General features: G+C 42.9%; 1 protein-coding gene across 1 annotated transcript; it reads left to right on the forward strand.

Annotated features, from left to right (window-relative positions):
* Positions 1 to 27,426: 27,426 nt before the first annotated feature.
* LOC309393655 (cytochrome P450 2J6-like) lies at positions 27,427 to 57,094 on the forward strand (the record flags this gene model as incomplete). The annotated part of the gene is made up of 9 exons (XM_081956108.1): positions 27,427 to 27,594; positions 39,541 to 39,703; positions 41,534 to 41,683; positions 42,660 to 42,820; positions 45,602 to 45,778; positions 49,211 to 49,352; positions 51,184 to 51,371; positions 54,109 to 54,250; positions 56,916 to 57,094. 9 exons carry the CDS (start codon positions 27,427 to 27,429, stop codon positions 57,092 to 57,094), a joined length of 1,470 nt encoding a protein of 489 aa, XP_081812234.1.
* Positions 57,095 to 72,089: the final 14,995 nt, after the last annotated feature.

Genomic DNA, 72,089 nt, shown 5'->3' on the forward strand with positions numbered 1-72,089 from the left:
GTTCAGGGTGTCCAGAATGACATTCAGTAAGTTAGATGGAGTCACCTCCAGCACGAAACCCTCCCAGTTAGTTGCTCAGAGATGGAAAGTCAAGTGAGTAGGATAGTTTCCTCCACTGTGCTATGAGCCAGAGACCTGCTCTAGTGTGGTTTGCTCTAGTGAGCAAGTAAGGTAAAGGTTCCCCTCGCACATATGTGCTAGTTCCTGACTCTAGGGGGCGGTGCTCATCTCTGTTTCAAAGCCAAAGAGCCAGCGCTGTCCGAAGATGTCTCTGTGGTCATGTGGCCAGCATGACTCAACACTTCCCTTCCCACCAAAGGTGGTCCCTATTTTTCTACTTGTATTTTTACGTGCTTTCGGACTGCTAGGTTGGCAGAAGCTGGGACAAGTAATGGGAGCTCACTCCGTTATGCGGCACTAGGGATTTGAACCACCGAACTGCCGACCTTTCTGATCGACAAGCTCAGCGTCTTAGCCAATGAGCCACCGTGTCCCTCTATGAGCTAGTACAGGTAGTCTTTTCTTTGAACACATTCGGGACGGGCAATTTTGTCACTTAGGGAAGGCAGTTGTGATACATCACATAATCTCCCTGCTTAGGGATAGCAGTTTTTTGCAGTGGTTAAATAAATGTTGAATGTCTGGAGATTCTCAGTCATTCAGGTCCTGGTTATCCCAAAGGTGCTTTTTCAGGAGGCAACTGGACTTTCTGGTTTTTCTTTGAAGACATTTTCACTTATCATCCAAGAAGCTTCTTCGGCTCTTGAACGTCTTCAAAGAAAAACCAAAAAGTCCAGTTGCCTCTTGGAAAAGCCCCTTTGGGACAAATGCTACCTGGTGGTTAGGCAAACATCCATCCCGGTTTCAAGTTATTTTCCATGATGACGCAATGGCTAAAATGCAATACTGGAGGCTAACTCACTACTCCAGGAGTTCAATCCTGACCAGCTCAAGGTTGACTCACCCTTCCATCCTTCTGAGGCCAGTAAAATGACCCAGATTGTTGGGGACAAGAGGCTGACAGTGTAAACCGCTCAGAGAGGGCTGTAAAGCACTATGGAGCACTATATAAGTCTTTAAGTGCTCTTACTATTTTCAGCTTAGTTCCTTCAATCCCTTTGCTTTAGTTCTTCCAAGATAAGGAATTGTCTCTTCAACTCCTTCCACCTGTCTCTGTCCTTTTGGCTGCTCTGCACAGGGATATTCCTTGGCAACGGTGGCAGTGCTAGGACTGAAGCAGAGGCCCAGGGCCTCCAGTCTGCCCTGAGCGTCTACGTCAGCTCCAGGGTTGCCACCTCCACCAAGAAGTGCTGCCTCAAATCCTGCACTGTAGCTGCCACAGCGTGAAAATCCAGCTGTAACCGTCCCAGCATTGCAGGGCCCAATCCTGCCAGGGAGAATTGGGAGAAAGTTCAGCTGAGACCATGGCTGGATGTGACTGGGATTGCTGCAAGAGTCGTTGGGTTTGAGGACATCCAAAACTGGATGCAGTATTCCAAGTGGGATCTTAAGCCTTAGGAAAACCACGCTTGGGATACTGCATGCAGTTTTTGTCGCCACAATATAAAAAAGATGTCGAGTCTCTAGAAAGAGGGCAGAGAAGAGCAACCAAGATTAGGGTGCTGGAGGCTTAAACATACGAAGAACAGTTGCAGGAATTGGGTATGTCTAGCTAGTATGGCTATGGTTTTCCCAGTTGCAATGTGGGACTCTGAAAGTTGGACCATAAGAAAGGCTGAGCGGCAAAGAATTGAGGCCTTTGAACTGTGGTGCTGAAGAAGACTCCTGAGAGTCCCTTGGACTGCAAGGCCATCCAACCAGTCGGTCCTAGAGCCTGACTGCTCTTTAGAAGGCCAGATTCTGAAGATAAAACTCAAATATTTTGGCCACCTAATGAGAAGGAAGGACTCCCCGGAGAAGAGCCTCATGCTGGGGACGACAGAGAATGAGGTGGCTGGATGGAGTCACCGAAGCAGTTGGCTTGAGCTTAAATGGATTCCAGGTGATGGTAGAGGACAGGAAGGCCTGGAGGAATGTTGTCCATGGGGTTTCAATGGGTCGGACACGACTTCGCAACTAACAACAAGAAGTTAGTGAAAAGAACTAGGAGCGATATGATAGCAGCCTTCCAATATATGTGAGGCTGCCCCAAAGAGGCGGTCAACCTATTTTTCAAAGCATCAGAAGGCAAGACAAGAAGTAATGGATGGAAACAAATCAAGGAAAGAAACAACTTAGAATTAAGACATTTCTTGACATTGAGAACAATTAACCAGTGGAACGAAAGTTGCCTTCAGAAGTTGTGGGTGCTTCATCACTGGAGGTGTTTAAGAAGAGATTGGACAACTATTTGTCTGGAATGGTATAGAGTCTCCTGCTTGAGGGGACAGTTGGACTAGAAGACTTCCAAGGTCCCTTCTGTTATTCTTACTGCTTGTAAGTCTGTTTTCTCAATGCCATCTTACAATAATACAATACAATACAATAGTAGAGTTGGAAGGGACCTTGGAGGTCTTCTAGTCCAACCCCCTGCCTAGGCAGGAAACCCTATACCATTTCAGACAAATAGCTATCCAACATCTTCTTAAAGACTTCCAGTGTTGGGGCATTCACAACTTCTGGAGGCAAGGCGTTCCATTGATTAATTGTTCTAACTGTCAGGAAATTTCCCCTCAGTTCTAAGTTGCTTCTCTCCTTGATTAGTTTCCACCCATTGCTTCTTGTTCTACCCTCAGAGGCCTTGGAGAATAGTTTGACTCCCTCTTCTTTGTGGCAACCCCTGAGATATTGGAAGACTGCTATCATGTCTCCCCTAGTCCTTCTTTCTCTTAAGCTAAACAGACCCAGTTCCTGCAACCGTTCTTCATATGTTTTAGTCTCCAGTCCCCTAATCATCTTTGTTGCTCTTCTCTGCACTCTTTCTAGAGTCTCCACATCTTTTTTACATCGTGGCGACCAGAACTGAATGCAGTATTCCAAGTGTGGCCTTACCAAGGCATTATAAAGTGGTTTATAATAAAGTGGTTTATAATCTTAACTGAACAGAACGAATGGATATTAAGGAGGACTACCTATAGAACTAACTGGCTCAGGGTTGTGACAGGTGAGAAAGTATCTTGGGAACAATACTTGCCCCTCACCCTTGGATATGTTTAGATATAAGGGTCAGGCTGCAGCCAAAGGTTTGAAGAAGGGTAAGGGGTAGTAGCTCTCCACCCTTTCTGTTGGAGGATCATAAAGGTGAATTGCTCCACTTGAGTGTCTCCATGTGAGGTACAGGATGTTTCCATGGCCTCTTATCTTGGAGAAAGGGGTACAGATCAGTAGGCAAGAGACATAACTAGACAAGCACAGGTCAGCCTGGTCTCAACATGGGATTGATTGCCCCGAATTAGAATTCATTTGGTCTCATTTTCCTGTGGCGTGCTCAACCTTCTGTCAACTCTGAAGTGAACCTGACTGAAACCATCTTGTACTGTCTCATAGTTGCCACGAAGCCAGAGAGGGGCAAGTAGATAGCCAGCTATAGTTGAAACAAAAAGATGTCCTGTGGGAACCAAGGTCAGTGGAACAGGTGGCTGTTGAAAGAGGAGGGGAGCCTGTCATCCATCTTCATTGAACCATGTGATCGGTGACACCCGGGAGGGGGGGGGGAGTTTTACTGTTTTAATTAGCTGAAAAAGGCGGGAACTGTCAAGAGTTGGTTTTCACTGGCTGTGTCGATATGATGTATCCGATAAATGTGTTCTTTGAGGAATCTACCTGCCTCAGAGTTCTGCTTTCAATGGATGCCTTACTCGGAACCCTGGCACCTACAATGGAGGATTTTGAATGCTTTATCACTAAGGAGTGCCACTGCCAGTGATACAAGAACATCACATTGGGGTGCGCTAAGTACATTGCTTCAAAATGATCAAGAGTGGCTTGACAAGAAGACCTCTAAGCCACAACTAAGTATGTGGCACAGGCTGCTGTTGCTGTTAAGGGGAAATGCTATCTACTGTAGGATCTACTGTGGTGGAGCAGAGCTGGGGTAATGGCTCGTGTGGCTGCAGAGAGAGTTCCATGTGCCACTTGAGGCACATGTGGCATAGGTTCGACATCACGATCCTAGCGTATCCTTCACCTGGTTTGCCTTTGCAACTCTTCCCATCAAAAGCGACAGTCGGCATGAGTCATTTTCCCTTTTAGATCTGGGTTAAATACTTTGGTAAGCATTAATATTTCATCACAACCTTAGAAGTGCAGCCAGTTCACGACTACAGTAGTATGAAGTTGTCCTACCAAGGCTTTACTCAGCAAGTTTAAGATGTGTAGACTTCAACTTTCAGCCACCAACCAACCACCTCTTCTCAATTCTCCATTGCAAATGCGAACCGCCTTTCTGTGTTGTTGCTGTGATGGCTGGAAAGCTGCTCTATATTAAACTCTACAGTTCACCTGGAATTTTCCATGTGATCCCTCGAAAAGAACCAGGATTTTAATCCTTCCAAATACCTGGTTGTCATTCCTTGAAACAATTCCATTGTCTTTCCTCACTCCTAATTGCCTTTGATCATAAAAGCCATCAAGCCAGCACCAGGGTAAACAAACATTTCCTCTGAGGTAATACTCTCTAAATAATACTACTTTGCGCTAGCAACACCACATCATCTGATAAGGTGGTATAATTATTCCGGCAGAGATGAAGAATCTTTCCCATCTAAGCTGTATTTCATGTAGGAAAACTAGTTGGTGTAGGATTACAGCTAGCAATGAGTAGAGTCAAGGTAAAAAAAAAAGCCCTTCTCCCCTGTTTTCTTGCATCATTACATGTATGCATGCACCACACATAGACAACTCCTTGCACAGATGGAATATAATAGAATAACAGTTGCTAGGGGCTTTGGAGGTCTTCCATTCCAACCGCCTGCTTAGGCAGGAAACCCTACACCACTTCAGACAAACGGTTATCCAATCTCTTCTTTAAAACTTCCAGTGTTGGAGCATTCACAACTTCTGGGGGCAAGTTGTTGTCTCTGATTAATTGTCAGGAAGTTTCTCCTTAATTCTAAGTTGCTTCTCTCCTTGATTAGTTTCCACCCATTGCTTCTTGTCCTGCCCTCTGGTGCTTTGGAGAATAGTTGGACTCTCTCTTCTTTGTGGCAACCCCTGAGATATTGGAAGACTTCTATCAAGTCCCCTAGTCCTTTTCATTAAACTAGACATACCCAATAACATTGTTAAATGTGCAACATGAAGATGTTAAATGTTCCCCTCATTGTAATCTCTATAAAAGATTGATGTTTGGTTTCTCCTGCAGACTGAACCCAAGTCGTTTGTTTTCACCAAACAGCCCACCTCTGTCCATGACAGCCCTTACATCAGTCATAAAGCATGCTAGATTGTGTCTACAACATAAGCCATGTATTATAGGAGAAAGCCCTTAAAACCGGAACAGCTAAAAATGACTTTAAGCTGCTTAAATTGTGCATTGGGATTAAGACAAATGCAATGCCATGAGGACATGACATAAGAAAACCCTTAAAGGTAAATGTTCCCCTCGTAACATATGTGCTAGTCGTTCCCGACTCTAGGGGGTGGTGCTCATCTCCGTTTCAAAGCCGGAGCCAGTGCTGTCCGAAGACGTCTCCATGGTCATGTGGCCAGCATGACTAAATGCCAAAGGCACACAGAAAGCTATTACCTTCCCTCCAAAGGTGGTTCCTATTTTTCTACTTGCATTTTGTACATGCTTTCTAACTGCTAGGTTGGCAGAAGCTGGGACAAGTAATGGGAGCTCCCTCCATTACATGACGCTAGGGATTCGAACCGTCAAACTGCCGACTTTTCTAATCGACAAGCTGAGCGTCTTAGCCACTGAGCCACTGCGCCCCTCAAGGAAACCCTTAGTAAAGCCTGATTGTGATCTGGGTCTTGCAAAAGACGTTAGCTGGCATTGTATTGTATTCAGAAGTTGCTCTTTTTTCTTAACCAGCCTGATCATTGGTAGTCAATGTTGAGATTTATATGACGATCGATCCCAGGTTACCCAACACACTCGGAGGCTGATCTATTTGCTGCCAATGCCACGCTAGCATTTTGAACAATGGGACTTCGCTAACATCTCTAAAAATATCAAAAGATGGGCAGTTCAGATGTATACATGTTCATGGCAGGAGTGGTATATTTTTTTTATTTGACATCTTCCAAACATTAAAATCACAATTACACTTTTACAGCTTTCTGTTATCGGTATTTCTTTTTTCTGATTTCGGGTTTTCCATTTTCCATTCTATTATTTTATACATATTCTTCTTTGTTTCATATTTTCTCATTTTTACAGTATACATCTATATACAATATTACTATTTCTATTGCTTTCTAAGTATATGCCATCTTTTTTCATTGTGTTTGCTATGTGTTCCTTATGCATTGATTTTGCATCTCTTTTCCAGCCGGTTATACCACCTGTTCCATATCTTGTAGTACTCTGTTTCCTCTCCATCTCTTAGTTCCATCGTTAGTTTGTCCATTTCTGAACATTCTAACACCCTTTTTTATGGTTTCTGTATTTGATGGAATGGTTTTTAGTTTCCAACTTTGGACATATGAAATTCTGGCAGCAGTGATTATATGAAGCATTAAATATTGGATATCCTTACTAATATATATCCTTACTGAAACAAAGCCAGCACCCCATCCCCTCCCACCAAGATTTACAGAAAGACGGCAGCTCCGTTCCCATTTTAAGCCCATGTTTATATTATATATATATTTGTTTATATTATATATATATTATTCCTAGAAGAAACAGCTCAGGGTTCATGTCAGTTTTTTGTTCTATTATTTCTTCTAACTATTTTTGAATTTTGGTCCAGTATTCTTTGGCTTTTGGACACATCCACTACATATGATAGAAGGTGTCAGGGGAAAAAAAAATGCCCTGGGAAATCTGAGATCAATGGACCGTGGCTGATTCCCTTCCGCATATCTTTTGAGATATTGAGAAAAAATAAGTCTTTAAAATATTCTAATTAATAAACAAACTTTAATAATAAAATAATAAAAGTAAATGAAACAGAAAATAACTAATTGTTACATTTTGATAATGAAAGCTACGTTTGCCAAGTTGGCTGCCGAACAAAGAAGAGAGGAATTTTGGAATGTGTAACGCGTGCGCAATAAATCACTTTCAGATAACATTTTGTTTTATGACCTGCGCAATAAAGCTTTCTTAGTTTAACTCTTGAATGTCAGTTTAGGCAGTTCAGGCCTAGCAAACTTTTTAACATCGTGACAGAAGGTCCCCTGTTGGTGGTTACATTTCCAACAATTTGGAGATCTATTTGGGAACATTTTGGCCAATCTCTACAGGAGTATTACCTTCCCTACTGGTTCACAAATGTGAGCAAATGCGACACCTCCGCGAGTTAACCAGATGGATGGCCTAGGGAACAATGCTGTTACAGAATCTGGTAGTCCTGCTAGAAATACTTCCAAAATACTTTGATATTTTTCTTAATGTGCATTTTGTAGGAAAATGAGGCCACTTTCTGAGCTGACAAGACTAGTATATTAGGAAGTTGGATGTTCTTTGTCCTTCTTCTCCCCTATTTAGAGATGCTTTTTATAAGCAGTGTTATTAATGTCAGGACTGGCCCATCAAGCTTTTCATTGCATAAAGAATGGATTTACGTAAGACCAACAGAGGAAGCCAATGCTAGATATCCTGCAAGACCATGGGTCTCAAAGTTTTGGAGTGGAGCTTATATGTATGGAAAGATCTTCTATCAAGAAAGGCCTTGACAGATCATCCTTGAAGGTTCATCTCCACCTTCTCCAGCTGTGGTGGCGCAGTGGTTAGAGTGCAGTATTGATTCTCAGCGGCTCAAAGTTGACTTAGCCTTCCATCCTTCTGAGGTCGGTAAAATGAGGACCCAGATGGTTGGGGTCAAGATGCTGACACTGTAAAACATTTAGAGAGGGCTGTAAAGCACTGTGAAGTGGTATATATGGTAAGTCTAAGTGCTAGTGCTAAGTAAGTAAATAAGTAAGTAAGTAAGTAAGTAAGTAAGTAAGTAAGTAAGTAAGTAAGTAAGTAAGTAAGGAAGGAAGGAAGGAAGGAAGGAAGGAAGGAAGGAAGGAAGGAAGGAAAGAATTAGAGGAAAGAGGAGGGGAGGGAGGAAGAAACAGGTCTGGTGGTGCAGTGGTTAGAATGCAGTATTGCAGGCAAACTCTGCCTACTGCTAGTTCAATTCTCACCAGCTCAACGTTGACTCAGCCTTCCATCCTTCCGAGGTCGGATAAATGAGGATCCAGATTGTTCTGGGCAATATGCTGACTCTATAAACCACTTAAGGAGAGCTGTAAAGTGCTGTAAAGCAGTATATAAGTCTAAGAGTTATTGCTGAGGACTAATTTTCCATATGTTGAAGTTGCAATCTCTAGACTTCTCAATCAGCAGTTCATGTTAGCTAGGAATTTTGAAAGCTTCAGTTCCAGGAATTCTCCAGCTAGCTCCATTCCTTTACTTTTCTCAATTCCTGTTATTTTGGGTCCCATGAAGAAATGCAGTTGCATTTTGCTTTGTTGGTTTCTGACAAACAGTTTGGCTGTCAGTTGAGGGTTCTGACTCAAGATTTGATCATGTTTCTTTATGGGGCCTTCTTCGTTTCAAGTCATAGCATACATTAGGATAACTTTGGGGAAAAAAGACATTCATGAAAGAAAGAAATGGGATGCTGAATAGGTAAAGGTTCCCCTCACACATATGTGCTAGTCATTCCCCACTCTAGGGGGTGATGCTCATTTCTGTTTCAAAGCCGAAGAGGCAGAGCTATCTGAAGACGTCTCTGTGGTCCTGTGGCCGGCATGACTAAATGCCGAAGGCGGATGGAACGCTGTTACCTTCCCACCAAAGGTGGTTCCTGTTTTTCTAGTTGCATTTTTACATGCTTTCAAACTGCTAGATTGGCAGAAGCTGGGACAAGTAATGGGAGTGTCAGGCCTGTAGTTATATTCTTTTTAGGATCTTTGGCCTGCCACACTTTCTTATAATTTTCTATGCTATTTCATTAGTGTAGTAGTTGGGAGGGGGGAATAGAAAGGAGTAGGATTGTGGAATGTATTGTTATGGATTTTCTTAGAAGCTCAAGGTCGTCTTTTGTCTCCGCACCTCGACACCTGGCCGGAAGAAGAGGGGTGTACATGCCAGCGTGGAAGATGAGGATTGGACCATGTGATGAATTATGGGGTGTGGGGTTAGATGATGAACTTTTAACTGGGTGAACTCACAGGATGTACGTTAGAGTTGAAATTTCACAGCATAATGCCAAAATGTCTGTCTTATTAAATTGGAGTTTTAAGGATAACTTTGCCTTGGACAATGATTTAATTCTGCACAATATTTGGAACGCTGACATTATTTCAACTCTCACAAAGAAACATTTTTTACTTTCATAGGGGTACTGAATCCCAGTTCTGACCCAATCCTGAGCTCACTCCATTATGCGGCGCTAGGGATTCGAACCACCGAACTGCCGACCTTTCTGATCGACAAACTCAGCATCTTAGCCACTGAGCCACCATGTCCCTTTGATGTTGAATACCACTCCAAAAATATGGACTTCAACATTTTGCAAAGAAGAGAATCATGTTGTATTTGGTGCAAGAAAACAATCTACAGGATTCCAAGGGTAAATTGATGTGTTCCTCATCAATTTCTTGACAGAGAAGATAGAGCAGTATGTTTCTATATGGCTTCAATTCAATATTAATAATACATGCAACTTTTTCTTTTCCTTACTGTTATATGCACAAAAACTGTGAAATCACAGCTGTCAGTTGTTTAGCCGGAGTTGACCTTCATATAGAATAGAATATTTCCTTATTGGCCAAGTGTGATTGGACACAAAAGGAATTTCTCTTTGGTGCATATGCTCTCAGTGTACATAAAGTAAAATAAAATAGAATACATTCATCAAGAATCATTTCAGTTCTTCCCAAGCACCCAGATGTTGTACTACAGGTAGTCTTCAACTTATGACCACAAGTGAGCCCCAAATTTATGTTACTGTGAGATATTTGCTAAGTGAGTTTGCCCCATTTTATGAACTTCCTTGCCACAGTTAAGTGATTCACTGCAGTGTTTAAGTTAGTCATGTGGTTGTTGAGCGAATGTGTCTTCCCCATTGACTTTGCTTGTCAGAAGGCCTCAAAAGGAGATCCTCTGACTGGGACACTGCAACCGTCGTAAATGCGAGTCAGTTGCCAACCGCCTGAATTTTGATCACGTGACTATGGGGATGCTGCAAAGGTGGTAAGTGTGAAAAACGGTCATGTTAGTTTTTTTCAGTTCCCTTTTAATTTTGAACGGTCACTCTATGAGCTGTAGATGCTATTATGGTTCGTTGCTTACTCAGCCATATAATTAGTCTGGAGTTGGCACTTTAATATACCTGTTGGATCCTTCCCAAGGACTTAAAATAAGCAGATATTGTTCGTACAGTAGGTATTAAAGGTATAAGTCATAGGATGTTCTAAATAAGGCTGCCTTTTGCAGTTGACCAGGGGTGATTTTATCAATGGTGAAGGTGTTCAAATGGTGATGTTATTTCTTTATTTAAAATTTATTTACATACAATTTGCACAGTCGGCCAGATGTTCAGACTGGGTTTGGTATTTTTATCTACCTGTCGAGTGTTTACCAAGTACCTGGGATAGGCAGATCTGGATGTTTGATAGCGTTACAGATATCATTGCAGGATGAAAGGTATTCCAAATAAAGCCGCCTTCTGCAATTGACTGATGGCGAATTAGCCAATGGAGTTCAAGGATTGCTCCAGTTGTTTTGGGATTGCACCCAAGATGCCTATGACTATAGGTACTTGTCTTTGCCATAGCCATTCTATTTCTATTTGTGGGTCATTGTGGGTCTTTGCATTTTGTTACCTTCTCCTCTTCTTTCTCTTCTCTTCTGTTGTCTCTAGGCACTGCCACACCTACTATCCAGACTTTTTGGTCTTTTTTATCGACAGTTGTTAAATCCGGAGTGTTAACGTGGCAGGTATCAGTCTGTTTGAATTCTAAAGTCCCAGAGCAATTTAACTTCTTCATTTTCTATGACTTTCTCTATTTTATGGTCCCATCAGTTCTTGCTTACAGGCAAATGGTATTTCTTGCAGATCTTCCAATGCACTACTGTTGCTACTTTGCCATGCCGCTGCTTGTAGTCAGTCTGTGTGATCTTCCTGCAGCAGCTTACCAGGTGGTCCATTGTTTCTCCACCTTCTTTGCCTAGGCAGCACTTAATGTCTGTTGCTGTCTTCTCAATGCTGGCTTTGTATACATTTGTCCTTAAGGATTGGTTTTGGGCAGCCAGAATTAATCCCCCAGTCTCTTTCTTTAACTTTCTTGCTCTTACCAGGTCTTGTTATTATCTGCTTTCCCTGCTATTTTTTTAATGTACTGGCCATGTAGTGCTTTGTCTTCCCATGTCTCCATTCTGTTCTTCATTAGGTCTTTCTTGAAGGCCAGTTTGGTCCCTCTAGTACTCAGCAAGCCTTACTACTACTACTACTACTACTACTACTACTACTACTACTACTACTACTACTACTTATTATTATTATTATTATTATTATTATTATTATTATTATTATTATTATTATTATTATTATTATTATTATTATTATTGCATCAACAGAATTGTATCACAGCGGCCAGTTGTTTCGCCGTATTTGGCATTAATTACTAGTTGGGCCCCACCCAGGGGCCTAGGACGTCGTAATGTATTTTCGTAATATTTGTGCGGATCCAAGCAGTGCAGCCTTTTGCATTTGACTGATGGTGATTTTGTCAATTTTTAACTGTTTTAAATGTAATTCCAGTGCTTTTGGAATAGCACCCAGTGTGCCGATTACCACTGGAATTACCACTGCTGGTTTGTGCCATAATCGTTGAATTTCAATTTTTAGGTCCTGGTATTTTGCGATTTTTTCATATTCCTTGTCGACGACCCTGCTATCACCTGGTATTGCGATGTCTATGATTGTAACCTTATTTTTCTCAACCAGTGTGATGTCTGGTGTGTTATGCGCCAGTATTTTATCCGTTTGTATGCGAAAATCCCACAAGATCTTGACCATCTGACCCTCGACGACTTTTTCAGGCTTATGTTCCCACCAGTTTGTTGCTGTTTTAATGTTATAATTTTTGCACAAATTCCAGTGGATCATTTGTGCCACTGAATTGTGCCGCATTTTATAGTCAGTCTGCGTGATTTTTTTACAGCAGTTGAGTATGTGGTCAACAGTTTCATCAGCTTCTTTGCAAACTCTACATTTGGCATCATCAGAGGATTTTTCGATTTTGGTCTTAATGGCATTTGTTCGGATAGCTTGTTCTTGCGCAGCCAGGATTAGTGACTCTGTTTCTTTCTTTAATGTACCTGCTGTTAACCATAACCAAGTTTTTCACTGTCCACTTTATCTTTTATTTTTTCCAGAAATTGGCCATGCAATGCTTTGTTCTGCCAATTTATGCTGCTTATTATTATTATTATTATTATTATTATTATTATTATTATTATTATTATTATTATTATTATTATTATTATTATTATTATTATTATTATTATTATTATTATTTACTTTATTCGGAGGGACGCAGTGGCTCAATGGCTAAGACACTGAGCTTCTCGATCAGAAAGGTTGTCAGTTCGGCTGCTCGAATCCCTAGCACCACGTAATGAAGTGAGCTCCCGTTACTTGTCCCAACTTCTGCCAACCAAACAGTTTGAAAGCATGTAAAAAATGCAAGTAGAAAAATAGGAACCATCTTTGGTGGGAAGGTAACAGGGTTCTGTATCATGCCAGCCACATGCCCACGGAGACATATTTGGACAACACTGGCTCTTTGGCTTTGAAACAGAGGTGAGCACCCCCCTAGAGTCGGGAACGACTAGCACATATGTGTGAGGGGAACCTTTACTGTTACCTATACTTTATTCATTAAATATGAAACTCAGTCAACTGAACATTTACAGATGTGTCACAAATACCATTGACTGGTGCTAATGGTTGATACGGGTTGCTGCCAGCATCCTAGGTATCAACCAAGTACCTTCTTAAAATATAAGATGTTCCGAGTAGCGCAGTTTTTTGCAGTTCCACTGGTATTATTGCAGGAAGCTGCAATTTGTTGATGTATCTTGTAAAATTCTTCAGACATGGTATCAAGTGCCCCAATGACAATGGGTATCCTGTTACATGTTTCATCCATAGCCGTGTAGTTTCGATGGCCAGGTTGCGATATTTTGTGATTTTTTTCCAGTTTTTTTTTCTTCGACTCTGTCATCTCCTGGTACAGCAATATCAATAAACTGTACGCTTCCACACTTGACAACTGTGATATCTGGCATGTTGTGTTCCAAATGATGGTCTGTCTGTATTCGAAAGTCCCACAAGATCTTCACTTTCTCATTTTCGGTAACTTTTTCCACTTTGTGCTCTTCCAAAGAACCCTGGATATCATAATATATCAGCATAATATATGTGCTGATCTGAGCAGTATGACCCTTTGTAATTGACATATGGAAATTTTGTCAATGGCTTGGTTTTTTTTAACAGCCATCCAACGTTTTTTACTATTGAACCTACGTGCCATATGTAAGACCATGGCATTCTCCACAACTCTGAAAGTTAGTCCATAATCCAGATAAAATATGATTGCAATTCTTTTGGTGAAGCAATTCTCAGTAAAACCCTGGAACCTGCATTTGGAAATGTTCTTAGCTTTGAAATGCAAATACTAGCCAACTAGACAAATGATCTAATTATACCATTTGGGTTACCCTGCCAAGAAAGTGGAAAACTTTATCATTAGTCATCTGCAGTAAGCAGGAGTGGGAAGAAAAATGGATTTTAATTTCAAAGGCTCTCTAATTCTCTGTTTATCAATACAGCAAAGATGGTAAAGACATGGAACCTGTGAACAATATATCCAGAGGGCATCAAGCTTGATGCCTGCCGGGGGAAAGCTGTCTTAAAAAGAAATTAAACTGGTCTATTTTTCACATTGCATTGAGTCACAATCATGATGCAAGTGATAATCATATCAAATGGGCTGGTGATTACTGCTTTGCTGAGGTCAGACTGTTCTAGCTGGCAAGGCTGTGGTTCATAAAAGCCTCACCATTGCCCAATCTATTGATGCAATTGGATTGTTTCTTTCTCTGGATTCCTAAGCATTCAAGCCAGTTCACAGAGGGGATTTGAAAAATACAGGAGTAAAATATTGGTTGCATAACAGAGGTGGTATTCACTTCTGGCCAAATCCTGGGAACTGGTAGCGGAAATTTTGAATAGTTCGGAGAACCGGCAAATACCACCTCTGGCTGGCCCCACCCCCCCTCTATTCTCTGCCTCCCGAGTCCCAGCTGATCGGCTGGGTCTTTTTTTGTTGCCCTGGACAGGAGAACAGAACTGGAAAGCAGGTTAGTGGGGTGGGGAGGGAATGGGGATTTTGCAGCATCCTTGCCCTGGAGTCGGGTAAAAATTGAGATTTTACAGTATGCTTACTGCAAGAGTGGGGAGGGAATGGGGATTTTGCAGTATTCTTCCCCTGCCACACCCACCAAGCCACACCCACCAAGCCACACCCACCAAGCCATGCCCATCAAGCCTTGCCCGGCCCACAGAACCGGTAGTAAAAAAAAAATTGAATCCCATCACTGTTGTACAATATATAACGCCAATGGCAACAATTGAAATTGAGTTTGTTGATAGCTGATGACAATTTAGCTCACAGCTAGGAAGTCGAGGAGGAACAAGAATCTCAAATCCTTTGGAGACCCTCTTCTTTATATATAAAAGAGGGTGGGAAATTTCTCTAGTAGTTTTATGGATTGTGCGTTTTCCTCAGGCTAATATTAACAATTCTTTACTGATGTATGCCGCAGTTCTTGTTCACTTCTATGACAGCTTGGCATACTGAGTTGCCACCTCCTTAATTCAGTTATACCACAGGACTGCATGCCCATAGCGCAGACCCCAGAAAAGACATGGTACAGGTAGTCCTCAACTTACAAAAGAGTTCATTTAGTGACCATTTAAAGTTACGTCACTGAAAAAAGTGACTTATAACCATTTTTCACACTTATGACTGTTATCCCCATGGTCACGTGATCAAAATTTGGATGCTTGCCAACTATTGATGATAGTTGCAGTGTCCTGGGGTCACATCATCATGTTTTGCGAATTCTGACAAGCAAAATCAATGGATCAGCCAACAACTGTGTCAAGAAAGGTTGTAAAATGGAGTAAAATTCACTGAACCACTGTTCTCACTTAGCAACAGAAATTTCGGACCGAAATGAGGTCATAGGTCCAGGGCTACCTGTATAACCATGTCCTCTCTCAAGCACCTTTTCTATTCTGGATCTGAATAGCCGTGCATTATCATCACTGGCCTTGTCCCGGTCGTAGATTAGAGATTCACAACTGGAGGAGGAAACTTATGTTGGCAACATTTGTCTGCCTGACAAAAGGATGGATCTCCTTGGTGGCGCAGTTGTTACAATTCCGGTCCAACCGCAGCCGCAACTGCAGTCCCAGGCCGTGATCTCTCAGCAGGTCCCAGCCAGACAACAGGTGCCTGTGATCCCACAGCAGATTCTGGCCCAACAGACATTACTGCAGGCTAGTTCTGCTGACTGTTGTTTGGTTGTTTGATCCTGAGCGGCTCAGCGTTGACTCGGCGTTCCATCCTTCTGAGGTCAATAAAAAGAAGAACCAAATAGGGACATGGTGGCTTGGTGGCTAAGACGCTGACCACAATTGAACTGTTGTAAGCTGAGGACTACCTGTAATTGCTTTGCTTAACTGGCATTTTTCTCAAAACATCTTGTTACAAGTTCTCAGACAATACCAGTTCGGGTATCAGGGTCAGAGAAAAAGAGTTATTGTAGATAACACAGAGAATAGTATGAGATCCTGTATTATGCAACAGACAACATTGTAAAAGTCTCTGCAAATTATTAGGCAATAATGATCTTATTAACAAGTAGTTATTATCTTTGGAAATAATGGAGAGGTGGTTGTGGAATTTACTGACCTATAAATCATGTGACCTATAAATGCAACTTATTTCATCAACTCTATTTCATAGTATATTTTGAAATCGGAGGAAGACGTTAGGAGGAGGAAAATGTGTTAAATATGTTCCCCACTGTGAGTTATTTGTAAAAATAATAAAGGTGGGATACAAGTAAATAAATAAAAATATATAAAATATTTTTGGGGGAGAAAATTGCTGTTTATACAGAGCTTTGCCTGGTAAAGGAGTTACAGGTAGTCCCCAACTTACAACAGTCCATTTAGTGACCATTCAAAGTTACAACAGCACTGAAAAAAGTGACTTATGACCATTTTTCAGGCTAACAGTGGTTACAGCATCCCCATGGTCACGTGACCAAAATTCGGATGCTTGGCAATGGCTCATCGTTATGACGGTTGCAATGAACTGGGTCAGGTGGTCACCTTTTGCAATCTTCTGACAAACAAAGTCACAGGGGAAGCCGGATTCACTTAACAACCATGTTGATAACTTAACAACTGCAGTGATTTACTTAACAAATGTGTTGAGAAAGGTTGCAAAATGGGGCAAAACTCACTTAACAACCGTTTCACTTAGCAACATAAATTTTGGGCTCAATTGTGATGCTAAATTAAGGAGTACCTGTACAGAGAAAAGTTTGAGTAAAATTTGGGTAAGAGTGTTGAATTTTTCTTAATTTCTTTAATTTTTCTTAAACTCTTGCTTGAGTTCATTTCAGTGGGTTGAAATGAACTGAGTTTTTATTACTGCTGGCATCCATTAACTTACACAATTAACTTCAATATTTTAGCTTCATTAATCCTTATGTAAGTGTCCCATCGTCCTATTCCAATCTGATACCTATGGAGGTTGCACTATTGTCGCACTGTTTATTGATAACAGAGATATTTTAGTTGATATATTGAGTCAGGAATTTTTATTGTTGTTATTATGCTAGGTGCTGTCTCAATTACCTTTGATAAATATGACATCCAACTGATTGCAAACGATTCATAAATAAAGCTGAATGTCTCTCACATGTACATACCAGTGACGTGCGGTGACGTTTATGACTGGTGAGGCTGGTGACGTCATCAAACCACGTGGTTGCTCCGATCGCAGGGGCGCAGCCCAAACGGAGAAGTTTCTTCAGCTCCAGCCTCAATCAGCGCAGCCGCGGTCCCCTTCATCTTGCCTCAGGAAGGAGGGGAATGGGACCATGTGTGCAGGGGAAGGGGATCGCGGCTCTGCTAATCTGAGGCTGTGCGCTGAGGAGCCGCCTGCACACGTGGTCCCATTCCCCTTGCAAGGATCCCGGGCCAAGTTACAGGAGCCGGGGGTGGGGGGAGCGCTCACGTTGCTTGCCGCCTTCGGTATACCGCTAGGTTGGGGAGTGGCATTCTGTCCGGCCAGAGGGGAGAGTTGCCGGGCGGCTGCTCTCTTGTGAACTGGCTCCCGAAGAGCCAGGCACAGCCTCAGGGGCGAAGCAGCCATGAGGTAACTATGCTCACGAACAGCCGCCCGGCAAATCCCCTCTCCAGCCAGGAAAAGCACCATTCACCAAGCACTTGCACAGCTCTCCCAGGCCACTGCCGCCCGGCAGCCGCCCGCCGCCTCTGCCCGCCCCGCCCGCCGCCCGCCGCCCGCCGCCGCCGCTGCCCCGCTCCGCTCCGTGCATAACATCCAAACTCCAAAACTTCCAGCATCGGCCGCTCTAGGAGTGCTCTCTATGGTGGGCTGGCTGCCGGACAGAGAGTTTTCCGGACAGAGTCTTCCAGCAGCCGACCCACCATAGAGAGCACTCCTAGAGCGGCCGATGCTGGAAGTTTTGGAGTTTGGAAGTTATGCGCGGAGTGGAGCGGGGCGGCGGCGGCGGGCGGCCAGAATGCCACTCCCCAACCTAGCGGTATACCGAAGGCGGCAAGCAACGTGAGCGTTCCCCCCACCCCCGGCTCCTGTAACTTGGCGCTTTTGGGATAACGCTAGGTCAGTGAGTGCGGGACAGGTTGTATTTTTGGGGAAACACGGTACCTAGGCATTTTTTGCATCGGGCGAGCCCGGGATCCTTGCAAGGGGAATGGGACCACGTATGCAGGCGGCTCCTCAGCGCACAGCCTCAGATTAGCAGAGCTGCGATCCCCTTCCCCTGCACACGTGGTCCCATTCCCCTCCTTCCTGAGGCAAGATGAAGGGGACCGCGGCTGCGCTGATTGAGGCTGGAGCTGAGGAGCCTCCTGTACGCGTCCCATTCCCCTTGCAAGGATCCTGGGCTCGCCCGATGTAAAAAATGGCGAGATCGGCACACTTGGGGCTGCTGCTGAGATGTCCAGGGAGGCTAAACCAAGCCGCGCGCCTCTCCCAGCCACTTTCACGGCTTCCTGGAGTAATTCTTTTTTATTTTCATGATGAGAGTGGTGAGGCTCCGCCTCCCCTGCCTCCACTGACTGCACGCCACTGGTACATACCATATATTTCGGAGTATAAGGCGCACCAAGATTTTGAAGAGGTAAATTAAAAAAGATGTCTCTGCCCTTTCTGGCCCCCAGGAGCACTCTGCAGGCCTCCCAAACCCTCTGCCTGCCTTGTGTTTTGTGAAAAATGGGGCATGCAGAGAGTTTGGGAGGCCTGCAAAGTGCTTCTGGAAGCTGGGGAGGGCAAAAATGTGACGCGTAGAGGCTCGATCTTCCTAAAGATAAGGCTTTTATTGATCTCAAATCTGCTTTTCTCTACCCCTCCCAGGCCGGGCAGGACTAAACATCTCTCTCCGTGCTTTATTTCCCCCCCCCTTCCCTCAGACCAGTGGCGACGCAGAGCCACTTGGCCCAAAGAGTGGCAGTCAGCTTGCTTCTTCTCTTCAGCGAGGAGGGAAAGACACACAGGGGCTGCTGAACGGCCCACTGGGCGAGGAGGGGTGAGGATCCCTTTCATTTGGATTAATGGTTCCTTGCAGTGAAAGGGAAGCATAAAGGAAATGACCCAGCAAGGCTGCCTCCTTGAACAAGGCTGCTTGTTCACAGCCCTCTTCGCAACCTCGCTTCCTTGGTCTTGGGGCAAAAGCAGGTGCCAGGCTCCAGGAAGACTCTCGATTCGGCACTCCCACATTCTGAAATTTCATTTCCATCCCGTGCTTCTTTCACTAGCCAAGATCTCTGTTAGATACTAGCTACAGTTATAATGATTTCCACCAAGGTCCTCTCTTCCGGCGGGAACAGAGGTTTAATCTCATTGGTCGAAGGGTCTGACAGCTCCCTATAAAAGGGCTGCTGTCAGACTCAACCTTCGCTGGATTGTACGTACTTGTTCTGTTACAAATAAGAGCTGTTGTTGCCGTTAGCCTGAGTGTGCCTTTCCATTACCCCGATCTAACAATCCCGACAATGCCAATAGCTTTTTCCGGAGAAAAAGTGGAGATCTAGCGTCCTGAGAAAATCCTTCGTGCACAAGAGATTGGTCCTCTTCCCTTGCTCCACTACCCCCCAATTGCCCGGATCTGTCATGCAGCAAAGAGAAACGATAGCTGGGCTCAATAGTAGTAATAGCAATAACATTGCATGACAGATCCAGGGGGATTGGGCGAGGGGCGGAGGAATGGAAGAGGACAGATCTCCTCTGCACGAAGACTTTTCTCAGGACGCTAGATTGGGAAGTTAAAAACCTGAAATGGGGTACAATCAAGCTTGATTCAAAGGCTTTGGCTCCTGAGATTGCCGTACTGCCACTCAAAAATGCTGTTATTGAGATCTCTGCAGCACCTGCTTACCTGCCTCTTCTTGGGCAGTTCCTGTGGCAGAAATCAGGTAAGTGTTTTTGGGTGGCAGCGCGGCGATCTTGGCTGCCTGGAACCATCCGAGAAGGGGCAGGTGAAGTGGGCACTATGTGAGAGGTATAAAACAAGGTGGCTTGCTGCTTGGCCTCCCCCTTCTCCAGACAGTTGCTTCTGCTCCTGGCCTGGGAGACGGATCCAACCAGGTGGAATGCATGCCCCGTTTTTGCAATCGGGGAGGAAAAAAAGCGTTTCAGGCAGCTGGAGGTTCCAGGCCGCAGGGATCGCCCGCTGCCTGAAACACTCTTTTTCCTTCCCAATTGCAAAAACAGGCCGTGCATCGGGCCAGGAGCAGAAGCCGGCCGCCCTCCGACTGGGTTGTTTGGAGAAACGGGAGTCTGAGCGGAGAGCCACCTTGTCTTATGCCTCCTGCGCAGTGCCCGCTTCACTTATCCCATCTCCAGACAACCCAGGTGGCTACATTCAGAGTATAAGATGCACCCAGATTTTCACCCTCTTTTTTGGGGGGGAATGGTGCGTCATATACTCTGAAAAATACGATATGTACATAAACATGTACATACTAAATATAAAAGTAAATTTCACTGTTAACCTTTGTTCTTCTTGTGTTATTGTATTCCATAGCACAATAGCTTTGGAATAAAGACTGGCTGATTTGTTCAATCAGGGGTAAACCATTAAACAAGGGAAGTAAAAAATAGGAATAAATCAAATTGTACATTGAGGACTACCTGTAATCAAAAATGTTGCAGGTGGTTTCAAAGATGCCCAAACTAGGGGTGGGCTGGGGATCCAAATTCAAGATGGATGTTCATTGTGTCTGCCCAATTCTGAAAACTAAGATATAGGAACACACACAGAGGGATATGATTTCTGTTCCATTCCCCGTAGACCTTAATAGAGTAGAGGCCAAAATGGTGGAAACCTTTTGGAAAAAGTGTACAGGATTTTAAAGGTTGGATGGCTAATAACACCACTTTTTTGGAGTAGTACCATAAAAGCATATTTCAATGGAAAGATAATTTAACCAAGAATGTAATGCAATAACCTGTATGAAGGATTTGCTATTAGAATAGCAGTTATGAAGAAGAAAAGTGAAACACGTAGAAAAAAAATGAGATATAGAAAAATTATCACCATGTCAATTAATACTTAGTTGTGTAACCTTTAGCATGAACCATCTTCCCATGGAGTAAACCAAGTCTTTTACTTCTGCAGCTGTTATAATGTGAAACCAAGATTGAATGATTGCTTCTATTAACTGGGTTTTGTTTCTGGCTATATTTGGCTATAACTTTTCATAGAATACAGGTAATTGAACAAACCTTGTTGCATTACATTCCTGATTAAAGTATCTTTCCATTGGTATATAATTTTATGGTACTACTAAAAAAAAAAAGAGGGGCTATTAGCCATCAAACCTCAAAAATAGACTTTTCCCAAAAGATTTCCACAATTTTGGCCACTACTGTAGTAGACATGTGTGGTCCAGACGGGCTAGATCTCCACTCCTAACTGATCCCAATCCATGTGTTTCCAAGAAACAAATGTTGGAAGAAAAATCTGGTCCTGTTCCAAGCCGGGAGAAAGACGCTGGAAATTAAATGGAAAGAAGGTCCATTTATTTGAATACCAGATACCTTAGTGACAGCAGCAAGCTTCTGGGGTGGCTGGCAAAATGGGGTTGAGATAGGTAGGCTGTGCTCGAGTGTGCCCTTTTAGTATTCTAATTATTGTTGCCTGACTCCTGTTATGGCCGGGGAGGTCATGTCCTGTCCTTGGAGCTGGGTGGAGAATGTAGATTTTAAGCTCATCAACTGCAACCTTCTGTGGGAGCCATGGCTGGAGGCGTTTTGTTTATGAATAGGGTGGCCTAGCTATCTTAATGGGTACAAAATATCCATCTCTAAAGACCTGAGAGACTTGAATATGACGTCAGCCCAGGGCTGTTTGTGAAAATAATAAAGGCCAGATACCAATAAACAAAATAAAAAGATAAGATAGGATAATAATATAAAATAATAAATAATAAATAATAAATAATAAATAATAAAATAATAAATAATAAAATAATAAATAATAAAATAATAAAATAATAAAATAATAAAATAATAAAATAATAAAATAAAATAATAATAAAATAACATAACATAATAACATAATAAAATAAAACAATAAAATAAAACAATAAAACAATAAAATAAAATAAAACAATAACAATAAAACAAACAATAAAACAAACAATAAAACAATAAAACAAATAATAAAACAACAAAACAATGAAATATTCTTCCAGTACCATAGTCTCCAAGCTTTGATTGGTTTCCTCCCTTTCCTAAACCACTGCTCTCTCTTCTCTTAATCTAAGGTGACCAACTTTTTTACAATGAAAAGGAGGACAGATAAATTGGAAAAAAAATATCGTAAATAAAAGAAATATTTTATTCATTGCAACAATAACACACTAAAATATGATACATACATAATAAAAAACATTTGTAACATTTTATATTGTAATTATGCTTACATGCCTGTTAATTATTATTTTAATGAGTACTTTTCCATTGAATTAATTTTTTTTGTCAATGTATCATCTTCTAACAATATATTGGAAATATCTGAACAAGAAATATCCTTCATATTGAATTTTACGGCAAGTGCTGCAGCTAGAGTATCAACATTCAATCTCGATTTCTCACTTGTCAAAAAATCATTGGCAATTGAAAAAAACTCTTTCAACTGCTGCATTAGTTCCAGGGCAGCACAACGTAAATTGAACAAGTATAAATAAATGTTCACATGGAATATGTTCATTTTTGAAATGGCTGAAAATATCCACCCATCTTTTATCAATTTCAACATGTTCATTTTCCCATTGTATTAATTTTTCAGAATTTAAATATACATTCAGTCTTCTAATTTCTTCAAAGAGACAATTGTCGTTTATTTTAATGTCTAGCATTTCTTTAGATAAAAATTCAACACAAGATTCAATATCTGTTCAATATACTTGCGATGAAGTAAAAAAAACACCATTGAAAACTGTTTAATGAAACATGAATTGTACTTACCTCTGTATAATTGAATATTCACTGAGAAAGAAATAATTACTGTGAGTCATTCAATTGCTGACGTGCCGTGAGTCTACTGCGTGCGTATGTGCCGTGTTGTGTTTCGGTAAGAAGTAAAGAAAGCCACTTGCATGCGGCGCTCTCTCTCAAGGTCTCCCGTGCGGAGCGTATGCATCTCATAATCGTGTCTTATACCGCACTATACCGAGTCTTGACGAATTGTCATGTCAAATACAAATACGTCACATAACGCGCAACAGATTAGTCTTCAAATATCGAAAAGGAGGACATGTAGGAGGACACTTTTTGAGGGAGGACAGAACTTACAAAAGAAGGACTGTCCTCCCTAAAGGAGGACGGTTGGTCACCTTACTTAATCTGCCGTGGGCTTTAATTGGCCATCCTTAATATTCCTGATGGGGAACCCATTGCTTCTGTGGCCAAGTAGATGATGACACATCTGACTAATCCTGGCTTGTCTCAGAAGCCAAGTAAGGCCTGCTTTAGAGAAGAATGAGGATTCCCGTGTCGCTGGCCAACATAAAAAGTTATAAAAATATATTGGAGGAAGCAAGAGTAGAATAGGTCCATTAACATGCCAATGAAACCTGCATAGTTATACATGCCAGTAAGTGAGAATAGAACTCTTGATTTATGATTTTTTTTGGCACCTCAGATATTGGGTTTCTGTTTGTGGAGCTAAAACAGATGAACAAAGAGCCAGATTCAAGGCTGCCTTTAGATATTGAAAACCCTGTGTATTATTTTAGGGCAGTCACTGTCTTTCTCAGAGTGGCTATTGGGAAGATAAAATAAGAGGAGATAGCCATGGAAGCCTCCTTGAATCCTTAAAGGAAAAGTTGGATATAAATATAAGCAACCAAAGATTTGCCAGTCAGAAAACAGCTGCCATGATGAAGGACTTACCTAGTCAGAAAATGGCTGCCACGATGAAGGACTTGCCCAGTCACAAAATGGCTGCCAGGATGAGGGACTTGCCTAGTCACAAAATGGCTGCCAGGGTGAGGGACTTGCCTAGTCACAAAATGGCTGCCAGGATGAGGGACTTGCCTAGTCACAAAATGGCTGCCAGGGTGAGGGACTTGCCTAGTCACAAAATGGCTGCCAGGGTAAGGGACTTGTCTAGCCACAAAATGGCTACCATGATGAGGGACCTGCCTAGTCACAAAACGGCTGCCATGATGAGGGACTTGTCTAGTCACAAAATGGCTGCCATGATGAGGAACTTGCCTAATCATACAATGGCTGCCATGATGAGGGACTTGCCTAGTCACAAAGTGGCTGCCATGATGAGGGACTTTATCTAGTCACATAATGGCTACCAGGATGGGGGACTTACCTAGTCACAAAATGGCTACCAGGATGAGGGACTTGTCTAGTCACAGAATGGCTACCAGGATGAGGGACTTGCCTAGTCATAAAACAGCTGCCATGATGAGGGACTTGCCTAATCATAAAGTGACAGACATGATGAAGGACTTGCCTAATACCAAAATGGCTGCCATGATGAGGGACTTGTCTAGTTACAAAATGGCTGCCAGGATGAGGGACTTGTCTAGTTACAAAATGGCTGCCAGGATGAGGGACTTGTCTATCCCAAAATGGCTGCCATGATGAGGGACTTGCCTAATCATAAAGTGACAGACATGATGAGGGACTTGCCTAATACCAAAATGGTTGCCAGGATGAGGGACTTGTCTAGTCACAAAATGGTTGCCAGGATGAGGGACTTGTCTAGTCACAAAACAGCTGCCATGATGAGGGACTTGCCTAATCATAAAGTGACAGACATGATGAGGGACTTGCCTAATACCAAAATGGTTGCCAGGATGAGGGACTTGTCTAGTCACAAAATGGTTGCCAGGATGAGGGACTTGTCTAGTCACAAAACAGCTGCCATGATGAGGGACTTGCCTAATCATAAAGTGACAGACATGATGAGGGACTTGCCTAATAACAAAATGGCTGCCATGATGAGGGACTTGTCTGGTCACAAAATGGTTGCCAGGATGAGGGACTTGTCTAGTCACAAAATGGTTGCCAGGATGAGGGACTTGTCTAGTTACAAAATGGCTGCCAGATGAGGGGCTTACCTAGTCCCAAAATGGCTGACGTGTCGCTTGCCTGCCACAAAGCACAGGAAGCAAATATATAATCTCTGTTCAAGAAGCATCCTAGCTTTCTTTCCTTTTCTCAAGAGACTTGGACAGTGATCTGAATGCTCAATGCAGTTATCCATGCTGCCCCCCCCCCCAATTTTACAAATTTCTCTGGAGATCATACCGAATCTTCTTTTTGGGTGCCTTCGACTTAGTTAGTCCTTGACTTACGACCACAATTGAGTTCAAAATTTCTGTTGCTCAGCAAGGCATCGGATAAATGAGTTAGGCCCCATTTTACGACCTTTCTTGCCGCAGCTGTTAAGTGAATCATCGCAAGATACTAACTTGTCTACTTAGTAACACGGTTGTTCAGTGAATCTCCGCTGACTTTCTGGAGGTCACAAAAGGTGATCAATGATCCTTGGACACCACAACCGTCACAAGTACATGCCAGTTGCCAAGCACCAAATTTTGATCACGTGACCCTGGGGATGCTGCAAAAGTTCAAAACATTTTTCACTGCCATTGCAACAAATGGTCATTAAACACATGGTTGTAAATTGAGGACTACCTACATTGACTCCTGATGAATGCCTTGTCTAATTCCTGTGGTTTTCCTTGTCAAGATTTCAGAAGTGCTTTGCTCTTGCCGCCTCCTTAGGGTTGAGAAAGCTTGGTGCCTAAGGTGAAATTAGAACTCACAGCCTCCTGATTTCTAGTCTGATGCCTTAACAATTAGCGCCTTATGTTGTATGTCACCCATAGTCATTGGATACAAGATGGGTGGCAGATAAATTTAGTAAGTAAGTAAGTAAGTAAGTAAGTAAGTAAGTAAGTAAGTAAGTAAGTAAGTAAATAACTGTTATACAAAACTCTCATATGTAAACTAAGGTCATTCCTATAAATAAAGATACTTCTACTTTGCAGTGGTTCAGCTTTCACATTTATTTGCTCATTTGAATTCAACAAAATTAAAGACAATGAGGCAGTGGTGGTATTCATATAAATTACCAACCGGTTCCCTGCCCTAATGATTTCTTCCAACAACCAGTTCACCAAACTGCTCAGAAAGTTAACAACAAGTTCTCCCGAAGTGGTGCAAACTGCTGAATCTCATCACTGCAATGAGTTAAGGACAGTCTTGGGTGTCAAAATGCGGTACCCAGCACTGGCCCATTGGTGCCTATAAATACCACAGTGCTTCTCTCTGGCCTCCCTATAATAGACCATTTACGCTGTAACTTTTGACCTTCACCGTAGAGCAGTTTCGGTGAAACATGTTTGACCAGATCAGGTTGTACAGCAACCTAAGCTTGGTTGGTATTAACCTTGGGTGAGATAATTTTGTGGTTTGGAGACAGGGGAGTTTGTGTTGGAGTAGTGTATTGTGTAAAGTGAGCAAATTCACCAACCTGGTCACACATTGTTAATACTTCAAACATTGTGAACTATTAATACCACTTTATAAGGCCTTGGTAAGGCCACACTTGGAATAAGTCATTCAGTTTTGGTCACCACGATGTAGAAAAGATGTGGAGACTCTAGAAAGAGTGCAGAGAAGAGCCACAAAGAGGATTAGGGGACTGGAGCCTAAACCTTTTGAAGAATGGTTGCAGGAACTGAGTAGGTCTAGTTTAATAGAAAGAAGGACTAGGGGAGACATGATAGCAGACTCCCAATATCTCAGGGGTTGCCACAAAGAAGAGGGAATCAAGCTATTCTCCAAGGCACCTGAAGGTAGAACAAGAAGCAATGGGTGGAAACTAATTAAGGAGAGAAGCAACTTAGAACTGAGAAATTTCCTGACAGTGAGAACAATTAATCAGTGGAACAGAAATTGCCTCCAGAAGTTATGAATGCCCCAACACTGGAAGTCTTTAAGAAGATGTTGGATAGCCATTTGTCTGGAACGGTATAAGGTTTCCTGCCTAAGCAGGGGGTTGGACTAGAAGACCTCCAAGGTCCCTTCCAACTTTGCTATTCTATTCTATCCTCTTCTGCTCTGTTCTGTTCCTGGGAATGTAGCTGATGTCTGCATCCTGTGACTCCTTGCCACTCAAAATTAGTGGTCACTGACCTGTTAGAAAAACTCAAATGGAACTAATAGCTTCCTTATTTCCCACATCCCTGCCACAAACTCCTTGAAAATAGTCATATGACCCATTGCAATTAGCCTTGTTGTAGATCACACACACACAAGATGAAAAGCACATTCCTACGCAGTAAACGTTTCTAATGTTTTGCAGAGGATGCCAATCAGCTTGATTGTTTTAATCATCGCATATAAGCAGTTGGCATCCTCAGATAAAACAAGCAAGCACAAGCCAGAAAAGGAGCAAGAACAATATTTTGGCTTGGGCATCAGTTAAAGATGGAAGTCAGTCAGTTCCTGATTGCTACAGGAATATGCTTTCTGATAGTGCAGTTCATAATACTTCTTTGGACACGAAGGAAATTCCCCCCTGGACCCGTCCCTTTCCCTCTCTTTGGAAGCCTGTGGAGAATCGGATGGAAGATCCGCCACGATTCATTCATGAAGGTATTTTTCTAAATAAGGCAGCGGGTACATTTAGACAAGTGTGACAAAAAGAGCTAGGACCAATTATGATAAAAACTGGAGTCTTGATAGATCTATTTGCCTCTGCTGATTGGGAGAACACAGTTCAGGTTTTTAGATAGATGAAGGGCTTTTATAGGAGTGGTGGTGGAGAAGATCCAGAGAAGAAAGTTTGGGAGAAATTTCCCATTTTTTTTTTTTTTTTGAAGGGATGTTGGTTTTAAAGGCATTTGTGGATTGATTTCAATAGCAAGAGGCCGGAGAAGAGAATAGGTGCCATTTCAGGACTCGGGATTTTTTTTTAGTCCATCATTTGCTTGTACACCTATCATTAATATGCTTCTTTGTTTATCTGATTGACCTCAAAGCAGTAATAGTAAGTAATCAGAATTGCTCTAGGACCCAATGATTAATACTTTTTTCAGCCCACAGTAATAGCTCTCTCCCAAAGTTTCTTTTATTTCTTCTTTCTCAACGGGCAGCGTTCAAGTATCATACATTATTAGGTGGATCACCATAGCAAGGACATTTTGTTTCTGTTTTATCTGTACCCTTATCTTGCATGTTTGTTTGTTTGTTTATCTGCGCTGCTGAATATGGTGTGTCTTGCATCCTGTTGTAAATATATATCTGGCAGCCATTAGGAAAATACAAACTTGGTCCAGAAAAACTGGGTGAGCAAAATGCTCAAGATCGCCCTGCCTTGAGTCTCTTTGGTATAAAACAGTGGTCCAAATTTGATTTTTAATGGGGGGGGGGGGATTTGAACCTTGTTTAAACCAAGTTATTTTTATTTTATTTATTTTATTTTATTTTAAACACTTAAATACATCAACAAAGACAAACATGTAACTTAAAACAACATTGGAACTAAACGTTCCGTTTTATAGCAGTTAAATATCGGTGAATCTTTACAGTTATTGTTTCCCCTCCTATACATTCCAATTTTACATTTGTGGTCACCTTGTTTCTTATTCTTTTTTGTGTACAAATCTTCATATTTAGCCGTTTATATCAGACAATCATTTTACCTGTATCATATTGTATATATATACTTTTCTTACATTAATATATCTTAACTTATCTTTCCTACACCCTATCTTCTCTCTATATCCTAATTGTTCTACTATACCTTAATATTACATTTCCCAATTCCCTATTTCTTGTTTCTATCGTCTAGCCATTTTGTACCGTTTTCCCCAAATTAAATAGTATTCTGACTCCTCCTTTCCTTGCATTTCCTTCGTCAATTTGTCCATCTCCGCACATTCTAAGATCTTCCTTATCATCTCATCTTCCTTCGATACTGTATTATTTTTCCATTTTTGTGCGTATGTTATTCTGGCGGCTGTTATGTAGGATTAGGAATAATGTTTCTCTACTGTATTTTGTTATGGTTAGCCTTAGTAAGAATAGTTCCGGTTTCCAATCAAAGCGGTTCCCCATTATTTCCTTAAGCCACTTTTTGATTTTGGTCCAGTATTTATTGGCACCCTCGCATGTCCACCATGTGTGAACAGTAAGTTCCATATGATTTTTCACACTTCCAGCACATTGGAGATATGTTTGGAGATATCTTCACGAGCGTCGCGGACAGCAAATCCCAAATATAGAACATTTTGTACTGGTTTTCCTTGTATGCCGCAGACAAGGTCAATTTCAAATTTATTTCCCAAAGTTGTTTCCATTTTTCCAGTTCAATATGGTACCAGACGTTTTTTGCCCACCTTATCATCGTTTCCTTGACAACTTCCTCTTCCATTTTATATCTCAACAAAAATTTGCATATTGTCCCAATCATTTTTTCTTCGTGGTTTGTAGTATTTTATCGAATTCGTTTTGTTCCAACTGTAATTTGTGTGTTTTAATATCACTATTCTATCTAGATTGGATTTGCATATATGCAAGCCAATCTATGTTTACGCCATGATCTTTTAAATCTTGAGTGGTTTTCAAATTCCCCATGTCATTTATTAAATCTTTATATCTTATTATTTTATAAATATCTATAAAGTTTGGGCGTTTCATTGCTTCTATCATAGATAGCCACATTGGAATTTTAGTGTAGCTGGGTGTTTGTTTGTTTTTTGCCAAATTTGTAGGAACGCATTCCTAATGAAATGTCTTTGGAAATATTTGTGTGTTTTGTTTTTTTTCCATCCTAAATGAATGCGTTTCATCCTACTTGGAGATTGTGCCCTTCTAATGTCAGAGTTCTCTTATTTTTCAACTCGATCCACTCCTTGAGCCATGTTAGTATTGCTGCCTGAAAGTATCGATCCCAAGCTGGGAGTGCTCAATTTCCTTTTTCCTTGCTGTCCTGTAATAGTTTTAATTTGATCCTTGGCTTTCCCCCCCTGCCATATGAATTTCCTCAGTTTATTTAAATTCTGAAAAAAATGCTTTGTATTGGAGCTACTTAAAATAAAAATAAGATTCTCGGCAATATATTCATTTTAATCGTAGCTATGCATCCCGTCAGTGACAGTTGCAAATTCTTCCAGCTTTCTAGATCTTTTCAAAACCAAGCTTTTTAGGCTTCCTCTGCATGAGTAGAGTTCACTTTTTGAGTAAAATAAGGGATTATAGTAGAGCGCTTGAAGCTAGAATAGAATAGAATAGAATAGAATAGAATAGAATAGAATAGAATAGAATAGAATAGAATAGAATAGAATAGAATAGAATAGAATAGAATAGAATAGAATAGAAAATAGACTAGACTAGTAGTCAGGCAGGAACCCCTATACCAGTGATCCCTTTTTGGGATCAAAAGCCCAAACTGGAGCACCTGCGTGCGCCAGAGCACTGGAACCTGAAGAGAGCAGCTGGCAGTGTGCATGCGCATGGCAGCCAGCTGCTCTTCTGAGTTCCATTGTACGAAGATCAGCTGGCTGGCATGCATGTGTGCGCCAGAACCCAGAACAGAGCATCTGACTAGTACGCATGTTCACCGGACCAGCTGTCTGGTGTGCATGCACGCAACAGAACCCGGAAGAGCAGCGGCCGACCGCGCATGCCCACAGAGAGGGCTCTGTGTGCTACCTCTGGCACACATGCCATAGGTTTGCCGTCATGGCCCTATATACCATTTCAGACAAATGGTTGTCCTATCTCTTCTTTAAAAACTTCCAGTGTTGGAGCATTCACAACTTCTGGAAGCAAATATAGCACATAACACATCTGTAGTGATTTATTGAGGGTGAAGATGGGGCCCAATTGGTCAGCACAAACTATCAAGGAGTTACCTTGTCTGGGCCTGATGCTTTTCCAGGCTTTTGTCTGTGAAACGGACCTCACACATCTTTTTCTGTGATCACCCCTGATGTGTGTCAATAAAAATGAGATCCAATAGTTTTTCTGAGGACATGGCTGACCTTAAAGGGCTAACACATAGACAATCCACAGTGGGGAAAATGAGCATTGAGAAAGATGTGTGGTGTGAGATGCTGAATAGAAATGGCGGGAGGGGGGCAGAGTTTATGTTATATTTTATTCTTGGTTGATCCCACACGTTTTTTGTCTTTGCAAAAGTAGATAACATTACATGTTGCCAACACACACACAAAAATGTATTCCTTTCATTATTCTGAGTTGCCCATCGTTCCTTAAATAAATGTATGGCTGAGAGATGAAAGACCAAAGATAGCATAGATGGAAGGAAGCAATCCACCCACAGTTATTTATTCTTGTGTAGAAAACTGAAGGCAGATCAGATCTTCCCTGATTGCAAAATTGGCAGCAATTAGGCAGAACATTCAACCCGGTCACTGAATTAGTTCATTTGTGGGCTGACAGGGTGCAGAAAGTACAGGCAGTCCTCGACCTGCAACCCCAGTTGAGCCCAAAATTTCTGGTGCAAAATAAGACAATTGTAAGGTGAGTTTTGCCCCCCCCCTTTATAACCTTTTTTTTTTGCCACAGTTGTTAAGAACATCACTGCAGTTGTTAAGTTATCAACATGGTTGTTAAGTGAATCTGGCTTCCCCCTGTGATTTTGTTTGTCAGAAGATTGCAAAAGGTGACCACTGGACCCAGTTCATTGCAATTGTCATAACGATGAGCCATTGCCAAGCATCCGAATTTTGGTCATGTGACCATGGGGATGCTGTAACCACTCTTAGTCTGACAAATGGCTATAAGTCACTTTTTTCAGTGCCGTTGTAACTTTGAATGTAACCGAAGGGTTGTAAGTTGAGAACTACTCGTAATCAAATAGTCTGTCCAGAAAAATTCTAAGCCAGAGATCCCCAACCTTGGGATTGCGGCCCACTACAGTCTGCAGCCTGTTAGAAACCGGGTCGCATGAGTGATGGGCAAGCCCACGCACATGCGAAGCTCCACTCACACAAGTGACAGGCAAGCATACCAGAGATGGTTTGCTGCCTGTTCGGCCCTTATCGGGTGAGCCGGTAATAGCGGCGGGATGAGGGACTTGCCTAGTCACTTGCCTAGCTCCACCCACCCACCCAGACGCTTCTGTGCATGCACAGAAGTGTTGCGTGCATGCGCGTGTAGGAGCGTGCCCAAATTGGTCGTAAAAAAAATTAGCATTGAAGCATACATGTACAAAGCTCTACTCATGCTGGTGGAGGGTGCTTGCGCTCGTACGTGGAGGTCCAATCCCACGACTGGGGCTTTGCGCATTAGTTCAAGTGCCCTCCGCTCTCGTGACTGGAGCTTCGCGTGCGAGCGCAAGCGCCCTCCATTCGAAGCTCCATTCCCACCACTCACACAAATGGAACTGTGCGCATGTGTTTGCACCTGCCTCTCACACGCTCCCATCTGTGCTGGGCCGCCAAATTGGAAAGGTTGGGGACCACTGTCCTAAGCCAGAGGAATTAACTAAGTCTTGCTTGTTATGCTAATGCATTTTTCCTTCATCATCACTTGTATTGGCAAAACATTTAAGGCGTCCAACCAGCCCTCCCTCCTTGCTTCAGTTGAGTTGACCTCAACTTTGCTTTGGCGGAGATTACATCCAGTATCAACATGTGTGTGTGTCCACATGGCTGTAGTTTGTAAGGGATTCCCAGCCTTTTCCTCACCACTTTCTTCTTCCTTCCCTTCCCTTCCCTCCACTTCACATGGCTGCCCTCTGTTTGGGGACATGGGCAATGGTAGATGTGACTTTTCAAGAGGCAGGGCTAGGGGTGAAGCCCTCAACCACCGTGGAACCTGTTTGCTCGACCAAGGTTAGCCTCTTTTGCAATCCTGACATTTATCAACCGATCTCCCGACCGCACCTCTAATATTTTGCAAGCTGCCTTTGTGATGAATGCTTTGGCAAACGGAGTATTCATCAGAAATTGGAACACCTCCCAAGGCTATGCTTGAAGGAGCAAGAGTTTGCTTCTGTTAAAATGCCAAATAGATAAAAGGGTTTCACCTTTACATACCATTACTGTTTTGGCATCTGCAGCCCTGTCAGCTATTATTATCTTATTGCTGTTATGAAATTTGGCAGGCAGACACACAACAACCACCACCAATCTGGAAAACCTTTCTCCTGCTAAACTGAAATGGCTTTGGCACTTGTTGCTCCCAGGTTTGTTGATGGTACGCACCTGATTTCGATGGACAATTTAGGACAGGCACAATAGGTGGCCCCCAGTGGTGGGTTCCGGATCCCGTTCCAACTGGTACGGTTGGAATGGGCCCGGTGTCTCCCACATGGATGTGTGCAGCCCGTGCGTGCGTTGTAGCTGCCAGCGATGCTTCTGCAAGCCTCCGCGAGTCTCCAGCTGCTTGGCGGAGCATCAGCCTGGCGCTGTAGGGGCCATGCACGTGCGCGGAAGCACCGAAGGCTTTAAATGACAGGTCAGGAGCTCGGGAGGGTGGATGGGCCCTCCGGAGCACCGTACCGGAACGGTACCCGGTGCTCCGGGCAGGCTCCGGTACGCCCGTACCGGGGCATACCATCTGCAACCCACCACTGATGGGCCCCATGTTGGGTACCTAGAGCTGTTTTCTTCAATCTGGCAATCTGACTGAGAATAGTCTGACCTGTGGGAGAAAAAAATGGGAAAAATTGCTCCTGGATTTTGAAAGAGCTGGGCTCAGCCCAGCGGTCATACCTGAATTTACTGTGGAACAAGGAAATCCACAACTTTTTCAGGAAGATGGTGCTGAATGCAGCCATGCAATTTTGTCGCAACAAAAACAAAGCAGGTGAAAGGGCAAACTAAGCATAATGTACTTGCAGCATGACACCTGCTTGTTGTCAGAACAGATCCAAATCTTATCATTTTATGTTAAATAATGCAACCGTTTGGCCCACCACAACAGTATGGGAATGAAACCAACTAGCTAATAAATCGCAAAGATTTTTCTTCTCCTCCTCTTCCTCCTCCTCCTCCTCTAAATTCCACAGGACGTTCTGCTACAGATAAACCATCATTAAAATATTGGCACAAGGGACAGTTTCCGTGTGACTTTGACGTGTCAGGGTTCCGATCGATGCCCTAATAAAAGCAGGGTTGGATGGGCTTCTCCTCACTTCATGGGGATCAACTGCACTCCCCATCTCTTTCCCCATTTTGGGGGGGGCGGCATGATGGCCCCTCATCACAAAGGGTGGCTTGTTCGAATTCCTCCCTCAATTACTCTAAGGCAGTGATGACGTTTTGTACGCGTCCTGCACCCATAACGCAAAGCACTCATGACACTCCCCCATGAGCCCCATCCCCCTGTGCATATGCGAGTGACCTCCCCTTGCCCCCCCACCCCATGTGCGTGCACCAGAAACCCACCCCCCACATTCCATTTTGGGCGTCATAGCCCTGCCTGCAGCCTCCTGGGACCAGAAATCGGTCCTGGGGGCATGCGCCCCACCCCCTGTGCTCCCCCCATGTGTTTGCCCACCCTGCACATGCGTATGTGTCTCCTGCACGCGCCCCACCCTGGCGCATGTGCATCAAAGATCCAAAAATTAGCTGGCTGGCGGGAGCTGCACGCGCATGTGCCATGGAGCTGAGCTGGGGCGATGGCTCGCATGCCTGCAGAGAGGGCTCACCCACCACTGCGCGAACTGAATGGGGTCAGAGCCTTTAACCCTGTTTCCCCCTCCCCCCAAGGTGTGTCATCAGCAGTGGTGCGTTTCAAAATTTTTTAGAACCTCTTCTGTAGGTGTGGCCTGCTTTGTGGGAGTGGCTTGCCAGCCATGTGACCGGGTGGAAGTGGCTTGCTGGCCATGTGACTGAGTGGGAGTGGGTTGGCAGTCATGTGACTGAGTGGGCGTGGTCAACTTGTAAAATGTGGTGAAACTCACTTAACAGCACTCTTGCTTAGCAACCAAAATGTTGGCTCAGAAACTGCATCTGAAGCACGCAAGCCTTAAAGCTGTCAAGTTACAAGACCCTTGCACCCCTAACCCTTTAGAAAAAAAAACCCCAGGGGTGTTCAAAATTGACAGCTTTAAGACTTGTGGACTTCGACTCCCAGAATTCCTCCTCCAGTCATGTTGGCTCAGAAACTTTGGCATTTGAAGCAGGCAAGTCTTAAAGCTGTCAAGTTACAAGACCCTCGTACCCCTAACCCTTTAGAAAAAAAAAACCTAGGGGTGTTCAAACTTGACAGCTTTAAGACTTTAAGGTTTAGATAGGACTCTTAGAGGCGGGTGGGGCAATTGATGAACCAGCCAATCAGTGAGTGGCAAGCGGGGCAAGCGTGGTGCGAATGGGCAGGGGGAGGGAGCTGGAACCGGTTATAAACAGCACGGTAGATTTGTGGAACCTCTTCTATAGAAGAGGTTAGAACTGGCAGGAACCCACCCCTGTTCATCAGTCACATTCCCCAACGAAACAATTTTGTGGGTCGTAGAAGTCACTCCCTCCGGCCATTACCGGTTTCTGTGGAAAATGCAGCTGTGAGGCTCAATACCCTCATCCCCTGCCTATGGCAGCTCAGGAGCAGGTCGGGGAAGCTTCATGAGTTGACATTATGCATGTATATTTGACTAAATCTCAAAGAGGGTAAACTTTATATCCATAGCACCATCCCTTAAAATTCTGATCTGGACTGAAAAAGTCAGATCTGCAGTGAATAACTGATGAACTTTCAGTGAGGATATGGCAAACTAGAGATCCCTGAAGGGATGAAGATGGCATTATGGCCGAGATGACCAGCTAGAGCAGTGTTTCTCAAACTTGGCGACTTTAAGTCCTGTGGACTTCAACTCCCAGAATTCCCCAGCCAGCATAGCTGGCTGGGGGATTCTGGGAGTTGAAGTCCACAGGACTTAAAGTCGCCAAGTTTGAGAAACACTGAGCTAGAGGATGGCAAAATCTCTCTGGAGAAAGGAGACAGCGTGAGATTGCCCACATGTACCCTGGACCATTGCTCCTTGCAAGTAGGCTGCAGTAGCCAAGGTTTTTGTGGTTGGCTGGTAAGCGGAACTGCTGGAAGTCATAAGGTTCCATTTCTGTCCACATCTGTAATATAACCTACATGGATATAAAACGTGGCTGAGCCTCATTCCTTAATCACTGTTAGAATTATCTTTTAAGGTGCTTTCAAATATTAAGAACCTTTCGAATGGCAAAGGACATAAACAGGGTAAGTTTCCCAATTTAAGTGTGATTTCAAAGAGTTAGCAATTAGCAAAAGTGTGAACAGCAAATAAAGGACATTGGAGTATTGCTTTTGGAAAATAATAAATAAAGAGTCTAGATGGACTTCAAATGAATTTTGAAACAGAATGAATGTATCTTTCCTGTGGGAAAATCACACATATTATGAATTTCGAAAAAAAAGTGATAGGAAGAGACTTTGAACGTTGGACACTATAAGGAAATAAGGATTACAATTAACAATTTGACCTATTAACACAGAGCGGAGCAAAATACCTTAACGTTGAATGTACTGAGGACATACGTAAACAGTGGCCTCAGAAGTTAATTTTAACAATGTCTGCCGTCATGAATAGGCTTTGTGTGAATGATGTTATGGAAGAGGAACAACTTTCACTGGAATAGAGTGAAATACATCTGGATGTGAATTTAAAAATGACAGGCTACAAGGAATGATTTCGAACAAAATGAAATACTGGATATACAAAGGAAACAACCAGCAGTTTTAATAATTAATAATTATTTTAATAATTATCCTTTAATTCTTTATTTTTAAAAAAATAAATAAAAAAACATATAACCGACTAACCAATCAGGAGAGTGATTTGGATAATTTTATTCCATTGGATTTACAAAGGAAAATCCTGTTAAAAATACTTTTTTAAAAATTGTTTTTTTATTTGACATCTTCCAAACATTAAAATCACAATTACACTTTTACAGCTTTCTGTAATCGATATTTCTTTGTTCTGATTTTGGGTTTTCCATTTTCCATTCTGTTATCTTATACATATTCTTGTTTCATACTTTCTCATTTTTACAATATATACATCTATATACAATATTTCCATCTCTATTGCTTTCTAAGTATATGCCATCTTTTTTCGTTGTGTTTGCGCTGTGTTCCTTATGCATTGATTTTACATCTCTTTTCGAGCCAGTTATACCACCTGTTCCATATCTTGTAGTTTCCTCTCCATCTCTTAGTTCCATTGTTAGTTTGTCCATTTCTGAACATTCTAGCATCTTTTTTAATGATCTCTGCATTTGAGGGAATAGTTTTTTGTTTCCAACTTTGGGCAAGTGAGATTCTGGCAGCAGTAATTATGTGAAACATTATATATTGAATATCCTTACTAATATTTTTTTAAAATTATTCCTAGAAGAAACAGCTCAGGGTTTATGTCAATTTTTTGTTCTATTATTGAGACCTGTTAAAGTTTTAAAAGACTTGATCCCTATCCTATTTGTGCAGGGCAGAGGTGGTATTCAGCAGGTTCTGACCAGTTCTGGAGAACCGGTAGCGGAAATTTAGAGTAGTTCAGTGAACTGGTAAATACCACGTTGACTGGCCCCGCCCCCATCTATTCTCTGCCTCCCGAGTCCCAGATGATCAGGAGGAAATGGGGATTTTACAGTATCCTTCCCTGGAGAATCCCGGTCTGACAGCTAGCAACAGCCAAGCCGCGTCTGATTGGCTAAGACGCGGCTTGGCTGAAGAGCGGGCTGTTTCTCTTCCCTTATTGGTTCCCCTGCTTGACAGCTCCATATAAATAGCTGTCAAGCAGGAGGATGGCACTTCTCTCCTGTATTGTTGTTGTTGTTGCTTGTACAATAAATCGTTGAAGTTTACCTCAGCTGTGTCCAGCCTCGTCCTTCGCCCACCATTCAATAGGGTGGGAATGGAGATTTTACAGTATCCTTCCCCTGCCATGCCCACCAAGCCATGCCCACCAAGCGATGTCCACCAAGCCATGCCCACAAAACCAGTAGTAATTTTTTAAAAAATCCCACTACTGTGTCAGAGACAACTTTTAAGGCACTTCAAGGTTGAAATGATTATCTGGTGAAATCACTGTTGCTTTGGGGATGCTTGTGAGGGCTCCTTTCATGTCCCCGTCAAGGAGCTGGAGCAAATGATTGGAGCTCACACTACTACACAGCAGCACTAGGGTCTCAAACGTGGACTTGCTAACTCCCAACCCAGCATCTTAACTACACGAGCCACCTCGAAAAACTTGATGAAAAGGGAGGAAGAAGAGAAAGATCAAGATTGATAAAACTAAAGGGAAAAGTTATAAGTTTAGCTTTTTTGGAACAATGTTAAAATGATGAGATCTTAAGGATTTATTTATAGATAAGAGATGTGATATGAAGTGTTTGTTATATTTTAAAGTAAAATGATAAGCTATTAATTTTTTTATACTTGTTAGATGAAAGGAGAAGTTATTTCTTTATATTTCTTTTTTCTTGTTTTGCTATATTCTTTTTTTAAAATATGTTTTGATTATTTTTACATTTAAAACAATGCAGTACTGCGAAGTCGAAATACATTCACATTATATACAGCTAGTCTCAACCACTAACTATTAGCCTACTTAGTACATTGTCTATTCTTCTGTCCAATCACAATATATACAGTTTGTCACCTTGTCTTATATCAATCATAAAATCTGTTCCAGACTTCAAATTATACAACACAATAGCAGAGTTTGAAGGGGACCTTGGAGGTCTTCTAGTCCAACCCCCTACCTAGGCAGGAAACCGTACACCACTACAGACAAATGGCTATCCAACATCTTCTTAAAGACTTCCAGTGTTGGGGCATTCACAACTTCTGGAGGCAAGCTGTTCCACTGATTAATTGTTCTAACTGTCAGGAAATTTCTCCTCAGTTCTAAATGGCTTCTCTCCTTGATTAGTTTCCACCCATTGCTTCTTGTTCTACTCTGAGGTGCCTTGGAGAACAGTTTGACTCCCTCTTCTTTGTGGCAACTCCTGAGATATTGGAACACTGCTATCATGTCTCCCCTAGTCCTTCTTTCTATTAAACTAGACATCCCCATTTCCTGCAACCGTTCTTCATATGTTTTAGTCTCCAGTCCCCTAATCCTCTTTGTTGCTCTTCTCTGCACTCTTTCTAGAGTCTCCACATCTTTTCTACATCGTGGCGACCAAAACTGAGTGCCGTATTCCAAGTGTGGCCTTAACCAAGGCAAATATTCTGATTCCCCTTTATTTTTAAGTTCAAGAGTGAGCCTATCTGCTTCCGCACAGGCCAACACTTTTCTGATTATATCTAATATCTCATTATATTATTGTTTTGCTATATTATTATTTTCCCCCTCAATTTTTCTTTTACAGTATTTCATTATTTTTATATTTACTGTTCTGCTCTTTTTATTTTTCTCTCTATTCTTTTAAGTTTATTTGTATTCATTTTATCTGTAAAGTTTAATACATTTTTTTAAAAAGAAATAAATAAATAAACCCAGATATTTGGAACGCTACACTATTTTTTACGTAACACTTAACCCTTTCCCTGCCCTGACTTTGTTGGATATTTTGACCCCATTTACAGCTTATAGACACTTACGGGAACATCTTCACCTTTTGGATAGGACACACACCAGTGATTGTGCTAACTGGATTCACAGTTGTGAAAATTGGATTAGTTGTTAATGCTGAAGTAATGTGTGAACGACCGATATTTCCTTTTTCAAAAATTCTGGGAGGTGGAAAAGGTAAGTGGACAGAAAATACGTGCTTGCTCCTTTCGGTCTTTTTATACTGGGGTAGATCTTTATTTATTTTTTATTGCCACCAAGATAACAAGAGCGTGGATTTATGTGAATGTTTTATATTTGGTGAAAGATTAGGGTAGGCAGGGTTCAATGGTTTGGGAAGATAGGGATGTTGATGATGGATAGGTCAAAACTTTGGAACCCGGGTGTCACATCTTGCTGTAAAATAGAATAGAATATTTTTTGTAGTATGGTGACCAAAATTGTTTGCAGTTGAGTAGAGTAGAGTAGAAGAGAAGAGAATGCTGAATGAATAGAATAGAAAATAGAGTAGAGTAGAGTAAAGTATAGTAGAGTGGAATAGGAATAGGAATGCAATACAATACAATACAATTGTAGAGTTGGAAGGGACCTTGGAGGTCTTCTAGTCCAACCCCCTGCCTAGGCAGGAAACCCTATACCGTTTCAGGCAAATGGCTATCCAACATCTTCTTAAAGACTTCCAGTGTTGGGGCATTCACAACTTCTGGAGGCAACTTCTGTTCCACTGATTAATTGTTCTAACTGTCAGGGAATTTCTCCTCAGTTCTAAGTTCCTTCTCTCCTTGATTAGTTTCCACCCATTGCTTCTTGTTCTGCCCTCAGGTGCCTTGGAGAATAGTTTGACTCCCTCTTCTTTGTGGCAACCCCTGAGATATTGGAAGACTGCTATCATGTCTCCCCTAGTCCTTCTTTTCATTAAACCAGACATTCCCAGTTCCTGCAACCGTTCCTCATATGTTTTAGTCTCCATAGGAATAGGAATAGGAATAGGAATAGGAATAGAGCTGGAAGGGATCTTGGAGGTCTTCTAGCCCAGCCCGCTGCTCAAGCAGGAAAACCTATACTATTTCAGATAAGTGACTGTCTACTCTAATCTCTTCTTAAAAACCTCTAGTGATGAAGCGCCCATGATTTCTGGAGGCAAGCTGTTCCACTGGTTAATTGTCCTCACTCTTAAGAAGTTACTCCTTAGTTCCAGGTTGCTTCTCTCCTTGATTAGTTTCCAACCAGTTTTTTTTTCTCCTGCCCTCTGCAGAATAATTTGACCCCCTCTTCTTTGAGTGGCAGCCACTCAAATACCGGAATACTGCTGTCATTCTTCTCGTCCTTTAACTAGCCAAACCCAAATCCTGCAGCCATTCATATGTTTTAGTCTCTGGGCCTTTGATCATCTTAGTTGCTCTTCTCTGAACTTTTCCCAAAGTTTCAACATCTTTTTTGTAGTATGATGATCAAAATTGGTTGCAGCATCCCAGGTCTGGTCTCACTAGGGCAGGGGTGTCTAAACTTGGGAACTTTAAGACTTGTGGACTTCAACTCCCAGAATTCCCCAGCCAGCCATGCTGGCTGGGGAATTCTGGGAGTTGAAGTCCCCAAGTCTTAAAGTTCCCAAGTTTGGACACCCCTGCACTAGGGTTTTGTAAAGCGGTAATACTTCATGTGATCTTGATTCTATGCCTCTGTTTATACAACCCAGGATTGCATTAGCTTTGTTGGTTGCTGCTGCACACGGCTGGCTCATATTCAAGATCACCATTACTGAGATCCAATCAGATGTTGCGGTTAAAAAGATCCAGGAGATTCAGGTTCTCACCTACCCTCGACGGTTCAACCACTGAATCTCACTGTGCGATTTTTGAGCCAATCCCTGTCAGCCCAGCTTACCTTACAGGCTGGTTGCTGTGGGGAAACATGGAGGAGAGGCTGTGAATGTAAAGTGGAATATGTCTCCAGTAAAAAAATAATGCATTTCTAATAAAGCACCCTAATGGTTCATGTTTTCTGCAGGCATCATGTTTTCCAATGGAAAATCTTGGAGGCAGCAGAGACAGCTTGGAAATTCGATCCTTCAGAAATTGGGAGACATGAAAAAGAGTCTGGAAGAGCATATACAAGAGGAGGCTAGTCAGCTGGTGAAGACTTTTGCCCAGGCCAAGGGTATGTAGCTGATGGCTGAAAGGTTAGGGAGGCACACCTGCCACAACTTAAACCTCTAAGTAAAAAGGATCCTTGGCTCCATTCATTGGGAAAGGTACAGTTTTATTAGAAGTCTATTGTAGTCAGGGGTGGGCTTCAAAAGTTCCAGCAACAGGTTCGCTGCCCCATTGCTGGGTGGCCATTGTGAGCGTGGCCTAGTTGAAAATGCCCCCCCCCCCGGCCTGAACCATGGGGGGGCATTTTTTTCCCTCCCCAGGCTTTGGAGACTTTTTTTAAGCCTCGGGGGGGGGGGACTGCTTCTCCCAGGCTCCTGAGGCCCTCCGGAGGCAGAAAACGGGGCTGTTTCTGGACTTCCGGAACCTCAGGTAGGCCCGTTTTTCACCCGCAGGGCCCTGCACTTACTTTTCATGGTGGGAGGGGCGGGGCGGGGTGGGTGGTTGGAGCCAGCCAGGGGCAGCATTTGGGATTTTGATGTACGGGGCAGAATCCTAGCTAGAGGATTGCCCGAACTCATGCGAACCCCCAGTAGCCTACCCCTGATTGTAGTCAAACATAGCCAGTACCGAGAATTGCATGCCAAAATCCCTAAATTCAGCTTTTTCCTCCCAGAACTGCTTACCATTGCTGCAATAACCAATCAGGTTCAGGCAAGATGTTTTCAGAATGGTGAATTCAAACATAGGTTGGTATACAGCTGCCTTCTTCTCCCAACCGGGTGACCTTGAAGCAGCATCTTGAGGACATAGGGCAGTTACTTTCATTTCCCCCTCCAAGTATCCCCCCTCTCACCAGAGTTCATGGCAAATTCATTGCACCACCTCTGCATAAGGTGGCAGCTGGCAGGCAACCTTTCTCTGGCTGACCCGTCCGTGGTTTCTTTATTTAGCAATGGCAGGCAATTTGCTTTACAGAATATTTTTTTCTCCTTCTACCAGCTTTGTTGTGTTTGTAACAGATTGTTAACTTCTGGGTATAGGGCAACCACTGGATCCTTCCCTACTGATCATGCATTCAGCCACCCAAATGATCCACACAGCAGTTTTTGGAGAACCTGTTCTCAAAGTGGATGACATGTTCCAAAATCTTGTTGAACACATCAACAACATTACAAAATGCAGAGGCACTTTTGGAGAAATGGTAAGTGAAGAAGTGTGGGGAAAGACGAGGCTTGTCAGGCTAAGGAACGGGAATTCTCTCCTGTATTGCTTGCTGTTGTTAAATCGTTAATAAAATAGCAGCATGCGCGCCTGATTGGCTAAGGCGCAGCATGGCTGTTGCTGGCTGACAACAGGGGAATCCCCGATCGGAAGTCAGGGAGGAAAGGAATATAACAGTAAGCAAATAAAGTAAACGAAAGCTTTTCTCTCCTCTTACTGCTTTACAATCAGATGTGGGTTTCACAGAAGTCTACCACCAGTACGCCGCACGCATGCTCGCTTTGTGAGCATGCGCGCCTTCCACGAGTGTGCACGGCCTTCTGCGCATGTGCTTTGCTCATGTGCGCAGCTTGCACGCACATGCACGGCTTCAAAAACGTGTCTAAATAGGATGGCATAGAGCTGGGGTGAGTGGGCCTGCAGGTCGCCAGTACTGGTTCTCCTGAACCAGTCCGAACTGGCTGACCACCATCTCTGCTTAGAATGTATGGCCTTATAACCTCCTGGAATACTTTATTAATACAATACAATACAATAGCAGAGTTGGAAGGGACCTTGGAGGTCTTCTAGTCCAACCCCCTGCCTAGGCAGGAAACCCTATACCGTTCCAGACAAATGGCTATCCAACATCTTCTTAAAGACTTCCAGTGTTGGGGCATTCACAACTTCTGGAGGCAACTTCTGTTCCACTGATTAATTGTTCTAACTGTCAGGAAATTCCTCCTCAGTTCTAAAGTGCTTCTCTCCTTGATGAGTTTCCACCCATTGCTTCTTGTTCTACCCTCAGGTGCCTTGGAGAATCTTCTTTGTGGCAACCCCTGAGATATTGGAAGACTATCATGTCTCCCCTAGTCCTTCTTTCTATTAAACTGGACATATCCAGTTCCTGCAACCGTTCTTCATATGTTTTAGTCTTCAGTCCCCTAATCCTCTTTGTTGCTCTTCTCTGCACTCTTTCTAGAGTCTCCACATCTTTTCTACATCATGGTGACCAGGGACGTGCGGTCAGGGGAGGCAGGGGAGGCAAAGCCTCACCGCTCTCATCATGAAAAGAAAAAAAAAGGGAAAAGGCACATGTGGTCCGATTCCCTGCCTTCCTGAGTCAACATGAAGGGGACTGCGGAGCGGGCTCTGCCAGCTCGCGCTCCGCGGTCCCCTTCATGTTGACTCAGGAAGGCGGGGAATGGGACCATGTGTGCAGGAGGCTGAGGCTGCCTCAGCCTCCTGCACATGTGGTCCCATTCCCCGCCTTCCTGATGACGTCACCAGCCTCACCAGCCATAAACCTCACCGCACGTCACTGGTGGTGACCAAAACTGAATGCCGTATTCCAAGTGTGGCCTTACCAAGGCATCATAAAGTGATATTAACCCTTCACGTGATCTTGATTCTCTTCCTCGGTTGATGCAGCCTAGAACTGGGTTGGCTTTTTTGGCAGCTGCTGCCCACTGCTGGCTCCTATTTAAATGGTTGTCCACTAGGACTCCAAGATCCCTCTCACATTTACTACTGTTGAGCAAGGTACCACCTATACTGATCCACTGATATTGATATCCAACTGATATTGATTCACCTTGTCCAATATTATCTATATCACAGATATAGATATAAATATAATAGATATATTATCTATATCACAAATATCACAGATATAAATATATCTTAAAGTGCGGGGAAAATCCTACAGAATAAGTGAGTTGGAAGCGAACATGGAGGTCTTCTAGTACAACCCTCTGTACTGGTTTAGACAAATGGCTGTCCAGTCTCTTCTTAAAAACCTCCAGTTTTGGAGCGCCCACAACTTCTGAAGGCACGCTGTTCCACTTGTTGACTTTTCTTACTGTCAGGAAATTCTCCTATCCTTGAGTAGTTTCCATCTATAGCTTCTTGTCCTGCCTTCTGGTGGTTTGGAAAATAAGTTCATCCACTTTCTTCTTTGTGTCCCCCAAATATTGGCACACTGCTATCATGTCACCCCTAGTCCTTCTTTTCACTAGACTAGACATCCAATTCCTGCAACAGTTCTTCATGTTTTAGCCTTCAGTCCCGTCCCCTCCACCAATCATCTTTGTCGCTCTTCTCTGCACTCTTTCCAGAGTCTCAAAGTATTTTTTTATATTGTGCTGACCAAAATTGGACGCATATTCCAAGACTGTTTTTACTAAGGCATAAGTTATATTTATCGTCATATTATCTAGTTGGGCAGGAGTGGGATTCAGTCGGTTCGGACCGGTTCGGGTGAACTGGATGCTAATTTTACCTCTGATTCACCGAAATGGTAGTTGCAAGGACTGGCTGGCCCCACCCACCCTGCCTGGCCTCTCCCAGGAGTCTCCACACAGCCTGTTTTAGATGCCAGGTAATTGCAAGGCCCGTGTGGAAGTTCCAGAAGTCCAGAAATGGGCCTGTTTTCACCCTCCTGGAGGCTCAAGGAAAGCCTCCGGAGCCCGGGGAGGGTGAAAACACCCCCCCTGCTGTAGTGCAGGAGGCCAAGTAGGCCACACCCACCATAGCCACGCCCACCCAGCAACTGGACAGAGAACCGGTTGCTAAAATTTTTGAATCCCACCCCTGTAGTTGGAAGGGAACTTGGAGGTCTGCTTCTCAAGCAGGAGACCATATACCATTTCAGATGAAACATCTACAAGCAAATAACAAAGGAAAGAGAGCACCAAGAATGCCACACAGTGGCTTATATGTTACATGTCCAAGCTATCAAAGTTACTGAGAGTTATAATTAATATTATTTCTCTTCCTGCAGATATATAACATCTTCCCCTCGCTTGTGGAATACCTCCCTGGGCCTCACAAGAAGGCAGTTTCCTCCTTTGAATTTATGATTTCTTATATCAAAAAGAAGATGGGAAATTCTAAGTATTCTCAGGCGTCTCACGAACCACAAAGCTACGTTGACTTCTATTTAGCTCACATGGATAATGTAAGCTTTCATGCTTTCATGTGCAAAACCCTCTTTGGTCTGCCTAGTTTTTTGATTCACCAAGCCCAAAACATCAACTTAGTCCAGTAAGGGAAGGATACAAAACTTCTTTCCAACATAGGAGCAGGAAGAGCAGAATTAAAACCAGAATTTGGCTAAACAAGGGTAAACAGATAAAATCTCCATTCCCTCCCCACTCCAGGGGAAGGATACTGCAAAATCTCCATTCTGTCCCCACTCCAGGGGAAGGATACTGCAAAATCTCCATTCTCTCCCCACTCCAGGGTAAGGATACTGCAAAATCTCCATTCTGTCCCCACTCCAGGGGAAGGATACTGTAAAATCTCCATTCCCTCCCCACTCCAGGGTAAGGTTACTGCAAAATCCCCATTCCCTCCCCACGTCAGGGAAAGGATACTGTACAATCTCCATTCCCTCCCCACTCCAGGGTAAGGTTACTGCAAAATCCCCATTCCCTCCCCACGTCAGGGAAAGGATACTGTAAAATCTCCATTCCCTCCCCACTCCAGGGTAAGGTTACTGCAAAATCTCCATTCTCTCCCCACTCCAGGGGAAGGATACTGTAAAATCTCCATTCCCTCCCCACTCCAGGGTAAGGTTACTGCAAAATCTCCATTCTCTCCCCACTCCAGGGGAAGGATACTGTAAAATCTCCATTCCCTCCCCACTCCAGGGTAAGGTTACTGCAAAATCCCCATTCCCTCCCCATGTCAGGGAAAGGATACTGCACAATCTCCATTCCCTCCCCACTCCAGGGGAAGGATACTGTAAAATCTCCATTCCCTCCCCACTCCAGGGGAAGTTTACTGCAAAATCCCCATTCCCCCCCCCCACGTCAGGGTAAGGTTACTGCAAAATCCCCATTCCCTCCCCACGTCAGGGAAAGGATACTGTACAATCTCCATTCCCTCCCCACTCCAGGGTAAGGATACTGCAGAATCTCCATTCTCTCCCCACTCCAGGGGAAGGTTACTGCAAAATCCCCATTCCCTCCCCACGTCAGGGAAAGGATACTGTACAATCTCCATTCCCTCCCCACTCCAGGGGAAGGATACTGCAGAATCTCCATTCTCTCCCCACTCCAGGGGAAGGTTACTGCAAAATCCCCATTCCCTCCCCACGTCAGGGAAAGGATACTGTAAAATCTCCATTCCCTCCCCATTCCAGGGGAAGGAAACTGAAAAATCCCCATTCCCTCCCGATCAGCTGGGACTCAGGAGGCAGAGAATAGATGGGGGCGGGGCCAGTCAGAGGTGGTATTTACTGGTTCTTCGAACTACTCAAAATTTCCGCTACCGGTTCTCCAGAACTGGTCAGAACCTTCTGAATACCACCTCTGATAGATGGGGGCTATGGCATTGGAGGTGGAGTTCTTTTTTAACAAGGAAACCAAAAAATGGTCTTAATAACAAAAAAGGGCCATTCACAGCGCAGGATAAGTAGTGACACATTCCAGCAGCCAGTCCGCACACCGAAGGGTGGGCCCTTCCCTCGGATGCAGTCCTGCTGGTGGAAGTGGAAGAGTTTGTGGGTTAGGGTTAGGGTTTGCCGGGGGAAAACGTTTTCCCTGGCCAGTAGGAGAAAAAACCCGAAGAGGAGGAGTTCCCTGATGCAGATAGTCCTCAACTTACAACAGTCCCTTTAGTGACTGTTCGAACAGCTCTGAAAAAAGTGACTCATGACCATTTTTCACACTTATGACGATTGCAGCACCCCCATGGTCACGTGATTTCCATTGGGATGCTTGGCAATTGACTCAAATTTATGACGGTTGCATCGTCCCGGGACCATGTGATCCCCTTTTGTGACCTTCTGACAAGCAAAGTCACTCAACAACGGTGTTACTGATTTAAGAACGGCCATGATTCACTTAACAAATGTGGCAAGAAAAGTGGTAAAATGAGGGCAAAACTCATTTTACCAATTTCTCACTGAACAGCATAAATTCTGGGCTCAATGGTGGTCGTATGTTGAGGACTACCTGCATTGAAATCTATCAGAAACATTGACTTAATAAGATCAAAGGAAACGTATTGACTAGGAGAATAATTGCATGCTAAAACAGGATTAGTAGTTTATGCTTCTATTACAAGAAAACGCCTTTCTTTTGAAGAGGCTAATGGATTCCCTTTTGGGGGAATAAGGGTGTGGGGGAGGAATGCTGGCAGAGGTCCAGCCGAGGAGGAATGCCCGGAGTGGATCAGCTGTGGCGGGGGGCCTACAGTGAAGTGAGCATGGCCATGTGCCTGCTGATAATAGCAATAGCACTTAGATTTATATAATGGTGCTTTACAGCCCTCTCTAAGCAGTTTACAAAGTCAGCATATTGCTTCCAACAATCTGGGTCCTCATTTTACTGACCTCGGAAGGATGGAAGGCTGAGTCAGCCTCGAGCCGGTGAGAATCGAACTGCTGGCAGTCGGCAGAATTAGCCTGCAATATTGCATTCTAAACACTGCGCCACGATGGCTCTGGGATAATTGTCCCCTTCTGCATGCAGAGAGGACACAATATTGCTGTGGAAGATCTCTTCCTCTGTGCGTGACTGCCACCCAATGGCAGTGAAGCACACAGGATGGGTGGCAGAGAATAGCAGTGAGAGTTCTGTCCAGACCCAAGGCATTTGTGGGTGGCCATCTACAAATTTGGAATATAGTGTTGCTGGCATTTGGTTCTATTTCTCCTTTCCACCTGAGAGGTCATACAGCTGCTTAACAGTTACCTAGAGGCAGTGTTACAGTGGTGGGATACGACCGGTATGCCCCGGTACAGGCGTACCGGTGCCTGCTGGGAGCACCAGGTACCGTTCCGGTACGGTGCTCCAGAGGGGGCCCACCCGCCCACACTACTTACCTATATTTGAGCCGATGGGGGCTTTCACGCATGTGCACAGAACGTATGGCGCCTATGCGACACTCCCCCGAGCAACTGAAGCGTCATTGGTGGTAAGTATGCATGCGCATGCTGGGTGCATGCTTCGCGCATGCATGTGGTGGAGCTCGGCCCCGTTGCACCATACCGGTTGCAAAGGGATCTAGAACCCACCACTGCAGTGTTAGATTAGATCAGGGGTCTCACTTAAATTTGGCTCGTGGGGCCAGCCTGGAAATGGCAAAGGATTCACCCTTGGTGCCTCTTGCAGCCAAAACGGGGGCAGCCCCCCATGCCCCATTTTTGGCCTGGACAATCTCCTCCAGTGCTCTGCAGGCTAAAATGGTTTTTTTTTTACTACCGGTTCAGGTGAACCAGTAGCATTTTTTACTACCGTTTCAGGCGAACCGGTCCGAAGCGGTATAATACAGTCGCAGGAATCCCGCCTCTGAAGTGACAATGTCGTACAATGGTTGGAATTAAGGCTCCATAACTCTGAATATCTCGGACCTAGCTTTGTTTTGTTCATCCGATCCATAGGAGAAAAAGGACTCCACCTCGACTTTTCAGGAAGAAAATTTGGTTCAGGTTATCGTCGACTTGTTCCTGGCGGGCACAGACACAATCGCTGTCACACTTTCTTGGGCTCTGTTTTTTATGGCGGTCCATCCCAATATTCAAGGTGAGAAAAGCTTGTGGGGAGAATTCTAGGCTCTCCTCCCTCCTTTTTATTTTTCAACCTTTACCTTTAGATCTTCCAATTCTGGGCTGCCCAAAGGGAGGCTGTTGAGGTTGTGTCCCCAGGGTCTGGAGGCCATGTGGGTTTGAAGGGGGAGAAACTGTCATGCCTGTCAGGCGAGGACCTCCTGCTTCTGCTGTGCCATGATGGCCTCCACCCCATTTCTCCTCTTTTGGTCACACTGAGCTCTTCCACACCTGTCTCCCCCAGCCGAGCTGCCTCAAAAAAGGCCAAGGTGAGTACACGGGCAGGATGGAGTGCTGGGTAGCAGAGGCACTAAAGTGCAGGGTGGCAAAGCGGCAGAGGTGGTGAATCACTGGTGAAATTCAATATTTTTTTACTACCGGTTCTGTGGGCGTGGCTTTGTGGGCATGGTAGGGGAAGGATATTGCAAAATCTCCATTCCCTCCCCACTCCAGGGGAAGGATATTGCAAAATCCCCATTCTCTCCCCACTCCAGGGGAAGGATACTGCAAAATCCCCATTCCCTCCCCACTCCAGGGGAAGGATACTGCAAAATCCCCATTCCTTCCCCACTCCAGGGGAAGGATACTGCAAAACCCCCATTCCCTCCCCACTCCAGGGGAAGGATACTGCAAAATCCCCATTCCCTCCCCACTCCAGGGGAAGGATACTGCAAAATCCCCATTCCTTCCCCACTCCAGAGGGAAGGATACTGCAAAATCCCCATTCCCTCCCCACTCCAGGGGAAGGATACTGCAAAATCCCCATTCCTTCCCCACTCCAGAGGGAAGGATACTGCAAAATCCCCATTCCCTCCCCACTCCAGGGGAAGGATACTGCAAAATCTCTATTCCCTCCCCACTCCAGGGGAAGGATACTGCAAAATCCCCATTCTCTCCCCACTCCAGGGGAAGGATACTGCAAAATCCCCATTCCCTCCCCACTCCAGGGGAAGGATACTGCAAAATCCCCATTCCTTCCCCACTCCAGAGGGAAGGATACTGCAAAATCCCCATTCCCTCCCCACTCCAGGGGAAGGATACTGCAAAATCTCCATTCCCTCCCCACTCCAGGGGAAGGATACTGCAAAATCTCCATTCCCTCCCCACTCCAGGGGAAGGATATTGCAAAATCCCCATTCCCTCCCCACTCCAGGGGAAGGATACTGCAAAATCTCCATTCCCTCCCCACTCCAGGGGAAGGAGACTGCAAAATCCCCATTCCCTCCCCACTCCAGGGGAAGGATATTGCAAAATCCCCATTCCCTCCCCACTCCAGGGGAAGGATATTGCAAAATCCCCATTCCCTCCCCACTCCAGGAAGGAGACTGTAAAATCCCCATTCCCTCCCCACTCCTGGGGGAAGGATATTGCAAAATCCCCATTCCCTCCCCACTCCAGGGGAAAGGATATTGCAAAATCCCCATTCCCTCCCCACTCCAGGGGAAAGGATATTGCAAAATCCCCATTCCTGCCTAATTCTGGGGCCAACCAGAGATGGCATTTGCTGCTTCTCTGAACTACTCAAAATTTCCGCTACCGGTTCTACAGAACCTGTCAGAACCTGCTGAATTTCACCCCTGGCGATGATGGTGCAGGGTGGCCAAAAGGCCAGAGACAGAAGGAGATAGGCAGGATTGAATCACAGAATAGTTGAACAGAGATGGAAGGGACCTTGGAGGTCTTCTAGTCCAACCACCTTCTGAAGCAGGAAACCCTTCCATTAAGTAGAGACTAAATTTCTTGAGGCTTGCCTACAGGGTTTATTCCCTTGCTTGTCAATCAGAGGGCATTTCTTTTTTATTTCTCAGAGAAAGTACAGGAGGAAATCCAAAATGCACTGGATCCCCATAAAACAATCCGCTACGAAGATCGGAAGAAACTGCCTTATACCTATGCTGTCCTTCACGAAGCCCAGCGTCTCAGCAGTATTACCCTTCCCACCCTCTTTAGGTTGTGCACGATAGATTTGAACGTACTTGAGTCTTATATTCCAAAGGTATAGAATAACAGTACAGAAATGCCAAACAAGCAAACAACACCCCACCCCCAGCGTTGTCAGTCCAAGCAATAAAAAAAAAAAAGTGGAGGAGACAGCATTAGGCAACGCACAAATTCCCTAAGTGTCATTCATCTTTTTGTGCAAGACAGGACCAGCAGTTCTCCAAGAGAACCCTAACCCCCACACTTAAAAATAAAAACAGGACCAGTGGTTTTGAGTCGATGTCGTAACGGGCTCAAGGAAGAGCTGGTAATTGTCAGAAATGGTATAGGACCGTGGTGGCAAACCTATGGCACTCATGCCTGAAGCGGCACACAGACCCACCCCACGCAGGACGTGTGGCCTCGCGGGCTCCTCTTCCGTGTTCCTGTTCACACATGTGCGCTGGTTACAGTGGTGGGCTGAAGGTTAGCCACCACTGGTATAGGACTCCTGCTTGAGCACGAGTTGGATTAGGTGACCTCCAAGGTCCCTTCCAACACTGTTATTCTGTATTGGGTATCCAGTTCTAAGGACAGTAAGTTTCCAGCGGTTTCCCAGAGCCACTGAAATGCCAAAGAGAGTGAGGCTCAAAACAAGGCTTGCAAAAAATATCAGCTTTTATTTATGGCCACAGCAAAAGCTGGGTGACAAAACTATACCCAAAACTTACAAACAAATGCATGGAAGGAATAGCCACCCCCTGCAAGAGGGGCTCAGAGTATTATATACATTTTAGGCAGATAGAAACAAAGTTTATCCAATCAGAGACCAAGAATCGTTATCAACGTGGTCTTTAAAGCATCCTTTTGTTCAAGCTCCTGCCTCTGTCTACCTTATCTGTGGAGTATCCCTAAAGCCTGGTGTAGGGGGTGGCAGCCCCCCTTTGCCAAGTTGTTTTTCAGCAGAACGCTTTAAGGATTTATGAGCCAGGAAAACTCCCCAGTTTGGTTCCTTTATCGATGGGGCCTCATATTCCCGTGTAACAATTTCTTCTATGTTTTCAAGAATGTGCCTAGCTTTGAAGCCAAGAATAGAAGTGAGACGCAACATGAGAGATAACATTTGAGAGTAATGCCATCCAGTGTTAAGGTTACAATTTGCTAGGCTAGAAAACAACTAATTTCTAACAGTATACAATAATATAAGCAGAAACCAATAACAAAGCTTAATTCTTAATAAATGATTTCTAGCAGTATATCATATCAGAAGCAAACAGCAAATATTGGTTTAATCAGTAACAATTATATAGCAACATAAGCAATTCATAATAAAAGGAAATAGCCAATATTGATTCATATTGATTCATAAACTCCTTTAGGACAATATGGAAGGGGGAGACATAAAGGCAGGATCCTGAAGTGACCAATAGGAGTGGATAACAGAATAACAGAGTTGGAAGGTACCCTGGAGGTCATCTAGTCCAACCCTCTGCTGAAGCACAGGCAGGAAACCTTATGCCATTTCAGACAAATAATTGTCCAATCGCGTCTTAAAAACTGCCAGTAGTTTAAAACCTCTCAAGCTTTGCTTAAAAACCCCTCACGTTTTGTTTAGATCAGTAACGAAGGGGCCAGGGAATCATGCCAGGTTATGCCCATAGCAAAGGTCCTGTTGGGCAAAGAGGAAAAAACATTTATTTTATGAAATTGGAATGGCTAAGGACAGCTTTAAGTGCCTCAGCCGTGGGCATCCTGAGGACATGCCAATGAAGGTAGTTTATATGGGTAGTCCTCGAGTTATGGCCACAATTGAGCCCCAAATTTATGTCACTAAGCGAAACATTTATTAAGCATGTTTTTCCCCATTTTACAAATTTTCTTGCCACCACTGTTAAGTGAATCGCTGCAGTTTTTAAGTTAGTAACCTGGTTGTTAAGTGAATCTGACTTCCCCGTTGGCTTTGTTGGTCAGAAGTTTGCAAAAGACAATCACGTGTTAGGGTTCCAAGTAACACCCCCAACGCAAGAAGACTCCGAGGCTAGACGTTCCTCAAAGTTCCATTTTATGAGAGATGTCCTATTGGCCCACCTGGGAAAACCCAGATCTGAAAGATCCCAGGTTTTCCCCACCCAAAAGAAAGCCCAAATCCCTTCCCCAGCACCCTCATATCCATCCCATGGCCCAATCAATGTCCCGTCCCAACTGGAGATGCCTCCCAGTCACGGCCCTCCATGTGCAGGGCAAGGTGGCCTCGACTCTCTGAGAAAGGAATGTTGTTATGGTTAGGTATCCCCTGCAACTCCTTGCAATCCCCTCCTCCCAGTTTCCCACAGCACTAAGTGTGGCAGCCTTGAAGATCCAGAGAAAAAATGGCCACCAGAGCTGACAGGTTGCCCCCCCCACTGATGATTGGGTCCTGCAACGAGAGGAACATAGGGGGTTAATATCATATTCCCTAACCACCTCTTCCCCCTCCCTCCCCACCCAGGGAGAGAGGGAGAGAGAAGGAGAAAGAGAGGGGGGAAGAGGGAGAGTGAGAGCAGAAGAGAGAGAGGGAAAGTGAGAGAGAGGGAGAGAAGAGAGGGGGAGAGGGGGAGAAAGAAAGGGAAAGAGGGAGAGGGGAAAAAGAGGGAGAGAAAGGGAAAGAGAGAGGGGGAGAGTGGAGAGAGAGGGAGAGAGAGAGAGAGAGAGAGAGAGAGAGAGAGAGAGAGAGAGAGAGAGAGAGAGAGAGAGAGAGAATGAGAATTAATTGGGACATCAGGCTAGGCTAAGCATGCTTTGCGAAAACAGCAGTTAATGTTATCCTTTTCCAGGGTAGCCTGGTGATCCCTGATCTCTGCTCCGTTCTGCTGGATCCCGAACAATGGGAGGTACCTCGACAGTTCAATCCTAACCACTTTTTGGATCAAGATGGGAAATTTGTACCCAGAGAAGATTTCCTTACCTTTGGGGCAGGTAAATACACTGACAATATATTCTGTTTCCCCGAACATAAGACCTTCCCCGGATAATAAGCCCAATCCGGCTTTTGAGTGCATGCAATAAAATAAGCCATCTGCCTGAAAATAAGCCCTCCCTGAAAATATTGCCACACAGCAGCAGCCATGAGGTGACCACGCTTGCCGCCTCCTGCACCTCAAAAAGAATAAGGCCACCCCGAAAATAAGGCCAATCGCTTATTTCAGGGGGTGTGTGGTTCAAAAGAAAATAAGGGCGGGTCTTATTTTTGGGGAAACACGGGGTATCTTCAAACTTTAGCAGCAGCTTTGAACCATAGTTTTGGCACTTGGACAACCCTTGGGTTTTGCAAAGGTTCTGTAATGGGTTTCTGTTGTGGCCCAGCAGGTTCCGGTTCAGCTGATGCTGGACTCCGGTAGCGAGGCATCATTTCAGTCTGCCCTGGATGATGTGGGAGAACCTGTGCAGGTGGCAGATTCAGAGCAGGGACCAGAGGGGCTGGTTGGCTACCAGGAGGCGCCTGAGGCATGGAGCAGTGGGGAAGATGACTCTCGCAGTCAGTCCCTCATGCGAGAGTAAGAAGGGCTGAGAAAAGAAAGCAGCAGCTTCGTAGGCAGGCTCATAGACGATAATTAGCACAGGTGGTTGTAGATTGGCCCCTCCCAAGAGAGCTTATAGGTGAGGGGTTGGGAGGGGACATTTGCAGGAAACAATAGTTCGAAATTAGCAGTGAAGAAAGTCTATGTCTTAGAGTCGTGTTTGAATATTGGGTTTGTTTTTCTTGTATTCTGAATTATCTGGGCCTTCGGCCAAAAGGTTTCTTTATCTTGCAATTAGAAGTGGCAAGCCTGTGTTTTGGCTTGTTGACAGGCGTGGAGAGGGAGGTCAGAACAGGCTTCTATAGCTAAACGTTTTAATGAGTCTGAATTTTATTCACAGTGATCACGTCACCCCAGTGATCATGGGATCAGTGATTTGTTTAATAGTTGCTGCACAAAAGTCATTAAATCGAGGTCAGCCACACAACCAACCCATTTTATGATTATTGTGACATACGATCATAATGGGCTGGCTTCATGTCAAGGACTAATTGTACTGCATGGAGCTTTTCACAATTAATTGGCTATTTTTTTTTAACCTGCTCATCCCATGCCTGAGAACCAGCTCAAAGTTGACCCATCCTTCCATCCTTCCGAGGTTGATAAAATAAGGACCCAGATTATTGGGACCAATAGGCAGACTGTGTAAACTGCTTAGAGAAGGCTGCTATGCACTGCGAAGGGGTATATAAGTGCAATTGCCAAGTACTATTTTACAAAAAATGCTTGCCAATCTGCATCTAGGTCAGAAGTGTCAAACTCATTTTCGTTGAGGGTTGTGTTTCACCTCAGGGGCTTGGGGTAGGCATGGCCAGGGTGGGCGTGGCCAGCTCTCAATATTACTCATGTCGGGTATTCCTGTGGTGGCCTGAGAGCTCTCCCAGCGAAAATGGATCCCGAGCTCCATTTTTGGCTCCAATGGCCTCCTGCAACCCTCTGCCAGTGAAAATGGAGCTCACAACAGCCACACGCGGCTTTACCAAGCTCTGTTTTCGCTGGCAAAGACACAGCAGGCTAGTCTAGCGATGGCGAACCTTTTTTGGCTCGTGTGCCATAAGTGGGGGGAGTGCAGGGGGGTCGTGTGTGGGCGTGCCGCACCCATAATACAATGCGCTCCCCCCAGTGCGCATGCACACACTATAGGTGCTCCCCCTGCCATTTTTACATGCTTTTTTCGCCCTCCCCAGGCTCCAGAGGCTTTATAGGAGCCGGGGGAGGGCTAAAACAGCCTCCCCTGCCCCCCCCTGGACGCCCTCTGGAGGCTTCAGGGATGGTCAGGAGGCTTCCCTGACGCCTCCGGAGCGCTCAAAACGACCCTCCGAGCAAACTGGAAGTCACTTCCAGTTTGCTCGGAGGGTCGTTTTAAGTGTTCCGAAGGCTTCACGGAAGCTCATGAACTCCTTGTCCCGACAAAAACCCCTTTTATTAATTTACATGAATTCTGCTCATTCCCATCCAGCAAAGTCTTTCAAGGGAGGATTTACAGTCACAGACCTTATCTGGCTTGGAGAGCTGCCAAGCCAATATCTGCAAAACTGGGCAAAGAATCTTGGAGAGTTACGAACCAATTAAGTGAACTAATTGTCTCCTGCAAACTCCACTCCCCTTTTGCTCCTCTTTTATTTCCTCTGGGAGGGGCCATTCATCATCCACTTGTGGCCTTACTCCCACGTCGACCCCTGTTCTTTAGCTGTTCCCTTCGTCTGGCAACTCTGCGCATGCGTACACTGGGAACAGGCTCCAGCTGTTCGTCTACCCCACTGATGTCTGACTCTGAAGGCAGCTGATAACTGTCAGATGACCCTGGCCCCCTCTCTGCCTCCCACACAGAGCCCTCATCAGAGCCTCCCCCAGACTCCAGGACTGGCCCATCTTCCTCCCCAACCTCCTCACTGTCCAAATCTGTTTCCAGCTCTGCTGGCCCCTGGCAGGCTACAACACGCTGTGGGCCAGATCAAGCCCCTGGTCCTTGAGTTTGACACTCCTGATCTAGGTTATAACCTCAATCGGCTTTGATAGTGGTTCATGCCTGCATCTCATGATCTTCCCTTTATTATTTTTAGGCTCCCGTGAATGTTTGGGGAAGACTTTGGCTCAGATGGAGCTCTTCATTTTCTTCACCAACCTTATGAAAACATTTACCTTCCAGCGGCCAGAAGGGCTAAAAGCATTTAACATGGAGGATGTAATAGAGGCTGGGATGCAACTTTCCCCATTGAAGATCTGTGCAGTTCCTCGTTAATCCCCAGGGTAGCCTGAGCATGATCCGTTGTAATGGACTTTGACCCTCCTGTAGCTTGTCCTTATTAGTGTCTCCTTTTTCATAGTTTTGCTCAGTGACATACATTTATGAAATATTTGCCTAAAATGAAGGAGCATTGAAGATGATTCTACTGCCCTCCCAGAAAATCAGCATTCCTTCTGGCAACAACCTTTTAAACCAGATTCCATTGTTATATAATTTCTTTGCTAAAGAGGAGTATTTCTTCCTCTTATCTCTTACTTTCTTTGGAATCTGTTTAAGAATTGTTATTTCTTTGTCTTTATATTTTAGTGGTCCCACCATTTGAGCTCCTAAGACCTCATCTCTTGTGGTCTTTCTAAGAAATTTAACATGTACTTCCCTTGGCACGTTGTGTGTTCTAGTGTATGCTGAATTAATCCTATAAATCAGATCAATATCCCACCATAGCTGTTGTTTGTCTCTTTTAATATATTCTGCTAAAATTGTGGTCATAATCTCCTTGAGATATTCATTCTCTGTTTCTGGCAAGTTTTGAAATCTAAGAAAAAAAGACATTCTCTCAAATTCCAAATTCCACCTTTATCATATGGTTTTCAAATTCTACATTCCCCTTCTGGATTGTCTTAACCTCTTCCCTCAACCCAGTCGCGCCCTCCTCCAGCACCCCTATTCTCTGTTTATTTTGTGTTGTTTGTTGTTGCATTTCTCTGAGCTGATCATTTAAGTCTGCCAATTGTTTTTTCAGTTCATCCTGTCCCTTTAAGAGAGTTTGAAACATTTGATCAACAGATAGTTCCTTTGAGCTTTATTCAGTCGCTTTAGGTTGTAAAAATGAAGCCAATGGTGTCTTTTGAGTAACCGGGCTGGACGTAGAAGATGTTGGGGCCGAAGACGGCTTACCAGGCGGTAATTTTTTAGGACCCATATTAGGTTCAGAGATAGCTATAAGTCTGCACAAAGAAATGGCATCTGTGGAAAGACACAACCGCGAGAAGTCACAAGGCAAGCAAGTCCAGAGGAGAGCGTAGGTCTCTATAAAGCTCCAAGCCAGGTGATATAAATCAATGTTCCAAATCCAAGGGAGATACGTGCAAGGAGAGGCTCCTGGAGATCTCTAGGGTGTGATATAGTACAAAGCCAGAAATTCTTTCAAAAGGGAAACACGGAGGGCGTGACTTATCAACTGGTAGACTCAGTCCTATTGGATACTGACAGAGTTAACCCATGTCTGGATAATGTCTCCACCTATTGGAGACTATGAGAGATATCAGTAGATTATGGATTATAGATAGAAGAAAGTACAGATCTGAATTAAAGTATCATTGATAAATGAACAGGTAAGCAGCAGGAAACTAGATATAGTTAGATTAATTTAATGAGAATGATATGAAAACATGGTTAAGGGACTAGAGCTTAATTATTTTCAGCTGCAGGCTTGGTGTAAGTATTAGGGTTCACCTATTGAAACCAATTTTTCTAAAGATACATATATATATAGAACCAGACAAGTCAATTTTGCCATTTCTGCCAATTCTAACTACCAGCGATTCTTCCATTATGGGTATTTCAGAATCTTTCTACTTTTGTGCATATAATTGTGAGCAGTTATTATATATAAAAATAATCTTCCACAATTCTTTTTAATTATCTATGCATTAATCTCAATCATGAAAGTTCTGGTTTCAATTGAATATTAATCTTTCAAAAACTCTATGCAACTATATATATTTGAACCCCGATTATTTTTGTCTGCCAGCCCAGTAGGCATGATAAAATGAGCTTTCATGTATTCCACATTTCCAACATAAAGTTGAAGCACTTTTATATATTCTAGATAATTTTTCTGGAGGCATATACCAATTGCACTTCATTTTATAAAAAAGTTCTCTTTTAAATTATAACGAAAGATTTAGTCTTTTCAGCCATATGTTTTCTCATTTTTCCATCAGTATATTACGGTAATTCCAAAGCGCTTAACCCCTTTAATCATACACTCTTTCACTTGTTCTTTGTTACAAGTTTATATATATTTAGCCATCGCATGGTCATCATTTGTAGAGATTTCCCCTTTTCCCACCTGAATTGCATCAAGTTTGGATTTTACTATTGATTTGATCCTGAAGCAGAATTTTAGAAAATGACCACAATGTTTTTTAAATTCATTACTAGCTGATAACTCGGCGTTGCCCGGGTATTTATCTATAGGGGGAAAATGTCCAGACCAAACATAATTTCTAATGTTGGATTTCCCCCCTTACCAGAGGGAGCCCCCTTGTGGAGTACTGTGAAGCCGTTACCATGGCAACTCCACTGTACTGCACAGTAGAAGCCATTTTAAGGCACAACAGGCTGTATCTTAACAGAACACACACCTCAAGGGGTTTTAGGGGTGTCTTACCCCCACACTATTTTTTTCCAGAGAGTAAGTAATCTGTGTACCAAGTTTTGTTGTAATTGCTTGAGGTGTTCCAGTGTTATGCTGGAACACACACACACACACACACACACACACACAGAGCCATTTTTATATTTATTATTAACATTACATCACACCTTTTTGAACATAATAATAATAATAATAATAAATAATAAATTTTTATTTCTTAGCCGCACCCTCTCCCGAAGGACTCGGGGCGGCGTACAATAAAACATAGGAAATAAATATATAAACAAACATACATATAACAAAAACGTATACCAAGACATATACATATACAAGGAGGAGGTGAGCTGATGAATAAATGTCAACAATTGAGCCTTTTTGAACATGTCAACATTTGAATCTAAAATACAGGTGGTCCTCGACTTACAACAGTTCATTTAGTGACCATTCAAAGTTACAACAGGACTGAAAAAAGTGACTTAGGACTGTTTTTCACACTTACGACCTTTCAGTATCTCCAGGGTCACACGACCAAAATTCAAAGATTGGCAACTGACTCCTATTTATGACGGTTGCAGTGTCCTGGGGGCGGGGGGGGGGGGGAGTCACATCATTACCTTTTGTGACCTTCTGACAAGCAAAATCAGTGGGGAAGCCAGATTCACTTAACAACCATGTCACTGTCTTAAAAAAAACTGCAGTGATTCACTTAACAATGGTGGCAAAAGGTCGTAAAATGGGACAACATTCACTTAACAACTGTCTCGCTTGGCAACATAAATGTTGTGCTCAATTGTGGCTGTCAATCCAAGACTACCTGCATTCTAGTAATTTGGAATACTCCAATGTCTGAGAAACTTTGCGATGGGCTGTTGAATTCTTAGGGTTCTCTGAGCCTTGTGGTTTTTCTGTGTTGACATACTGTCATCAGACTATGTCTCATCAAACAGGGAGGAATGGTAGTTGTTGACTGCTTCTCTATAATGACTTGTAAATCTTGGTTGGGTACGGTTTCATCCCTTTTTTTTTTTTTTTTTTTATAAATGTTTATTTATTTTTCTTTAAAAAGACAAGACAACACATAAGGTACAAGAGCAGGGAAGTAAAAAAAAACACATTTTCATCAAGCATGTCGTTTGGTTACAAGTTTTTGTGCGATGGTTTTTACAATTAAGGATGCGTTCACTAATTATCCATTAAATATAGTTAAATATTTCATTGAGCATTGCATGTTCAAGTTACCATAGTATTCTTTCTTTTATGACAACCCTTATTTCTTTATCTCTACAATTATGTACTAGGTAGCAATAGGTCTTTATAAAATTGTATCACCATTCTCTCAAAGATAAAAGTGGAGATTAAGTCAAAGAAAAAAAGAAACTCATTACTTCATATAAGACATTTCTATTTTCCATTAATCTTAAAGTTTCCAATCATCCTCAACTCCAAATTTAATTTCCCATTATTATTTGTCAATCCATGTAGTCATTAAATATTTTAATCTATATTCACATCCATTGTTCATTACATCATCATTATTCCATTTTATATTATAAAATAGTCACCAGCCATAATCATACCTAACAATTTAAATCATCTCACTCTTATATATTAAATACATTATTATTCTTATCTCGTATAAGTAAATGGTCTATTTCATAATAAAGGCTTAATATGTATAGAAAGAGAAGAAAAAAAAAAGAAAGAAAAAAGAGAGAGATTTTTTCAAAACATTAAGTATAACTTTCTATTATTATTACATATAAGATAGGGTAAAGAAAAAGAAAAGATTCACTTCCAAGTTTTTTTATCCAACCATTGATAAAACAAGTCCCATACTTTATAAAATTGCTCATCCTCTAATTCTCTAATTTCAAATGTAAGTTTACTCATTTCTGCACAGTTCATTATCTTCCGAACAATTTCCTCCTCTGTTGGTACTTTCTCATTTTTCCAGTATTTAGCAAATACAATTCTAGCAGCTGTTAAGACATTTATGATCAAATATTTCAAGTCTTTATTGTATGTTTCTGGTATTATTCCCAATAAGAAAAGTTCTGGTTTCAAGTCTATATGTTTATGTATCATTTTCTCCAACCACATGTGTATTTTAGTCCAGTATCTCTTAGCTTCAGGACAAGTCCACCACATGTGGTAATATGTGCCCGGTGTATGTTGACATTTCCAGCATTTTTCAGACTTATTCTTCGACATTCTTGCTATTCTCGATGGGGATAAATGCCACCTATAAAACATCTTATACAAATTTTCTTTATATGCAGTTGACATTGTCATTTTATAATTTTGAGTCCACAATTTTTGCCATTTTTCTAAATCAATCCCATGTCCAAAGTTTTTTCCCCAGGCTAACATAGTTCCTTTCACTTGTTCTTCATATAATTTCACCTCTAATAAATAATCATAAAATTTTTTAATTAATTTTTCATCGTTACCTGTTAAAATTTTATCTAATTCAGTCAGTTTATCATAAAAACCCTCATTTTTTCGATCTTCATTGTATCTAGAATGTATTTGCACATATGAGTACCAATTGAGTTCAATACCTTCTTGTTTCAATTCTTGTATAGATTTAAGTTCACCCTCTGCATTCAATAATTCAGCATATCTAACTGCTTCTTCCCTTTTAAATATTATTGGATATGAAAAGGCTTCAATAGTTGATATCCAGACTGGAATTTTCAAGTAGTGCGACCTCTTAACCTTCTGCCAGTTTAATAACAGAGCCTCTCTTATAGAATGGTCTCTAAAGTAACCATGTTTTTTAGTTCCTTTATACCATAAGTATGCATGCCATCCCAACAGCAAGTCATGACCTTCTAGATTCAAAAGCCTATCATTTCTTAGCATTATCCATTCCTTGATCCACATCAGACTAGCTGCCTGATAGTATAACTCCCAATCAGGTAAACCCCACCCTCCCCTTGATTTGGAATCTTGTAACAATTTACATTTTATTCTTGCTTTTTTCCCTTGCCATATAAATTTCAACACTATTTTATTTAATTCTTCAAAATATCCTTTCCCCAACTTAATTGGAATAGTCTGAAACAGGTATAACAGTCTAGGTAAGATATTCATTTTAATTGTTGCGATTCTACCAATCATTGATAATTGAAGATTCTTCCATTTCGCCAAGTCTGTTACAATTTGTTGCTTCAATTTAATATAATTATCTTCTTTGAGAGTGCTGCACTTGGCTGTTAGGTGAATCCCCAAATATTTAACTTTATTTGTGATTTGCATTTCCAAATTTTCCGCCAATTCTTCTTTTTGTTTTCGGGGTATATTTTTTGTTAAAATCTTTGTTTTGTCTTTGTTTATTTTTAAACCTGCAACTTTTCCATACGCCTCGATTTCTCCTATCAGTTTAGGTGCAGATTGAAATGGCTCCTCAAGGATGAAGACTAAGTCGTCAGCAAATGCTTGCAACTTGTATTCTTCCTTTTTAATGGTCATTCCCTTTATTTCTTCCTCTTCTCTAATCTTTCTATTTAGTACTTCTAATGTTAAAACAAAAAGCAGTGGTGACAGTGGACAGCCTTGTCTCGTACCTCTTTTAATTTCAATTGGATCCGTCAGCTCTCCATTTATCATTATCTTGGCTGTTTGCTTGTGATATATCGTTTGTATGGCTTGAATAAAATTCTTACCAAAATTCATTTGTTCCATTTGTTGAGTCATAAATGTCCAATTCACGTTATCAAAGGCTTTCTGCGCATCCAAGAAAATCAAAGCCATTTGCTTCTCAGAGTGGACCTGATAATATTCTAAGGTATTTAGAATTGTCCTTATGTTGTCTCTAATTTGCCTCTTTGGTAAAAAACCATTTTGGTCCGGGTGGATAAACCCATTTAGGTATTTTTTCAGTCTCTCTGCCAGTATTGAGGCAAATAGTTTATAGTCTGAGTTCAACAAGGAGATAGGTCTATAGTTCTTAATTTGCGTATGGTCTGCCTCCTCTTTGGGTATTAATGTAATATATGCCTCCAACCATGAATTGGGTATTTTACTTTCAATCATTACTTCATTCATGACTTCTAGTAATGGAACGGCCAAGGATTTTTCTAATGTTCTATAGAATTCCACAGGAAGGCCATCCGGTCCCAGGGCCTTCCCATTATTTTGTCTTTTAAGGGCCTCAGTTAATTCCATCATTGTTATTTTATCTTCAAATATAGTTCTAGTATCATTTGGTATTTGGGGGAGTTTGGCGTTTTGTAAATATTGTTTCACTTCTTTCTCTTCTATGTTCTCTTGTTCATACAGCTTGGCATAGTAATCTTGAATAATTTTCCTTTTTTCCATATTTCCATGATGCAATTGTCCTTGTTCATCTCTTAGTTGTAGTATTTTCTTGGTCTCTCTTTCTTTTCTCAGTTTATAAGCCAGCCATCTGCCTGGTTTATTTGCATTTTCAAAATAGTTCTGTTTGGCGCCTCTGATTTTTTGGGCCAGGTCCTCCTTTTCCAATAGGTCAAGTTTGTGTTTTATTGTGTCCATCTTTATTTTAATCTCTTTCTTTTGTGGAGATTTCTGTAGTTCTTTTTCCAATGTGCTGTAATCTTTTTCTAGATCCTTAGACACTTGTCTTTTCTTTAAGTTTCTCTTTCTTATATAGTCTATTATCAAACCTCTAGAAAAGGCCTTCATTGTATCCCAAAGATTCTGTAAAGACGTATCTTCTTTTTTGTTTTCTTTAAAGAAGAAAGTCAATTCTTTTTCCATTTTCTTTACAAATTCTTTCTCTTTCAATATCCTGTTATCTAGTGTCCATCTCGATCTTCTTCTTTGTTGTCTCCAACCTATTGCCATTGGATTGTGGTCTGCCCAGATGTTTGGTTCAATCTCCACATCTAGTGCGCTGCTGGATATGCCCGTTGAAGCCCAAATCATATCAATTCTAGAGAACGATGAGTGTCTATTTGAATAAAAGGTATATTGTTTTTTAATGGGGTTCCTTTCTCTCCACACATCTTTTAGATTTATTTCATCCATCATCCTGAAGAAGGACTTTGGGAGTGTTTTTCTATTTTGTTTTGTTGTTTTGTGGGTCTTATAGTCCAGTTTCTGGTCTACAATACCATTGAAGTCTCCCATCATGCAAATGTAAGCATAGTCTAGATCAGAAATTTTCTTGTGGATTTTTTTATAAAAGTCATCTTGTTTTTCATTAGGGGCATAAATTCCAATTAGCAGTATTTTCCTAGCATTGTCCATTATTTCCACCATTAAAATTCTTCCATCTTCGTCTGTGTAGATTTGTTTCGCAGGGATTTTATCTTTAATGTAGAAGGTCACACCTCTTTGTTTACAGTCCGCTAACGAAGTAAAGTTTTTTCCCAGTTTTGGTTGTACTAATAAATGACTATTACTTTGTTGAATATGTACTTCTTGTAAGCAAATTATATCTAATTTTAATTTTCCTAATTTGTGGAATATTTTCGTTCGTTTACATGGCGAATTAAGTCCATTTATATTAATTGAAAGTAATTTTATTCCTTCCATCCTTATGTTTTATATATAGGATTTATAGCTCTAGTTGATCTTGGTTCCCGTTGTGCTCTACTCTCTACACCCCCAACAGCACCTTCTTCAATGTCAATTCCACCTACAGCACCCTCTGTCCTCTCAATTTCGGTTATGGGTAGATCCAGCAGTTGCACCGGTGGCTCTTCATTTCCAGGCTTCTCTGGCTTTCCTCTCAAATGTTCTGTGTAGAAAGCTTCTGCCTTCTCAATTGTATCAATTCTATATCTCTGTCCTTTCCATACAAACATGAGGCCTTCCGGAATCAACCATCTATAGTTAACTCCTATTTTAAGTAAGGCTGTAGTCAAGAATTGATATTTTCTTCTTTTCTCTCTCACCCGTCTTGGTATTTGCTTAAGAATTGCAATCTCCTTGCCTTTGTATTGCAGTTTTTTATCTCTTGTGTTTTGCAGGATTTGTAGTTTTAGTGCTTTTTTCGTAAATCTTACATGGACCTCCCTTGGGAGGGAGTTCCTCGTTGTATATCTTGTGTTAACTCGAAATGTCTCATCTATCCCGTCCATTATCTTCTCCTCAGGTATCCCTAATATTTCTATGAGAATTTCGGATATTATTTGTGGCAGATTTTCACCCTTTTCTTCTACTATATTTTGAAACCTCAAAAAATATTCAGAGCGCTCCATCTCCAGTCCAATTATTACACTGCTTTCTGTTTCCACTTCATTCAATCTGGAATCAAACTCTTCGTCCCTCTTCTCTCTCTGCTTCTCTCTTTCAGCAATTTTTTGCATAACATCTTCTTGTTTTTTGACCCACTGTTGTATATCTTTTATATTTCTCTCTGCTTCGTCTGTTTTTTTTTCTATGTTCTCCATCTTCGTTTCCACATTGTCCAACTTCTTTACAAGTGTATCAAATTTTTCATCAGAGCTTGTTTGAAGTTTCTGTATTGCTTGCATAATTGAATCTAATGATATGGTCTTCTCTTTTTCCTGTTGGATCATAGATTGTATTGATCTTTGTCCTCCTGCCGGTGAGGAGGCAGGGGTTGTTGTTGTAGAACCCACTGGTGTTGGCTTTCTACTCATCTTGCTATTTTACTCTCTCTTCTTCTTCGTTTTGTGGTTCAGTCCAATTGCAGTTAACACTAGAAAAAAAAAGAAGGTAGAAAGGGGAAAAGAGGGAGGGGGGGGGGAAATAGGGGAAGAGAGTGTATGGTAGTTAGATAAAAGTAATAGGGGGAGAAAGCAAGGTTTGATATAGGATATAAGAGAGAGGCAGAAGAGGGAGAGGGGCACAAAGAGAAAGTGAGTGGAAAGGAAAAGAAAAAGACAATCTGTATAAGAAAAATAAGGGTGGGTAAATGGAGCGGGAGGAGAGAAAGAAAAAAAAATGTATCTCTGTTATTTCAAGAAAAAAAAAAAAAGGGGAAATAAGAAAAATGGAAAAAGAAAAAATTGCAGACCAAGGAAGAAAAAAAAAGAAGGAAAAAATTGTTCAGCGCTTCCAGGCTCCAGGACTTCAGAAAAAAAAAAAAAAAGAAACAAACAACACACTCACCAACTAGAAAAGGGAAAAAGTCATCACATCCCCAGGAGAATAGTATAAACACTTGATGTAATTTCCAAAGTCACTCCAGTTTTCTCTTATAAGTCTTCCAAGATAAGTTTCCAGACCTTACAGCTCCACAAGGAACTGCCTGCAAAAACCATCTGTGTTCCTTGCTTCTTATCAGGTCGTGACCTTGAATAAATGTCTTTTTCTCAAAATAATCCCAGCTGTAGGAATTGGCAACAATGTTTCAAAGTCCGCTAGATGGCAGTGTTAAAGTAACAGTGTTAAAATGTATCCAGTCCCTAGCCCCTCGAAGCGCTGCCTAAAAGAGAAAGTTAAGCTCAGCACAAAGAGGAAAAAAAAAAAAATCTTTCAGGCATTAAAAGGTATATAAGAAAAAAGGCTCTGATAAAGTCGCTTTAAAAAAAAAGAAAAAATAAGGAAGGGGGAGTTAAAAATAAAGAGAGCTTCAACCGCAATTGTAACAACAGTAATGAAAGTCCCGTCTGGTTTCCAGTAAATAAAAAGGGAAGAACAAAAAGCCCAAATGGTTTCAATTAGCTCTATTCAAACCCGCCGCTAAGTCTTCGGTTATTTTCTATTTCCTTTAATCTTCCAAATTAAGAGTGTCCTCTGTATAATTTAAGCAAAAAAGAAAAACTTTCTTCAAGTACTCTCACCAAACCACGGCATGCTTTCTCTCTCTCCTGCTCTTGCTTCACGGAGCCGTCAGCCGCTTTGGCAGCCCGGGGGCTGGCTCCTGACCGCAGGCAAAAAGGGGTTTCACCAGGGTTTCCAGAGACTTTGCGAGTGTCTCTGGGTCCCCCGGAATTTCCCCTTACCTCCCACTGTCTCTTCGGGACAGCTTGGGTCCAATGGACCGTCCAAACGATCAGGATTCAACGGGTCATCTGGAGTAACCAGAAAACCCGTGGTAGCGCAGCGACGCGTGGCTCCTCCCTCCTGGGTACGGTTTCATCCCTGATGGTTCTTTGATTAGGCTAATGTTTCCTCCTTGATTGTTTCTTGGCTACCAAAGATTAATTAGAATGTGAACTCAGTGCACTTAAAGTCAAAATGGAATATTTGCATGAATGCCATTGAAGCTTCATTATTGAAATTGACAATTTATAGCTTGGTGATAAAGACAGAGGTGATATTCAGCCGGTTCGGACCAGTTTGGGCTAACCGGTAGTGGAAATTTTGAGTAGTTCGGAGAACTACTTCAACCCCCAGAATTCCATGCCATCAAGACTTCAACTCCCAGAATTCCATAGCCCTCAATCCCAAATGTGGAATTCTGGGAATTGAGGTCAACACCTCTTAAAGCCCCCAAGGTTGACATACATCAATATGTGTCCTTAAAGAGTAGCAATAGGAAATATAGAGTGAAGAAAAGGAGCACTGAAGTGAAGTATAGAGTGAAGAAATATAGCACTGAAGAAATGGAGTGGCTATCAAATCGTATTGTAGTGATATAGAACAGAATATTATTAGCTTTTATTAACTACTCATGCTGTATGCCACCTAGATAGAATCACTGTCTATAAGTTCAACAGTTATATAAATGTGTTAAATGAATGAATGAATGAATGAATGAATGAATGAATAAATAATATAGCTGAAATAGGATTTTAAAGATATAATGTGTGCATGGAGGCTGTAGAAAGCAGATAAAACAATAACCCAATGTAAGTTTAGCACTAAGTACATTTTATTTAGGAGTAACATATTAAGGTACTTGGAGAGTCAGTTTGATGAAGTGATTAAGGCATCAGGCTAGAAACTGGGAGACCATGAGGTCTAGTCCTGCCTTAGGCTCAAAGTTGGCTGGGTGGTCTTGGAGAAAGTCGCTTTCTCTCAGCCCCAGGAAAGATACAATGGCAAAACCACTTGCCAAGAAAACTGCAGGGACTTGTTCAGATTGTCTCAGGGAATAGGACATGATTGAATCAAAGGGTGGGGGAAGGGATAATGAGATAAAATAAAGATAGCAGGTTTAAGATATAGATAGAATGCTAGCAGTAATATATGTGTTTATGTAATCATAGATGAAAGTCACAGTCTGGCAGTTCATTTTTGTAAAATGTCCTTGTGTAAAATGAAAAGTCTCCCCGAACCACAGCAGGGAGATTCTTACTGGATAGAAACAACAGGCCAAGATGTGGTTTCATTCTATTTAGTGGTTTTATTCTGTTTGGTTTTTGTTCTGTTTCAATTCTTTGAAGAATAAAAATAAAATATTAGAGCAAGCAGCCATCTTTGCTCTGTCTTCCTTCTTTCCTCTGTTGGGAGAAATATCCATCTGGTTCAATTCCAAGCTGGGAGAAAATCATTAGAAACATGGAGGCTGATTGGAAAGATGAATAATTAGCGATTCAAAGAGCGGCCCCTAGGCCTCCCTCCCAATCAGAACTAGCTCTGCAAGAAGAAGCCTCGGGATTTACCACCCCTAAGGAGTTGCTGTTGGAGCCACAGGGGGGGTGTGAGGACAGCCTCGACCCACGAGTGGAGGGGACAAAGCAAACGCCAACCAGGCACTCCAATGATTGGGGATCCCAGCCACCTTCACGCAGTCAGTCTCTGACCGGCCTCCCAGACCAATTCGGACCACTGAATGTGAATGGAATCAACCCTTGCCTTAGCTCTGAACCACCCAAGTGGACCATGGCCCAGCCCATGTTCGTCTTCCCAGGTAGAGACTCTGCAACGCACTGGAGGGGTGATTTATTCTCCTTCCATACAGTGACAAGCGGGGTCAGCCCAATACCTTGCCGCTGGAGCAAGATCAACGGCAGCGCCCCTCCTCCCTGGGGCACAGATGGCCCCTCAACCAGGATGGGGAAGCCAATCCAGCCAGCAGCAAACGGGCTGGGGGATTTCTCCCACTAGCCAGCCACTGATTGTTGGCCTTTCTTCCTGGGCCATGGATGGGCGCAATACCCATGGAACCCTGCCCCTCCTCAACAGATGGCACCATTTCAGATAATTGGCCCGGGGCTACCCCAGGGATTGAACCCCCAACCAGTTCCAGCCCCAGCCACAATGCCCCAACAGGGAGAACCAGAAGACCTGGGAACAGCAGCTGAGCCACCCTCTTCCTCGTCCCCATCCATGCTAGCACAAAACAGCATCAGGCGTGGAAGCTCTGACCCCCTTCACAAAGCAATGGGCGGGGGGGGGGGAGTTTGGGAAGCTCAAAGGGGTCTGTGTGTGTCCCTTCCAAAGATGATTCCCTGCCAATAGCAAGACAGGGAAAAGTGCTGAAGGGACAGCTCCTCCAGGAACCTCAGCCAGCAGAGAGGGAAATGAAGCTGCCTGGGAAAAGACAAGCAGCTAAATTTGCCAGACAAGCCTCAGAGAGGCAAACCCTTTCCCCAGGAATCAGTGGAGGCCCAGCCGAAGGGCCCTTGCCAAGCCCGGATGAAGGAAGCAGCGGGGATGACGACCCGATGGTAAGCTCACCCATAAGCTCACTTATGTCTCCCCAAAACTCACCGCTACTAAAAGGAGGGCGGCCATTTGGGAGAAAGAAGCATATGCGGTCAAGTGGGCTCTACTCACTTGGACACATTTCCTGGAAGAAGGAGATGTGCCATTCAAGATCTGGACTGACCATAAAAGCCTCAAAGCCCCCCAAAGACCCCCAAACTGTCTCCAAAGCAAGTTTGCTGGGCACAATACTTCTGAAGGTTCAAATTCGAACCCCCCATTTTTTGCATGCTTTTTTTGCCCTCCCCATGCTCCAGAGGCTTTATAGGAGCCTGGGGAGGGTGAAAAGAGCCCACTTGCCCCCAGGAAGCCCTCCAAAGGCTTCAGAGACCTTAAGGACGCTTCCCTGAAGCCTCCGGAGCAGTCAAAACCACCCTCTGAGCAAACAGGAAGTCCGTTCCTGAAATTCCGGTTTGCCCGTAGGGCTGTTTTTTTGCCCTCTGGAGGCTTCAGGGAAGCTAATGAAGCCTCCGGAGGGCCCCCAGGGGCGGGGAGGCTCTGTTTGCCCTCCCCAGGCTCCTATAAAGGCTCTGGAGCCTGGGGTGGGCGAAAAATGGCTTTAAAAAAGGATACTGGATATTTAAAGACAGCAGGATTAAGATATAGATAGAATGCTAGCAGTAATATATGTATTTATTTATTTATTTATTTATTTATTTATTTATTTATTTATTTATTTATTTTCAGTATTTATAGACCGCCCCCTCTCCCCGAAGGGACTCGGGGCGGTGTACAGGTGTGTCATTAAAACGAATACAAAAGACAAATATCCTATACCCTTAAAAACGAATTAAACCTCATACAACTGTACAAAAAGTAAACATTAAAAATTAAATTAAAAACAACTAAAAGCATACCCCTAGAAAATTTAAAAAATGCAGGCTTGAGGAACTAAAATTGGGAATTAGGAATTAGGCCAGGCCGGCTAAATTGAACAGGTGGGTCTTTAGTTTCTTACGGAAGGAGCAGAGGTCGGTGGTAGTCCTAATATCTGGGGGGAGGTTTATGTAATCATAGATGAAAGTCGCAGTCTGGCAGTTCATTTTTGTAAAATTTCCTTGTGTAAAATGAAAAGTCTCCCCAAACCACTGCAGGGAGATTCTTTCTGGATAGAAACAACAGGCCAAGATGTGGTTTCATTCTATTTAGTGATTTTATTCCGTTTGGTTTTTGTTCTGTTTCAATTCTTTGAAGAATAAAAATAAAATATTAGGGCAAGCAGCCTGTCAGCGTTCCAAATACCATGCATGAAATCAATCAGAGTCCAAGGCAGAATCATCCTTAAAGTTCCAATTTAATCATACAGGCATGTTAGCACATCTGTGGAATCCCAAATCTGAAGAGTTTCCTGGGATTCCACCCAGTTGAAAGTTCATCATCTATCCCCACACCCATAATCCCATCACATGGTCCAATCCTTTTCTTTCACGCTGGCATCTCCACCCAGCTTCTTCCGGTCAAATGTCGAGGTGTGGAAACAAAAGATGACCTTGGCTTCTAGAAAAGAATCACAACAACACTACTCCTTTCTATTCCCCCTCCCAACTACTACACTAATGAAACAGCATAGGAAAATAATAGAAAGTGTGGCAGGCCAAAGATCCTAAAAGAAACATATCTATAGGCCTGACGGGCAGCCTCTCCTCAGAAGAAAAATGTTTCCTGAAAAGAGAATAACATAAAAGTTAACATAACAAAATTAACCACCTCTTCCCCCCCCCCCCCCAGGGGGACCCTTTGACTTATCAGGAAACTTCTCATGGAATTGTTCTACTAACTTCTCCACTTTTAAGTTCCCACTTTTCACCCAAGTAGTTTCAGACAAAGGGTAACCCTTCCAATGCACTAAGTACTGTAAGCGATCCCTATTCAGCCTGGAGTCTACAATTTTTTCCACCTTAGATTGTGTTTCCCTTTCTATCACCACGGGAGGAGAGTGAGCTTGGGTGGATGCTCTTATGCTAGACCCAATTACTGGTTTCAACAAGGTACAATGAAATTCTGGGTCAATTTCCCCTAGACTTCTGGGCAGGCTAAGTCGAACTGTAACTG

The sequence above is a fragment of the Natrix helvetica genome (assembly GCF_964273705.1).
Source record: "Natrix helvetica genome assembly, chromosome: 5".
In the NCBI taxonomy this organism is placed as follows: domain Eukaryota; kingdom Metazoa; phylum Chordata; class Lepidosauria; order Squamata; family Natricidae; genus Natrix; species Natrix helvetica.